General features: G+C 49.5%; 1 protein-coding gene across 1 annotated transcript; it reads left to right on the top strand.

The window, feature by feature from the left end:
- Positions 1 to 12,188: 12,188 nt before the first annotated feature.
- ZNF592 (zinc finger protein 592) lies at positions 12,189 to 46,652 on the top strand. Its single transcript, XM_021680575.2, has 10 exons — positions 12,189 to 12,294; positions 16,937 to 17,020; positions 26,356 to 28,618; positions 35,923 to 36,101; positions 41,833 to 42,009; positions 42,277 to 42,436; positions 42,550 to 42,837; positions 43,057 to 43,169; positions 43,824 to 43,959; positions 45,465 to 46,652. The coding sequence occupies exons 3-10, from the start codon at positions 26,375 to 26,377 to the stop codon at positions 45,948 to 45,950; spliced, it is 3,783 nt and encodes a 1,260-aa protein (XP_021536250.2). The 5' UTR covers positions 12,189 to 12,294; positions 16,937 to 17,020; positions 26,356 to 26,374; the 3' UTR covers positions 45,951 to 46,652.
- The last annotated feature ends 11,430 nt before the right edge of the window (positions 46,653 to 58,082 follow it).

Raw genomic sequence — 58,082 nt, forward strand, 5'->3', positions numbered from 1 at the left:
CGGTCCTTCCCCCACCTCCGCCCAAGTTCTGACCCTGGGGGAGGTTTCTTCGGGAGCAGACAGGTATTCCTGCTCCAGAGTTGGGGGTCTTCAAGAGGTGACCAGGCCTGTTGATCAGGGTGGAAATGATCTCTCTGCAGGGGCTCTTCCTGCCAACCTGGGTGTGTGTGTGTGGGGGGGGGGGGCCAAATGTGACCCGAGGGGGGACAGGGGAGCGTCTGCTGGACAGATGGCCTCCTGGCCTTGGATCAGCGTCTGTGAGGGGGAGGGGTCCATACGACCTTAGGTATGCCTGTTCCTGAGAACCCCAGGATTATGGGAGCTGCTCAGAGATTTTTAACTTTCTGTTTCTTTGAGTAGGCCAGAGGGGGCATTAAAAGTCCTGGATTGGAATAAATCCACAGGCCCACCCAGGGAAGCACGCCTGGCACCCAGGACTAGCCTAGAATAGGGCTTGGCAGTAGGAGAATGGGACTTGGGGGTAAGATGGTATTTGGCCTAGGGTTGGCCCACCTGCCTTCAGTTCTCTGTTCATACAGGGCCTCTAGGGTGCATCTGTTGGTGTGTACAGTGTGGCTGAGCATACAGGATGTGGACAGACAGATGCCTGGCCTGGTGGGTGCTTGCTGGGATTTCATGGGTCTGTTTCCTCAAACTCACAGGTACATTGCACAGTGAAAGAGAGGAGGAAGCACAGTGCTAGCACATGTATTTTGACCATTTTCCCAATGGTCATGGCTTTGATTCACTCAGTAAATTTTTACCGAGCACTTACTATGTGGGGGCACTGGACTAGGTGCTGGGAGGATGGTGGTAAACCAGAAAGATACGTTTTGGCTTGAGCTCGTAGCCTAGTGGGAAAGCCCAATAATAAATAATCTGGAAATTTCGTTCCACACCAAGTATTTGTCAACAAGTATGTGCCAGGCGTTGTTTTAGATGCTGTGAAGAAAGCAAGCAAAAATAACTGCCCTTGTGGAGATTTCAGTCTGTGTGTGTGTGTGTGTGTGTGTGTGTAAGACAGTAAAATAAAGTATATAGTGAAAAATGCAGCCTCTTAAAAGGGGCTAAATGCTAGGGAGAAAAAGAAGAGAGGGAAGGAGGATATGAGATACTGGGTGGGGGTTGAATTTACATTCAAGTGACCTGGGAAGGCCTTCTTAGAAGGTGTCTTTTGAATAAAACTTTGAAGGAAGTGGTAAACTAATCATTTCAAACTGTGCTGAGTTCGAGGAAGGAAAGATGAGCAGAATGCTGAGAGTAATTGGCCTTGATTTGATTTGGGGGCTTCGGGAAGGCTTCCCTGAGGAAGTGACGTCTGGACTAAGACCCGAAGGAGGGTTAAGAGTTAACCATGTGTGGAGCAGCACGGAGCTTGGCAAGTTGGAGGAAGTGAAAGAGGCCTGTGTGGCTGGAGGGGGAAAGGGAGAGGGGAGATAAGTCTGTAGAGAGGTGAGTTAGATCACAGGGGGCCTTGGGGACAGAATGCCTCCCTCCCCCACCTCTCCCTCAACTTTGGTTTGTATCCCCAGTGAAATTAGGAACCTTTGAAGGGTTTCAAGTGATTGACATGATGACATTTACATTTTAAAAGGTCTCTGGCCTGTTTGGGGAATGGACTTTGAGATAAGCAGGTAAGGCGAGGCTTTCTGTGTTGAGTGGCCTAACTACTTGATCTGCTTCGAAAAGCCTCAGAGCAGTCTGAGGGAGATCCTTTTCCTCAGAGTCTATTTTGTGCAGCTTTTAGGAAGGGAAAGAAAGACAAATTAGCATTTATGAAGTACCTGCTAGATGGAAGAATCAATTTGAGAGACTTCTGCAAACATCATATTTAACTTCGTCCTCTCTACAACTTAAGAGAAAGGGCTTGTCCTGCCCCTTTTACAGATACAAGCCCAGAGGGGATAGATGACGTATCCAAAACCACATTTGTAACCTAATCTGGATTCAAACCCAGGTCTCCCTGATCCCAGAGCCCACTGGCTTTCGAACCAAACTACTGGAGTTTGCATCTTGCTTCTGCCACTTGCTAACAGAATGATTTTGAGTTTAATTTCTTATGTGCCTCAGTTTCCTATTTGGAAAGGCCTCAAGCTTTTCCCAGCTTAAATGCAGATCGAAGTACCTATCTCATAGGGTTGGTAAATGCAGATAAAAGTACCTACCTCATAGGGCTGTTGTGCATGCCAGATTAACCAAGCCACATGGACGTTGTAGCACTTACGTCACATGTTAGTTGCTATTGTTACTTAAATTTGTAAAACTTTTGACGTTGTAGCACTTACCTCAAATGTTAGTTGCCATTATTAAATTTTTAAAACTTTCATGCTGTCTCTTAGCTATGTTGTGGTCACGTCGGATGAGATTAGATATATAAAGATTTTATTTATTTATTTGAGAGAGAGAGAATGAGAGAGAGCAAGCACATGAGAGGGGGGAGGGTCAGAGGGAGAAGCAGACTCCCTGCCGAGCAGGGAGCCTGATGCGGGGCTCGATCCAGGGACTCCAGGATCATGACCTGAGCCGAAGGCAGTCGCTTAACCAACTGAGCCACCCAGGCGCCCCTGAGATTAAATATATAGATAATTTAATTCTTGGATTCCGTGAGACTTTTTCCCTCCCTTTTTTCTCTAAATAACTTAATGCCAATGTTCCATGTGATCAATCATTCAACATTGATCTCCCATCATTCTTGACACTGCTAGGACTTTTGGATACAAGGTGAGTTCCTTCCCTTCAGAACCTCAGGGTGTCCAGGGGAGGTCAGATATGTAAACAGATGAGCTACAATGCACTTAACAAGTTCTCTAATGCACCTGTAGTTAGAGAATTGTTGGGAGCAGTAGGAACTAAATGCCTGGGGGGAGTAGGGAAGACTTCAGGGCAGAAGTGACTTTTCAACTGGGCTTTGGAGGAAGAAAAGGAGTTTTACAGGCAAGTAAGACTAGGCAAAGGCCAGGCCAGGTAGAGAGAGCTGTGTGTGAAAGCATGGAGCCATGAAAGGCTCGGTTGGTATGGGCAGGAGCCTGGAAAGCTGAGTTGGAGCTGTGAAAGGCAAGTCAAGTTTGGATTTTATTCTACAAGCCAGAGAGAGTGTTAGATGAGTATTAGATACATCAGAGAGTATTAGATACATCAGATACATACCATGGTCGGTGTTGGAGTTAGAGAGTGGAGACAGATGTCATCCTGGGGGTGGCTTTATTTTGGCGGGATCACTATGTTTCAGGATCTGGTTCTCAGTTTCATAGTCCTAAAATTCAGTTTTGTAGGGCACTCGGAGCTTATTGGATCCAGGCAGACTGACTCATTAACCAAACTTGGAAGAGACTGATGCATAAACTCAGGGTATTAACTGGCCATGAGAAATGAAACTGCAGAATGACAGATGTTCTGTCCTCTGGCCATCCCCCCACCCCCACCCCTTCTGGCCAGGGCTGGGACATATTAACAAACTCTTGCTCCTCAATTCCTGTTTGTTTTTCTCAGGCTCATGAAAACTCATCCTTTTTGTTAACATAATCTTTACTTAAGCTCCATAGAGTATGGCCAACCATGATTATTAATTGATAGAATGCATGATTCTGTATGGTGTGGGTTGGATCGTATGTTTGTGAATCTTAAGGAAGAGGAAGAATAACTTTTTTAGAAATAAAATACTGGAAAAGGGGGTTCCTCAGACTTGGTATCCAGATTCTAAGTGGTGTGGGTAGTCTTGTACCCAAAGGGTGGTTGTGGGCAGATGTATTGGAAATTGTTGTGGGAACAGAGGTCTGTGAACCCATGGAGGGGGCAGGGAGCTTTTGGTTCCACTGGAAGGAGAGATTGGTTTAGAATTTTCATCTTCCCTACACATTGGAGACAGAAAAGAAAGTAGTAACTCCTCCCCTCTACCCAGCCTGGTCATGGTGAGCTTTGCTACTGGATTGGAATCTTCGTGGGGTTTGAGTTGTCTTAACACTTCTTTCTGCTTCTGCAAAGCTGGGAAGAGTGGTGATCTTCTAGAGGTTTGAATCTCTGTTTTTCTACAGTGAAAAATAAAATCCAAATAGACCAACCTAGATTGTGGACTAATTATTTTTCTTTTAAAACTCTAAAAAGAATTACACCAGAATATTCATGTAGAAAATGTAGGGAGCACAGATAGGTATTTAAAGGAAATACAACTAACTGATAAATCCTCTAACCTAGAGCTACTGTTAACATTTTAATATTTAGTGTTTGTATTAGATCTTTATCTCCAGCTCTATCTTTATATGTAAGCTTGTTTTAACTTTTTCTTTTCCTACAAAAATAGAAACATCCTGAATAGGAGAGAATTCTGAGTGTGGAGCAATTGCATGTACTCACAAGCTGCACTCGTTTCCATTTCTGGGCATCCGGTCCAGTGTTCTCCCCCTCCGTGTTCTAGGAGTGTAGGATTGTGATATCCATTAGCTAATTAATTTTGAGAAATGTTTTAGGAGATCAGAGTGCTACTTCAGCCAACCATTTACTTTTATTTGAAATGGGAAGTGTGTATGTGTGTGTTGAAATGACATATCTGATCCTTTTTATGACTCAAAGAAAAGTTAATGAACACCTTTCAAATTCGGTGTCACCCGCAGAGTCATTCCTCAAACCTCTCAGCACTTCTGGGCTGTCCTCTGTTCACTGTGTGACTTTGGGTAAGTCCTTTACCTTCTCCATTTTAGATTCTGAAGGTGTTGGATCAAGAGGTAATGGTGGTCCCTTTTTTGTCATTAACATACTCCAGGAGATGAAAAGGCTGATGATATCTGTACTTGTGATTGATTATGGAAAGACTGCCACGGTGCCACAGTATTGAGTGAAAAAAAGGAGTGTGGCCACTGAGCAGATTAACTCCTGGCCTCCAATCAGAGTGTGTTTGGGGGGGGGGGGATGAGGGGGATCTGTATAACTTTGTTATTGTCTGTTGATGAGAGCTCCACAGTTACTGGAGCCCCCTAGAAAAATGCTTTGGGTAGTTCAGAGGTAGCATTAAGGGTTTTGTGCAAAACTAAGTCTCGAGGCTTATTCAGAGAATCAAGACCTACTACCCTCTAGGTTTAACTCAGAATGGACTCACCTCCTATCTGCAGAACAGAGTTTACTTACTTACTCCCCTTACTGTGAGATCTCCTTCCCTCTGAGTGGTGGGATTGGGTGGTTTTTACTTTTGTTTATATGTTTGCCTGTCACTTGAATTTTCTCAAGGTTTGTATATCATCTTTACAAAAAACAAATAACCAGTGAGTCTATTTTCATTTTGGAGGTAAACTTGAATGCCCTAAGGCAAAAACTCAAACTTTGCAGAAATATGTCCCTACGGAAGAGCCCTGGTGTTGGAGCTGGCCACCCCTCCTTGGTCACTCAGGGGAAGATGCCTTTGTTAGATGTGAGGTGAGTTAGGCTAGGACCTCTGACTGGACCAGTCCTTGAATTCAGAGGTCCCGGGATGCACCATCTGGGAGGGGTGATTAGAGTGTGACTTGGCTTCTAGCTTCATTTGGTGGGTGTTTTCTTTAAGAGTGCTTTTAAAGAAATCACTCCTTCTGGGTGTGGCCTCTGGCCTTCACCCGTGGACCACAGGCTCAGTCTCTTGCACGTCAACGTGGGGGATGCTGGAGGCCTTGGTGTTACAACCTGGGGGTCATGGGACTGTAAAGAGAGGGGTTCCTGTGCATAAGCCTCACATGCATTCCTAGGATTTCCCTCCTTCTGGGGGTTCAGCTCATTCTGGGTGTGAGGCTGGAGGGGGTGGCTACTTTTTTCTCATTTTCATCCAGTCTTGGGGCAAAGGAACATCTTACCCACACTGCCCTTGGCAAGCTGGAGTTGAACATGAGCCAGTGGAGTGGGCTCTGGTTTGCTGCATTATACAGCATCCTACTCCTATCTTCCAATTCAGCTCCTGAAGTTGAAGTTGTTCTTCAAAGGGCAGAGTGAGACCCGAGAGAGAGGTTTTGAAGACAGGTGTCCATTGTAACTGCAAGCCTCTCAGGGCTATTCTCGGGCCTGAAAACACATCTGAGGCAGAGGTTTGGCATTTTCAGAGGAGAAGGGAGCCCAGGGGTGAGCAGTGAGCAGCTGTTCAGATTCCTCTGGGGCTTGGCCCAGCCGAGGCTCTGGTCTGTATGGGCAAGGGCTGCTCTCTGCCTTGCCTTGTTGGACAGACTCTCCAGACCCGAGCTGAACTGGCTGAGGTTGTAAAAACTGCTTCACTGTCTGAGACTTCATAAAGGCTATAAATCTTCAGACCCTTAAAAATATTAGATGTGTGATTAATTCTACCGTTATTCTTAATTAGAATGTTTACTTGTATTTAATATCCCATGGAGCCTTTTTGCAACTGGGCCATCATTGATCAGGAATCGACAGTTGCTTATGAAAGGCCTAGCCTGGGCCCAACCCAGAGCTGGGTGCTCTGTGGAGCATAAAAGAATCATGTGAGATGAACTTTGCTCTCAAGGAGTTCCCCCACTGAAAGCAATTAGAGGACAATTTGCTGCCAGACCAGACATGTCTTAAGGGGGCTCTTCTTGCTGAGGGTAGTGGTTACTTTCACCTGGGTCACCCCTCTGAGATGGCGGGCGTTGCCGCTGGGGAACATTCTCTGGTACCCAAAATGGATTGAATGGCCCTTTGGGAGGAGGGAGGTGGTGGCAATGATGTAATCTCATCTTTCATTTCTTCACTTGTCTCCCCATGCCACTGTTTCTCCAAGCCCCTGAACCCGTTAGGAGAAGGTAGACAGCGACCCACAAAATGAGAACCCAGTGCCTATCGTTCCACCATTCTAGCTCCGGTTCTCTGAGTCTAAGGCTTTCGTGTTTCCACTTAGACTCCCCTTTTAAAATATTTACACCCCCCTGGGAGAGGTCAGACTCTTAGCAGTTCATCACTAAATAGTAGCTTTAATTACCAAGAATTAATTAAGTCAACTGAGAGAAAGACTGGGGCCCAGGCAGGCACTTGGGGGCAAGAGTATCTGAAGGGACACACTCCTGCAGGGCAGGAGAGAAGTGAGGGCAGCAGAAGAAACTTTGATGCACATTAGTTGCTGCAGGCAGGTCCTGCTAACTCTGGGGTCGCCCTCGCAGTCCTGCTGGCTGGGGCCTGGGTGCAGCATGGGCACAGTCGTAGCCCTGGCCCAGCGGGCTTTGAGGCTTTGAGGCAGAGGTGGAATTTCGGCTGACTCTTAAAAGGTTGGGGTGTGTGTGTGTGTGTGTGTGTGTGTGTGTGTGTGTGTGTGTGTCCCTCTTCATTTCAAAAATAATATATGCTTACTTTGGAAAATTTTGGAACATTCAAGAAGAAAAATCCCTCCTAATTTTATACCTCGTGATAGAGGGCTGAAGTGCATAGGCAGAGGGGAGTGATTCTTGGACAGTGTAAGTTAGAGGGTGTCAGTCCTCTCCTTAAGTCCTCCTGAAGCCTTCTGTCAATGAGTAAACATCAGTCCTTGTGGTGGCCCTCCATTATCTGCTTCCTACCCCATCTCCTCTGACTCCTTCTACTCCGGGTTGGGTTCTTTGAGCGCTTTCCTGCTTGCTCTTCCCTCTGCCTGAAACCTCTTCTCCCCCATGTTCACATGGCTTGCTCTCTCACTTGCATCAGAATTGAAAAAGTAGTCACCCCAATTTCTGATTTCAGTTGAGAAGCTCCTGTTGAGGAAAGCTCTATGACTTGTCCTGAATCTGCTTGTTTGTGACTGTGTGTCTCCATCCAGTGGAATGTCCACACCATAGGGGCGGGGACCTGGCCCATAGTAGGTGCTCAGTCACTGAGTGAATGAATGGAGGTGCATGCGTGAGTGCAGTGTGTGTGTTTGTGGCAATGGAGGGGGAAAGGACAGTGGCTAGGAGCTGGTGGGGCAAGAATGGGTGTGGATGGTGTGGAGAGCGGGGACGATCTTGGCAGGAACGGAGATTGGAGACATGGTCCAGTGTGTTCCAGTTGCTACAGTCTTACCTCTTACTGGTGCATTGAAGGGGGAGGCAGTGATTTGGTCTTTGAGGCAGGTGAAGAAGCACCTGCGGAAATATAAAATCAGTGGACTTGGTCTAGGTTTAGAGCATGGAAGTTCTCAAAAGCCTGGCCCGAGGGTGGGAGCCGTGGTAGGTGATAGGAAACCACTTTAGGGTTTTGAGAAAAGTGAATGACTTGATGAAAGTGGTGTTTGGGGGAGACTGGTCTCCAGGAGATACGAGGATGACCGTGGGGGAGAGACTGGGGTGGGGAGGAGAGAGGCAACAAGGATGTGGAACAGAGGACATGAGTGAGACTGGGTCGTGGCAGGATGCTCCCCAACTTCTGTGTGGCTACCTCGACAGAGGCTTCTAGCACTCCCAACTTGGTAGAGCTCAAGTATTGTCTGTGGCTTCCAATAAGTTTTGGAGGCAGGTGGGGTGTAAGTGGGAGAAAGGGGAAAGGAAGGGTTCTCCTTAGGTTTATTAGGTTGGTGGGTCTGGTGGTAAGCGTGTGGTCGTATCCTGCACTGGGCCTGTGTTCACAGACTGTAACCCAGGATCAGAGCCTTTCTCTTCTTTCTGGCCTGCTGAAAACTGTTCCCTGTCTGAGAGTAGCTGTCAGTGCTCTGGATTTTCTTTTGAACCTACACACATACCAGGACAGTATCTGAAATCCATTTGTTTGATCACCTTCTTTTTTTTTTTTTAAGATTTTATTTATTTATTTGAGAGAGAAAGAGTGCAGGAGCAGAGGGAGAGGGAGAAGCAGAGTCCCTGCTGAGCAGGGAGCCCGATGCGGGGCTCGATCCCAGGACCCTGGGATCATGACCTGAGCCGAAGGCAGACGCGCAACTGACTGAGCCACCCGGGCACCCCTGATCACCTTCTTTCAACTTCATTTTCTGTCTCCATAGTTTTATCTGTTTCTCAAAACAAATTGTCTTTGACTCACAAACCCATTTGGATTCGGTTAATTGACTGGAAATACTTATTTCTAAATGGTTTCTGTTTCATTAGGCTTCTAGCCTGTTTTTAAAAAGGCTTTTGCCAAGATGAGATCAGTGGAGCAGTGATTTGGGTATAATCAGCTTCTTCCTTGTGATCTTTTGGTACAAGCTATGTGTTGAGATTGGTGTTTCTGATGTATTCATTCCTCGAATAAGTATTTGAGTGTTTGCTGTGTGCCAGGCACTATTTTAGGCACTAGACCAAATCCACTGATTTTATATTTCCGCAGGTGCTTCTTCACCTGCCTCAAAGACCAAATCACTGCCTTCCCCTTTAGGGAATATAACAGGAAACAAAAATCTTAACCTTCATGGAACTCATATTCTAGTATGTAGGCTTATAGATAACAAGCAAAATATAAAGTATGGTGGAGAAAAACAAAGCAGGGATGGAGGATAGGAAGGTTTGGTGGGGAGGCAGATTTTCTATTTTAAATATGGAAGTTAGGGAAGTTTCACTGATAAAAAGACATTTAAGCAGAGATCTGCAGGAGAGAGGGAGCCATGTAGATATCTGAGGGAAGGGCCCTCGGGGTGGAGAGAAGAGCATGAGCCAAAGTCCTTGAAGCAAGAGAAAGCTTGAGGAGTTTTGGCAACAGCAAGGAGGTCAGTGTGGCCGGGGCCAGAGTGAGACGGGGGAACTACAGGAGAGGAGGCCTGGGCTTGCAAGTCCTGGTGGGGACCCGAATGAGATGGGAAGCCCCCCCGGTAGCTCTGCTCTGCCTCCTTCCTGGAAGGGTTGCCTTCGAGGCCCACCATGCCGAGGGGCTTCTGCAGCGACTTTTGGGTGAGAGTGGGCATGGGACTCTGAATCATCTGGGAGCCTCTCTTGGGCCAGCTGCTTGGGCCATCCAGGACTCCGGGGCCACCTGGAGCACAGGTGCCATTTCTGGGACTCGTTCAGTGCCAATACCATTGTTCCATAACCAGCAGGTAACTGTCACAGCTTCAGATGCCTGGGTTCACCCCACTGCTATGTAGTCAGTTTCCAGGGAGGCCCAGGAGTCTGCATGGCTAGCAAGCTTTTGGGGTGATTTTTGAGGCCAGTGGTCCCTGGACCACACTTTGGTCTATAGACCATGGTTCTCAGCCCCAGAAATACCCGTCACCTGTGGTGGTTTTAAAAAATGCCTGGCCTCACCCCTAAGGGGTCTGATTTAATTGGTCTGAGGTGGGGTTAGGCGTTAGTACTGCTCCCGAACTCTTCCTAATGTACATCCAGGGCTAGGATCACTCATCTGAGGATTAAATAAGCCTTGTACCCGGTACTATGGGGACATTTGAATGGGTGACTGTGAGTAAGAGACTTCATTCAGCCCCTCTGGGAAGGCTAAGGCAGGGCTGGTCACCTTGCCAGGAATAACAGGCATCTTCCATGTAACATTTATGTGCTTTATCTCATTTGACTTCCTCACTTCTCTGGGCCTCCGTTTCCTTGCTCGTAGAGGGAGTGGCTTAAATTTAATGGTTTCCTAGAGTCTCTTTGGCTCTGACAGTTCTTCATCTTTCTGGTGTTGGAAGAATCTCTAAGTCAGAACAGCGTTCTAGGACACTGTTTACTGATGTTGGTCTTAGAACACCCTAAGGTACGTCATACTATGGCAAGGGCTGTAATGAATGTCTCAATAGCAAATTGAAGGAAGATGTGGGCCATCTCCAGTAGCAGCCCGGGAAGAGGAGGGTGTTGGAAACCTGAAGTGTGTACCATTGGGCCTCCCGGTTCAGAGCTCCTAATGGAATCCCTAGCTTGGTCCTCAGAGGCAGGTGGGAGCCTGGGCATTCGTCTTGGCTCTGCCACTCACTGGGGCGAGTTCCTTGCGAAGTGGGAATCGTGTTTTATAAAATGTAAAGCTTCTGTAAACCCAAGCGTGGTAGGGTGGCCGGGGAGAAGCAGGCAGCCTGGGTCAGCGAAGCCCGATGCTCAGGTTTGCCAGCCCCTCTCTGCAGCCAAGCCGTCTTATTGGGGACAAGAGGCAGTTTGAATAACCTGACGGAATCCAGTGGCTGCAGGAACTAAGGTTAGCCTGGAATAAATAACCAGGCACATTCTGGAGCACCTCAGAACTAACTCACCCAGGACATCAGATGTAAAACACCCCTCTGCCTGGCACCTGGGTCTCTGATTTTTGTCCTCATTGGGACAGCACGGTGTCTGGTTCTTAGTTTGTGTTTTGAAATGTGATGGTCCAGTAAGAAGAAGAGAAAGTTTAGGGGAAAGCAGTTTTTCTTTTTCTCTTCTGTAGAATTGGGATAATGAGTTTCCTTCCCTTCGCTTTAAAATTTTTCCATTCATACTGTCTCTATCTGTATTTTGAATCCAAACTAAATGCTGGTCTCTCTAAGTTAAGACAGAAATGAAGTCAAATGAGGGAATGCAGAATTAGAGTAAGCGTGAGCAGAATTTGAAATGTGCCTTTTCATTCCATCATTTTTGGGCACACAGACCTGATGGGCCATTAACCGGTTTCTCCGCACTGGCCAATTAAACCCGAATCTTGGGGCGCTGTGGCCAAGCAGGAGTAGTTTTCCAAAGTTCCTGAGGTGATGCTGGTGCTCAGCTACAGTGAAGATCACCTAGTTTTAAAAAATGGGTTCTGCCAGCTTTTCTGTATCTTCTCTCATTCTTATCCCCTGCTCAGTGCTTGTCCCTTTCCTGTCTCCCCTCCTGTGACTTTCCCCAGCTTACCCGGCCCTCTGCTTCCTTTGCTTCAGCAGGCCTCCTGAGCTGTGTGGAGGGCAACCTTGTCTCTGTCCCCTATGCATGCTTCCAACCAGCCTGACATTTAGGGATTCAGCAGTCTGCTGGAAAACTAGGAGGTAAAGCCTGCTGGCTGCTGAGGTTGGTGGCATAATGCTTAACACATGCGTTTGCTATGTTGAAGGCAGTGTTGTAAGAACTTTACAAATATTAAATCATTGAATCCCTACAACAGCCCCATTTTACACATGGAGAAACAGACGCAGAGGTGAAGAAAGATCCGTAAGGTCAAATGGCTAGCGAGTAGTGGAGCTGGGATTTGAACCACCACACCATGACAAGGAGGGGGAGATGTTCTGGGACCTTGAATCTGGGGCTTTGATTTTGTGTTTGGAGATTTTCTCAGGGTCTGACGTGTACTTTTATTATTGTGATTTTTACTTTAACTTACTTAGACATTTACCTGCAGGCCTATTAAAAAATGTTTTATTTTTCTTCTTTCCTCAGGTGGTGTTTGGAAACTAGACCATGTGCCTAGGTAGATGTCATTCCTTTCTCCATAGCTCTACACCCCCAGCAACGCTCACCACACCCTTGTTTTGAGAACCTCTCTGAGGTATGATGTCTAGGCTGACCTGAGCTGGCCTTGAGACACAAGTGATGTCTTTATGTTCCTTGGTGCCTTTTTTTTTTTAATTGTGGCAAAATATACATAACAAAATTGACCATTTTAAGCATTTTTAAGTGTATTGTTCAGTGGCATTAAGTACATGCACAGTTGTACAATCATCACCACCATCCAGAATCTTTTCATCACCCCAAACTGAAACTCTGTACCCATCAAACATTAACTCCCTATCCTTTCTCCCCCTTAACCCCTGGTAACCACTGTTATGCTTTCTTACTCTCTGCATTTGACCCCCCCCAGGTACCTGGATTCCTAGGTGGAATCATACAGTATTTGTCCTTTACACCTGGCGTATTTCACTCAGCATAATGTCCTCAAGGCTCATCCATGCTGTAGCGTGTATTGGACCTTTGTCCTTGTTTAAGGCTGAATAATATTTCATTGTTTATTTGTATCACATTTTGTTTATCCATTCATCTGTTTTTGTTTTTTTTTTTAAAGATTTTATTTATTTATTTGACAGAGAGGGACACAGCGAGAGAGGGAACACAAGCAGAGGGAGAGGGAGAGGGAGAAGCAGGCTTCCCGCGGAGCAGGGAGCCCGATGTGGGGCTCGATCCCAGGACCCCGGGATCATGACCTGAGCCGAAGGCAGACGCCTAACGACTGAGCCACCCAGGCACCCCTATCCATTCATCTGTTGATGGACACTTGGGTTGCTTTCATCTTTTGGGTATTATGAATAATGCTACTATGAACATGTGTATAAAAAGTACTCTTTGAGACCCTGCTTTCAGTTCTTTTGGGTATATACCCAGAAGTGAAATTGCTAGATCAGATGGTGATTGTAGGTTTAATTTTCATTAGGAACTCCCATACTGTTTTCCATAGTGGCTGCACCATGTTATGTTCCTACCAACAGTGCACAGGATTCTGATTTCTCCACATCTTCACCAACACTTGTGATTTTCTGGGATGGTGGTGTTGTTGTTGTTGTTTATAATAGCTATCCTAATGGGTGTGACCTTGGTGGTTATCTAGTTGGACTCACAGAAGCCACTAACCAAGGGTCCAGTCCCGAGAGTGCTGAAATATACACATGTAGAGAAAATAATGGGATAAACCCCCATGTACTCCTCACCCACATCCAATAGTTACTAATTCGTGGCTAATCCTGTTTCACTTATAAACACCCTTCTTGATCTCTTCCTCCTGCTTAGTGTCATTTTGAGGCAAATCCCAAACATCACATCATTTTTATTATTTATTTATTTTTAAAGATTTTATTTATTCATTTGAGAAAGGGAGAGTGAGTGCAAGGCAGGGGAGGGGCAGAGGTAGAGGGAGAGAATCTCAAGCAGATGCCATGCTGACCGTGGAGTCCAACACCAGACTCGATCTCATGATCCTGAGATCATGACCTGAGCTGAAACCGAGAGTCGGACACTTAACTAACTGACTGAGCCACCCAGGCACCCCAGTATCATTTTATCTGTAAATATTTTACTTTGTGTCTTAAAAAGATAAGCAATTTTAATATTCCATTTTGTCTGATGGTAGAAGGGCACATGGGGTGTTTCTTTAGATTCCTTATTCCCTGTCATGCCCTTGGGCACACAGGCGGACCCCTGGATATTGGATCTGTTGCCATACCCTGTGGTTGGTGAAAAGCCGCCTTGGCTGGTGCCTTGCTTCCCTGAAGGAGGCTGACTGAGTAGCCATGCTGAGAGAGGCCACCCAATCTCTGTTGAGAGGGGAAAGAGAGAAGAGGGAGGAAGAAGGGGTGAGGAAGAACATGTGTATGTGAGATAGAGTGATGTCAGGGAACCACAGGGTACCCTAAGAGTAATAGCATGTTCCCTGCCCTCCCTCCCCCCCAAAACCTTTCGATTTTGGAATCTTTGGCACTGTAGTTTGCCAGTGGTAGGTGAGACCAGTGACACAGAGCCACCAAACACATGGGTACCAGACATGAGGAAAAAGCAATCCTGTGGAATGGCTACTTTTTCTTTTCTGGGGCCCTTTTGTTCAGAGAGTGGAGGCTTGGTTCCCAGCAAGTCTGAAGCTACTGGCTTTTTGCTTAAATTTGGGTGTCTCTACTACCAGGAGATGATGATTTTATAAAACTCCGTGGGAAGGACTCCTTGAGGATGCTGTGTGAACGAAGAGGAGTCCTGCCCCTCTTTCTTCTTAGTCTCTGCGTTCTGTTCCTTTCTAACAAAATGCAGTGCCCAGTGAGTACTAAGGTCTGTTTGCAAGTAAGGAAAGGGAAAGGGGGGTGCCGGTTACAGAGTATCAGTTTTTGTCTCGGTTCTCAGCTCTGTTTAAACTTTGTTGCCTATACCTAGTTTCCCTGTGTATCCTCTCAGTCAGCTGACCAGTGCCGCCTAATCCCAGCTCCCTCCCCTTTTATCCCCTCTTCTTTTTATCTTTAAAAATAACAGCTTTATTGAGATAAAATTCATATGCCACGCAATTCACCCATTTAAGCACACAATTCAGTGGTTTTTAGCATATTCAGAGTCATATCCCCTCTTCTTAAGACTGAAGACTGCTCTGTGCCCTGCTCTTCCCTGTGGTTCTTGGAGGTAGCCCTCCCTCTCTGCTGGTGTCACACGGATCCCATCCTCAAGACTCAAGACGGATGACCTTATTGTGGGGACATTGGCCAGTCGGCACTTTCCACCGGTCCCGTGTTGAACGTAGCCCTGCAGGAGCCCAGGACGCACAGACAAGTGCTACTAAGCCCCATTACCATGCAAGGTCTCTGTGCTCATAAAAAGTTTTAAAAAGTGAAACACAAATTATGTTGCAAACTTGCCAACTGCTTTACTAGTAATAAACCTGCTTAGGAATCTGTGACTATCCTTGAGCAAACTTAGTTCTGGACAGGTGAGCCTGTCAACCCATTCCCCCTTTCTAATGGTGGATTACCTTTTAATAAACACACCGGAGCTTATACAGAGACAGTGGAGACATGAGCAATTACACAACATGTCAGGTGGTGGGAAGGGCTTTGAAGAGAAGGCAAGTAAAGGACTGAGATTGACGGTGAGGGTGGGTGGGGATTGGCATGTTACATACACCGGTCATGGAAGGCTCCTGACAAAGGGACATTGAGTAAAGACCTGCTGGCAGCAATGCGTGAGCCCCTGGAGATCTGAGGGGAAGGACATTCCAAGCAGAGGGAACAGTAGACTCAAAGGCTCTGAGCAGGGGCATGCTTGAGGAACAGGGTGGAGGCCTGTGCCCGCCCGGAGCCGCCTGGGTGACAGAGAGAGGTGTGGGAGACGGAGGCCATGGAGGCCTCCCTGCACGAAGGCTGGAGTTCACCCTGCAGGAGATGGGGCCGTGTTCGAGGAGAGGAGTGTGATCTGATGGGTGTTTTAAGAGTAGCGCTCTGGCTGCTGTGTTGAGAATGAGCAGCAGAGGCAAGGGTGACAAGCTTTTGCGGGGCCCAGGAGAGAGATGACAATGGTTGGAGGCGGTGGGAAATGGTTACATTTGGAGATATTTTGAAGGAGCACTTGACAGGATTTGCTCTTGGGTTGGAATTAGGGTATGATGGCAAGATAGCACTCAAGGATGCCGAGTCTGGCCTAAGCAACTGGAAGGACAGAGTGGTCACCTGCTGCAGGGGGAAATTGAGAGTTAGACTCTGGACATAACTAAGTTTGAGATGCCTATCCAAGTAGAAACCCACATCTAAAATCGAGGGGATACCAATTCAATAATTTAGGGAGTACCTGTAAGTGGGGCTTATGACATAGCAGAAGAGAGGATATTTTACTGAAATAACTACAACAAAAGTAAAAATTATGCCCTGAGAGGAATAAGGCAATCAAAAGGGAGCAGAAAGGAGCACACTGAGGTGCCCCCAGCCAGAGAGAGTCCCGTTCCCTTCCTTGCCTGTAGGAAGCCAGTGCCCTTGATGAGCCGTCTGTGGCACCCCCAGTTGTGTGGCTGCCAGGTGTTTGCATTGGGTTGTGTGGGGGGCACTCGAGAGCAGGGCTGGGCCTTCTCTTCGTGGCCTCCGTGCCAGGCATGTCTTGGCATCTGGTAAATGTTTGATTGATGAGCAAATCACCCACCTCCCTCCCTCCCTCCTTCTCTCCTTCTCTTTCTTCCTTCAATTTTTTTTTAAAGATTTTTTCATTTATTTGACAGAGAGAGAGAGCACAAGCAAGGGAAGCAACAGGCAGAAGGAGAAGCAGGCTCCCCGCTGAGCAGGGAGCCTGATGTGGGGCTCAATCCCAGGACCCTGGGATCACGACCTGAGCCGAAGGCAGACAATTAACTAACTGAGCCACCCAGGCACCCCTCAATATTTTTTTTCCTAAGATTTTATTTTTAAGTAATCCCTACACCCAATGTGGGCTCGAACTCACAACGCTGAGATCAAGAGTCACATGCTCCACTGACTGAGCCAGGTGCCCCTGACCCTCTCCTTTCTGAGCCCAAGTTCTCCAGGTGTAAAATGAAGAGGTTGGATTAGGCCAGTGCACTGGAATCAACGGGGAGGCTTTAAAAAAAATGCAGGGATCCCTCCCAGACTGGTTGAATCTCAGTTCCCTAGTAGGAGCCTGGGGTTCTGTGTTCGAAAGTCACCCCCCATGTTATTCTTTTGCAGTCAGTCCAGGAGCAGTCTGCAGACGTGTATTTGGAAGCCACTGGACCAGATCATTTCTGAGGTCCCCTTCAGCTCTAACATCCTGTGAGTCTTGTTAGAATGTTTGCGATATAATTCTCTTCCTGGGAAGTGGGGTTTTTGCTTGGGGTGGAAGGGCCTGGAGGGGGAGAGAAGATGCTGCCTCTGGGGGCGAAGGGCACCTTGGGCAGGACAAACAGGGGCAGGTGTGCCAGCCGGGGTTTGGGGAGGCATTGAAGAACGGTCCTGGGAGGGACCTTGGGGAGGGACCTGTGAATAGTGACAGCTTACTTGCCCTTGGGAACCACATGTGTTAGGTCTCAGCAATAGAGGTAAAGGACATGACCCCAACTTTGGAGAGGCTTACAGGCTGATGAGAAAACTCAGGATCCCGTCCCACTGTGGGAATCGCTGCTGTAGCGGAAGTGGGGGGGAGGAGGAGGGCAGGGGACTGGTGTCTCGGCACTCAGAGAAGGCATGCGGAGAAGGGGGCCCTGGAGCAGAAGCTTGGGGCCGAGGAGGAGCTCTCAGGCAGATCTGTGTTGGGAGCCAATGGGGTGGGGTATCAGGTATTCTGTAGTCAGGGGGAACAGCCCAGGCCCTGACACAGAGGAAGTCTGTGAGAGTCGCCAGTGAGTGAAAGGCACCTGGGGAAGTGGCTGGAGGGGTGGGCAGAGACCAGAGGGGAACAGGCTCTCCACGCTGGCTGGAGACGTGGAGCTATCTCCCGAAGGGGACGGGCATCTTGAGGAGGACGTCTCTGTGACCAGATAGAGGTTTTACAGCAACTACTGTGGCAGAGTGTGCGTTGGAGGGGGCTAAGACCGGATGGAGGAGAAGACAAGTGGAAAGCTTTGCTGTTTTGCCTGGGTCCAGCGTCCACTGGGGCACCTGCTTTCTTGTACTGCTGAGTGTCTCTTTGGGCTGCCCTTTGTTGACTATTAGAGTACCAGGTGCCTTGTGAAATGAAGCACTGGCTGCTGACCGGCTCAGAACACCTGTGCCCTGGGGCCCCTGAGACCCACAAGCAGGCCTCAGGTGTGTACTCAGGAGGGCAGTGCCAGGCGTATGGGAGAGAGTCCGCTTGTCCACTTTAGGAGTTAAGTTTTATGTAGAAATCCATAGTTGTAGGTCAATTTGCCCAGCCATTGTAGCCTGGCCTGTTCAAGGACTCAGAGATCCTTCAAGTTCGTCTAATTTTACATGATAAACCGAAGCGTGCCCAAGACCTTCTCATGGGTACTTGCTGACAGCGTCAGGGCGAAAGCCCTTCTTGGGCTTCCCCGGTTCTCACTCTTCTTGCTCCGCTGTTCCTGGCCTGGGGCTTCGTTCTGGGTCTTTCCCCATGTCATTTGATTTCACGGAGCTCCCTTCTCTACACCCATGGGCTCAATGTCTTTCTCTCATTGCTCAGCCAGAGTCCAGCTAAAGCTCCTGTGAGTAATGGCAGCAGCAGCTTACTCTCACGCCTGCTCGCTTGCTTGTTCCTTCTTTCCCCTTGCCTAGCTCCCATTCCTGGGACAGAAGTTCCCCCCTCTGGCCACCAGCTCAGGCATTTTCTTCCACTCTCAGCTTCTTCTAAGTAAGCATATGTGCTCACTCGCTCGCTTTGCCTGTGCATCATACAGCTTGGCTTACTCTTTACTCTATTTTCGCCTGGAATTCTTCTAAAAGAGAAAGCTGAGGGTAACTTCCACTTACCCCTTTGTACACTCTTAAGTGGTATAACAATAATTGAACACGTATTATTGAATGAACAGATTATATCAACACGTACGCCATATTCAGTTGTGTGAGGGAGCAGGGTAAAGAGTTTACCCTCGGGTTGTAAAATATACATCCATCCATCCTGCTAGTCTTTAGCCAACAAGCAGTGGCAAATTCAGGAAACTGAATTTTGTGGTTTCCCAGTCCAGTGTTCCTTGAATCTTGCCGCCTTTAACTTTCATTGTATAAATCTGTAACATGTCGTTTGCTTCCTTGTCTTATTAAACAGTATACTGAATAGAGATCAGATTTTTCTTAATGTTTTCAGAGTGCCTCTGTCCCCCTGTTGGCCTGTTTCTGAACTTTTATTAATCTGCCGTTACTGAACTTAATATTCTTAAGGGAAACAGATGACCAAGTTTAATGTTATTTGGAATTCAAAGCCTTTGATGCTGAGGGAAAGGAAGCTCATAGGTTTAGTGACAATTCCTTGTTCTTAGTTCCTCAGAGCCTTTTTTTTTTTTTTTAATTTCTAGATTCAAACAAGTGTGGATGTTACTACATTTATATATTTTACCTGCAACAACTTCAGTGTATTTTCTTTTTTTTTTTTCTTTTTTAAAAGATTTATTTGAGAGAGAGAGCACATGAGCAGGCAGGGGAGGGGGGCGGGGGCAGAGAGAGAAGCAGACTCCCCGCTGAGCAGGGAGTCCGATGTGGGACTTGATCCCAGGACCCTGGGATCATGACCTGAGCCGAAGGCAGATGCTTAACTGATTGAGCCACCCAGGTGCCCGTTCAGTGTATTTTCTAACGGGTAAACTTATCTCTTACTTGTCTACTTTTATTTCAAACTTCAGAATTCTTCCCTTTCCTCTCTAGTATTTTGAGGTATGAGGTGTGGTGAACAAATGTACATGTCAGTTATCCTCTCCCTCTCCCCTAAACCTTCATCTCTCCAGAATAAAAGAGTTCTAATTTTTAAGCTCTTATTAGAAAGCTCTTCCATCTACTTTATAACTTCAGTCATCTGTTAGGACCTCTTCCTATGCTACTATGTCTTTCTTAAGGTGCAGGGAACCAAAACTGAACAGCACATCCTGCGGTGGACACGGGGTGGTTTTGAGTAAGGGCGGGATCACAAGTTGTATTTCATTTCCAGTATTATTTCAGATAATGCCCAGTGTTTTCTGGGCCTTTTGTGATGAAACATGCAGCGTTGGCTGATGGCCAAGCCTCTTTACTGAACAGCGTAGCTGAGAACCCATTATTCTAAAAGTGTCATTAGGGTTGCTTTTTCCTAAATGTTCCTTCACGTTGGCCTCCACTGATGCTCCTTTACCATAATTTCACTCATTCATGTAGCCTCCTGAGAACTCATTGTCTTTTAATTTTGCATTTTGATTTCTGCAGTACTTCTAAGACCATTTGCAGTCTTGAAGGTTTCACTTTATTGCTTGACGGTATGTTTATTGAGTACCTAATGGAGAATGCAGTGATGAATGAGACAGACAAGCCTCTTCCCTCATGAAGCTTACAGCCTAATATTCTGCTAGATCATTGGTTCTCAAGGCATTTTGGATACAAGACCTCCTTTTTAAATTAGTTTTTTCGCAGGCCCTCCTTCAAGAGTGGTATGTATGTATGTATGTAATACATATATATGTATGTATTTATTATGTATTATATATGTATATATTAGCCGACTGAGCCACCCAGGCACCCCAGTATTGGTGGTTTTGGGGTTTTTTTTGAGAATGTGGGGGAGGATCAGAGGGAGAGGGAGAGAGAGAATCCCAAGCAGGCTCCTTGCCCAGCTTGGAGCCCGACACGGGGCTTGATCCCACAACCCTGAGATCGTTACCCTAGCCGAAATGAAGAACCGGATGCTCAACTGACTGAGCCACCCAGGTGTCCCAATAGTGGTGTTGTTTTTGTTTTTTTAAGATTTTATTTATTTATTTGAGACAGAGAGCATGAGAGGAGGAGGGTCAGAGGGAGAAGCAGACTCCCCGCCGAGCAGGGAGCCCGATGCGGGACTCGATCCCGGGACTCCAGGATCGTGACCTGAGCCGAAGGCAGTCGCTTAACCAACTGAGGCGCCCCCAATAGTGGTGTTTTTAATGGCTGGTCATCAGGATCACATATGTGGATACAGTTGGGTCCTCTTATGGGAGGGGAGCTACCATTCTGGGTACTTTATGAAAGTATGAAGCTCGAGTCCAGAACTGGTCCGTGGGTTTAAAACTCTGCTGTTCATGGCTCCCCACAGATGACAATCACACTCTCTCTCACACACAGATGCATACAACATGCAGTCACCGAAGTTGTATGGAATTCAGTTTTTTGGTGGAATTTTGACATTTAGAGTCAGTGGAGATTCTGCCTACTAGTTCTACCATAATCCTCTTGTTCCTACCCCCTCAAAGAATTCTCACAGGCTAATGAGGCCTGATGAGGTCCTTTCAGAACTAAGGTGCTCCCTCTACCTCATCTGTTGACATGTTTACTTAAGTGTTTGATAACATTTCTTGGGCAAGTAGTAGATCCTGTAGTAAACAATAGGGATCGATCGATCGATCGATCGATCTATCTATCTATCTATCTATTTTCAGTGTCCAGATCTCCCTGCAGAGAAGCTCATCAGGAGAGGGCACAGCGCCGCCCGTCAGCCCTGGCGCCGCTCTCTGCACCCGTGGGGCAGCCTAGGTGGCAGCAGGGGTCGCCCAGGCGACAGGGACTGGGGGTGCTGCCTTGCCCAGCGACTAGGCACCTCCAGATCACTTGCTGAGCTCACCATGCCTGGACCTCGTCTGCTCAGATGCTTCAGGGTGTGCTCTGCTGATGCTCTGCAAGGCGAGCTGGCTTTCTAGGCTGGTCTTCGTGGACACAGGGCAGAGGCCAGACCCAGGCTCTGGTCCCAGATGCTGTCCCCTGGCAAAATGGGCAGCGCGGTGAGAGGTGTGCGCTTCCCAGCCTGCAACAGGTTGCAGACACTGGCGTGCTGAAGCTTTTTATTTTGACTACACTTTTTATGCCAGTTAAGTTAGTTCACTGATTTTCTAGCTGGAGGTCCTCTGCTGACTCATGGCGGATGTGCTTTAAGAATCTTATATTAGTGATGTTTGGAGTCCTCTGTAAAAAGCTTCTCAAATGTTTTTGGCCTTCCTAATTTCTTCTTCTTGTGTATTAAAAATATAATTTAATAAAATTATATAAGCAGTACAACTTGAAAGAGTTTGAATAAATAGTTTGAAAATGCAGATGAAAGAAAGAAAATAATCTCATCTGTTGAGATACTTTTAAGATTTTAGAGTGTTCCTCTAGCCCTTTTCATAAACACTGTATATAATAAAAATCTTTTGTTTTAAATAGAAATTGTACTGTATGTACACTACAGTATCCTCCCCCCGCCCCCCACTTTGTATCTGGAGCATTTCTCGTAGCTATAAATATTGTGCTACAGTGATGTCTAGTATTTAATTGTGTTAATATACTATAATTTATTGAACCAATTTTCTCTTGTTGGAACTTTGGTTGTGGCTCATTTTTTGTTATGAAATAATTTCGTTATAAATAATTCTGCAGTGATTATCTTTGTCACATGCATCTGTATTTCCTTAGGGTAAGTTTCTGGAAGTGGAGTTTTTGGGCCTTATGTATGCATTGCTAAATTGCTCTTAAGACAGGGTTCATCAATTTATACTATCTTCAAAATGCTTACTTTGCCACGTCTCTGCCAATACCAGGAATTATTATTATTTTTTAAAGATTTTATTTATTTATTTGAGAGAGAGCACGAGAGAGAGAGAAAGAGAGTGAGCAAGCACGTGAGCACAAGCAGGGGGGGTGGCAGGCAGAGGGAGGAGCAGACTCCCCGCTGAGCAGGGAGCCCCACGCGGGACTCCATCCCAGGTGCCAAAGGCAGACGCTTAACTGACTGAGCCACCCATGTGCCCAGGTGCCCCCAGGAATTATTTTTTGAAAACCTTGGTCAATTCGGTAAGCCCCAAATGGCTTCTCATTATTTTAATTTGTATTTCTCTAATTTCTTGTGAGGTAGCAACTTTTTTTTAATGTATTCACTGTCCACTTGTGTTTCTTTTTTTAATTGTGTGCTGGCCACTTTTGCTCATTTTCCTAGTGGGCTGCTTATCTTTTACTTCCTGCTTCGTAAGGGCCTTCTCTAGAGTAAAGACATTAATGGGAGGAACTGTCACGTTACAGATATTTCTGTTGGTTTGTTGTTTGCGTTTTAACTGTGTGCTGGCAGGTTTTTGATGACTAGGACTTTTTATTGGTGGTCTTTTTCTGTACAGTTTCTTCCTTTGCTTTTATAACGGTACATTTTGATTAATTTCTCTTTTCTACTTATAAGCCATGTGATACAAGGTTTAGAGCAAGGTTTAAAGAAATACAAGCAGATACACCATGAGTCCCTTATTCACGGCTATTGATTGCTGCTGTATGAGTAAATAGAAAATAGGACTTGCTCTTTGGCTTTTAAAAGTGTCAGCTTTGGTATTTAAGATCCAAAGGTTAGAGAGGTTTTTCCTGCTGCTGATGTTGAGCTGCCACAGCATTCTCCTGCTCTGATTTTCCTAGCAAAAGATACCTTGCCTTCTCTCAGACCATTCTCAGCCAAGCCCTGAGATTGCCCTGTGTGGAGAGCGTTACTTTCTTCTGCTGTCCTTCGTCTCTGCCGTGAGCTCCCGGACTTCACGTTAGGCGGTAGGAGGTGCCTGCTGATCCTGGCACTCACCACCACCTACTGCCTCTCCTCCCTCACGAGCTTTTCTCAGCCCCTTGAAGAGACCAATCCATTCTGCCCTTCTCCCTCAATCTTTTCCCCCCCAGATTGTAAAAAAAGGGGGGAAGAGGGAAAGAAAGAAACTTACACTGCAGGTATCGCAGAGCCATTTCCTTCTAGTTAGGATCGGCCTGCCCAGCGGTTTACTTGGTTTGGGGATGTTAGTGCTCTCCTGGATAGCCAGCATGTTCCTCTTGCTTATGGGCCCCTGTTTCCAGGAGGCAGTCATTTGTGTCCAGGAACTTGACATCTCCTTTCAAAGAGGTATTCTGCCAATTGTATTTAGTTTAGATAATTGGTATTTCACTTTGCGATTCTCTACCATAATTAGCTATATTCCCAGTGGTGGCTGTTTTTCATTTCCTGTGAGAACTCTTAAGCAGACAGATGTGTTTTGCTGGGGGCTGGAAGGGGGGCAAGAAACCAAACCTGCAAGCCTGTTGACCCCAGGGGTTGGTAACAGACACACCTCTGCCCTAGCACCTGCTCCCCTGTGGTTCTTCTTTTGAATTTTGTAGAAGATTTGTTTATTTGAGAGAGAGAGAGAGAACCGGGAGTGGGGAGAGGGGCAGAGGGAGAGGGAGAGAGAATCTTCAAGCAGACTCCCTGCTAAGTGCAGAGCCTGATGCAGGGCTGGATCCCAGGACCCTGAGATCGTGTCTGGAGCCTAAATCAAGTCAAATGCTCAACTGACTGAACCATCCAGGTGCCTCTCCCCTGTGGTTCTAAGTGCCCCCCCTTTATTTATCCCTTTTAAAATTATAAAAGCAATCTATCAGCACAAAAAGAATCTTGAAAAAATTAACCCACCGGTAATCCCACCACCCTGCATAATTATCTTTCTTTTAATCTTGGCTCAAATGCATACTTAGTGTTATATTGTTATAGTCTGACAATGTTTTTTGTATTAGTTTTTTTTAACTAAACACTATAAGTGATTTTTTTTTAAGATTTTTAATTTTGGGGGCGCCTGGGTGGCTCAGTCGTTAAGCGTCTGCCTTCGGCTCAGGTCATGATCCCAGGGTCCTGGGATCGCGTCCCACATCGGGCTCCCTGCTCCGCGGGGAGTCTGCTTCTCCCTCTGCCTCTCCCTTCCCCCTGCTCATGTTATCTCTCTCCCTCTCTCTCAAATAAGTAAATAAAATCTTTTAAAAAAAGGAAATTATTAAAAAAAGATTTTTTATTTTTAAGTAAACTCTACCCCAGCATGGGGCTGGAACTCACAAGAGTTGAGAGCAAGAGTTGCGTGCTCTGCTGACAGCCAGCCAGGTGCCTTAGCACTGTAAGTGAGTTTCCATGTTGCTGTGTAAATGTCATAATTAGGATTTTTAATGGCCTCCTAATAGTCTATCAATTATTTAATTATTCCCTGTTCTTGGACATTTAGATTCTCTGTGTGTGTTTGTCTCTCTCCTTTGTGTTGTTGTTGTTTTGTTCTGTTTTGTTTAGAGATTTTATTTATTTATTTGACAGAGAGCGACACAGCGAGAGAGGGAACACAAGCAGGGGGAGTGGGAGAGGGAGAAGCAGGCTTCCCGCGGAGCAGGGAGCCCGATGCGGGGCTCGATCCCAGGACCCCGGGATCATGACCTGAGCCGAAGGCAGACACTTAACGACTGAGCCACCCAGGCGCTCCTCTTTGTGTTGTTTTAATAATGCTGTATACTTTTGTGTATAGCTTTTGGGGGTTTTTGTTCTTAGGATAAGAACATTGGCCTTGGGGTTCCTGGCCCTGAGGATTTGCCACATGTCTGGTTCTGTGGGGCCCCTGTACTGCTTTCTGAAAGAGTAGTGTCATTCTGCACCCAGACGGGTTTTCAGTATAAGTGTAGGGCAAGAAATATGCAAGCAAGTGAGGCTTTGGGATGCTGGAGCAGATGGAGGATTCGTGGCTGAACAAGGGAGGTGGTGGGATTTTTCTTCCTCTTTCCAGCAGGTTGGAGCCAGCTAGCTGAGCGTTACAGTGATTTCCTGATGGGAGGCCTCTTTCCTAGGACCTTGGCTTTCCTCTGTCACCGTAGTGCCGTTGTTCTCCTTCTCCAGAGCATGAAGGAAACAGCTGGGTTTTCTTTTCTTTGTCTATTAAGTTAAAATAAAATTTGGGGTTTCCCTGACACTGTTCCCTGGCCCATTTGATAACCATGTGGGGCTTTTAGAGTTGCTCTGCCCCTCACATTTAGTGATCCATTCGCCAGCCAGTAACAGTTTTAGGTGAAAATGAAGGAATCAAGCAGACACTGACTAGAGGGAAAAAAAGGCCTAGGAGACGATATAATTTGCCGGAGTTTATTTATGAGACAGTTAGCATAAATCCTGGTAATAGCAAATCATCTTGGATTTGGTTGAATTCATCCAGCAAAAAACCAAAATTACAAAGTTAATGATTAAATACTAGGAGTTAAATTAGCAGAATTTATAGCCACGTCTCATCTTTGAATCAGAAGTTTTCCGAAGAAAAGAGGTGCTGAGCCATGCTTGTTTTTTGTTTTTGTTTTTGTTTTTTTGAAGCTCTCAGTGATTGGTTTTTTGCTAGTACATGTGATTAGGGAGTGTTGATAGTCCCTGAGAAATTGAGGGAGTGTGATATGAGTGGTCTCTCTTTTTGGCCATGCAACCAGCTAGGAATTTCCAGGTACTGATGTTTAGGACTGGCCAGGCGGTCTTGTCACTGCATATAAACTTCTCTTTCCACCCCTCCCCCAATGTCCCCAGCATTTTGGAAACCTGTCGGGGTAAAAGTCAGGTGTGTGACTTCCCAGAGTCTGGGGGGGTTCATGTATGTGCATCCTGGCTGTGTGCGTGTGTGTTAGTGTGATGAAGATGGTGCTGGACGGAGTCCAGTGGGATCCTGGGGATCACTGATTCTGTTCTGTTTCTGTTGTAGCCCTTGCCAGCATCCAGCCATGGGGGATATGAAAACTCCAGATTTTGATGACCTTCTGGCTGCCTTTGACATCCCAGACCCCACTAGCCTCGATGCCAAGGAGGCCATCCAGACCCCCAGTGAGGAGAATGAGAGTCCCCTCAAACCTCCAGGCATGTGCATGGATGAGAGTGTGTCCTTGTCTCACTCAGGATCATCCTCAGATGTACCGGCCGTGAGTGTCATTGTCAAGAACACCAGCCGCCAGGAGTCGTTTGAAGCGGAGAAAGACCACATTGCTCCCAGCCTCCTACACAATGGATTCCGGGGCTCGGACCTGCCTCCAGATCCCCACAACCTGGGCCACAACTGTGGGAAGTTTGATTCCACTTTCATGAACGGAGACAGTGCCAGGAGTTTCCCTGGCAAGCTAGAACCTTCCAAGTCAGAGCCGTTACCGACCTTTAACCAGTTCAGTCCAATCTCCAGCCCAGAACCTGAGGATGCCATCAAAGATAATGGGTTTGGAATGAAGCCCAAGCACTCTGACAGTTATTTTCCACCCCCTCCTGGGTGTGGGCCTGTGGGGGGCCCAGTCCTGGAGGCTCTGGCTAAGTTTCCGGTCCCAGAGCTCCATATGTTTGATCACTTCTGTAAGAAGGAGCCCAAGCCGGAACCTCTGCCCATGGGGAGTCAACAGGAACACGAGCGAGGTGGGCAGAAGGTGGGGGAGCCTCACAAGGAGCTGGATGCCAGTCGATTCTTTGGGGAAGCTTTGGAATTCAACAGCCACCCCAGCAACAGTATTGGAGAGCCGAAGGGGCTTGCCCTGGAACTTGGCGCTTGCTCGTCAGTCCCCCCCAGGCAGCGCCTGAAGCCAGCTCACTCCAAGCTTTCCTCTTGTGTTGCAGCCTTGGTGGCCCTGCAGGCCAAAAGAGTGGCCAGCGTCACCAAGGAGGATCAACCCGGCCATGCAAAGGACCCCTCGGGGCCCACTAAAGAGGGCTCCAAAGGTAGCCCCAAAATGCCCAAGTCACCAAAGAGTCCCCGGAGCCCCCTGGAGGCCACCAGAAAGAACGTCAAGCCATCGGACAGCCCTCGGAGCATCTGCAGTGACAGCAGTAGTAAAAGCTCCCCTTCAGTGGCTGCCAGCTCCCCACCAGCAATCCCCAAAGTCAGAATCAAAACCATTAAGACGTCCTCGGGGGAAATCAAACGGACGGTCACGAGGATCCTGCCGGACCCTGACGATCCCAGTAAGTCCCCCGTTGGGTCACCTCTGGGGAGTGCCGTTGCCGAGGCCCCCAGCGAGGCGCCGGAGGATGAGGGCACCGCCCTGCCGGCTGTGGCGCCCTCTCCGGAGGTGGGCACAAGTTCCGGGAGCCCCCAGGGTGACAAGAAAGGGGATGAGGGCACCCCGAAGACCGGTGAAGCGGCGTCTCCGTGCGGCAGCTCCGGGCCCCGGGGCCCAAAGGGGGCTGCCCCTGGCGTGCAGAGCGGCAAGAAGCAACAGCAGAGCACGGCGCTGCAGGCGTCCGCCCCGGCCCCTGCCACCCTCCTGCCCAAGGCCGTGCACCTGGCCAACCTGAACCTCGTCCCGCACAGCGTCGCCGCGTCCGTGACCGCCAAGTCCTCGGCGCAGCGGCGGAGCCAGCCGCAGCTCCCGCAGATGTCGGTTCCCCTGGTCCACCAGGTGAGGAAGGCCGCCCCGCTGGTGGTGGAGGTCTTCAACAAGGTCCTCCACAGCTCCAACCCCGTGCCCCTCTACGCGCCAAATCTCAGCCCCCCCGCCGACAGCAGGATCCACGTGCCGGCCAGTGGCTACTGCTGCCTGGAGTGCGGGGACGCGTTTGCCTTAGAGAAGAGCCTGAGTCAGCACTACGGCCGGCGGAGCGTCCACATCGAGGTGCTGTGCACGCTGTGCTCGCAGACGCTGCTCTTCTTCAACAAGTGCAGCCTGCTCCGGCACGCCCGCGACCACAAGAGCAAGGGGCTGGTCATGCAGTGCTCGCAGCTGCTCGTGAAGCCCATCTCCGTGGACCAGATGTTTGTGTCGGCCCCCGCCAGCTCCCCGGCACCAGCGGCCCCGGCGCCCCCCGCCTCCCCCAAGCCCGGCCTCACTGCGGCCACTGCCAGCCCAACCCTCCCGGCCTTGCCGCTCTACCCAGACCCCGTGAGGCTGATCCGGCACGGAATCAAGTGTCTCGAATGTCACAGGCAGATACGCGACTACATGGCTATGGCTGCCCATTTCCAGAGGACGGCGGAGGAAACCGAGGGGCTGGTAAGCAGACCCTTCCTGCGATGGCTGTCAGCCCCCGGGTTTGCGCCAGCTCCATGATTGGGCATGGAGAAAAAGCTCCCTGATGCGGGGGCGTCTAATGAGTCTTAGAAGAAGACGCCTGGCTTGATGGTTAGTGACGCTCCGGAATGCGGCGTGCTTGGTGTTTACTGGGGAAAGGGTCCTGCCCCCCACCCCGCCACTCGGGGGCGGCTCTGAAGATGTACGCGCCGCCCCGTGCCTGTGGCCACGCCCCACGTTCCGCTACTGGGCGGGCGGGGCCCCCTGTCCGGCCTGGGCTGGTGTCTGCTGGGCCGCACCTTGGTCTCTGGGAGGCTCCAGCACGGGCTTCGCACGCGCCCAGAGAACTGGGGGGGCCCGAGGGAGGTGCGTCACCGCCCCGCGCTTCAGTGTGTGCTCTCAGAACCGGGTGTGTACGGCGTTGTTCCCCGCGGGGAGACTGCGGTAGGGCCAAGGCAGGGCTGCGGAAGGAGAGCAGACAGGCCTGCAGGCCGTGGCAGAGGCTTTGGGGGCCTCTCTCGTCTGCCTTCCCGCCACTCTAGGAAGGCAGCCACGCTTATCTGCTTGTTCCGATTCTTGGTTACGCTGATGAGATTGGTTTTTGTTTTTTTTTTGAAGACAGTCTGTGCTGAACAGACCCTTTGGCTCCCTCCGTGTCGGTGGCTGTCTGTACTCGCCAGGTCCTGTGAAAGTAGGCCTCCAGACATGCCTCCAGAAGGTTCTCTCCTTCCTCCTCCAGGTGACTCTCTTCACATCCCAGACAAGCGCGCCCCCTCCCTGAACCTCCCTAAGCCGGGGCTGCAGAGGCCTGGGAGGAGAGCAAAGCAGCTTTTTACTTTAGTGCAGCAGGGGCCTGCATACCTGTCTGTGGCTGAGGAGCTTTGCACCAGTGTCCCGAGTGCGCGCGGTGTGGAGGGAGGCTCCCTTGTTGGGCCCAGGGGTGCGCGGGGAGTCGCACTGCTCCTCCAGGGGCTCGCGTGGCTCAGCCCGGGCAGGGCTCACCACTCACCTGCTACAGGGTGAGGCAGACTAAGTTTGGGGCTGAAAGGCTTGTAGACGTGGTTGCACAGAGTGCCTTGGAGGGACTACCTCACCGTGACTCGGGGCGGAGGGCAGGTGCCCAGTGGCTGGGATATTTGAGTTGGACCTGCAAGAAAAGTTGGGGGAGGGGGGAGGGTGTTCCAGGTATAGGGAACAGAGGTGCGGGAAAGTGCAGAGTGCACTTGAGGAGGGGAGTTGTGGAGCCTGGGGAGTGTTGGGGTGGAGACACGAGGTGGAGTTTGGTGGCTTGTGGTCCTTCTGTGAGGAGCTGTAGGCTCACTGTCCCCTCCCATCTTCGCCTTCTCTCCTCAGTCTGCATTGTGTTTCTTATGAGTCAGATGGAGTGTGGCGACCCTGGCCCTTTGCTCTGGGGCTTCAGTCTTCTTGCTGTCCCCTGCATTAGCTGTCCCCACATAGCTGACCACTTCTTCTAGGTCATGTGGTCAGAATCATTGTCAGCAGAGGTCTCATGCTTGGTGTTTTCCCACTGTTCCTCACCTGCCTTCTAAAATCTGAGCCCTCAGAGGTTGGGGTGTAGGATCCTCGGCTGACACCCCCCCCCCCATCCTGCATCTTCTCCTCTAGTGGGAGCTGGGCCCCCAGACAGGAAAGGGAGAGGGGACCCAGGAAGGCTGTCAGGCTTCTCTCAGCCCAGTGCAGATCCCTCACAAAATCTGCCAACAAATGTGGTCTCAGAGTCGCAGGGAAAGGACAAGGTTTGAGGTCTGGGGTCAAAACCTAACCTTGCTGGCTGGTGGACTTGAGTTTCCTGAGACTACCCAGGCTTCAGGCCATATGCGGGGAAGGGTGTAGATGGTTGGAGCCGGGCTGGGCTTCACTCTAGTTGGCGTAGGGACTGCAGGGGAGCACGTGCAGGCCTTCCGACTTCTCCCCTGTACTGGATACCCCTACACCTGCAGGGGCTGGAGGGGGGCCCTTCCTGCATCCCCAGCCACCTTGTTGGGATGTTGTCAGCACAGTTTCTTCTTGGTCTTAACGCTTTTATTTAACTATAATGTCCTTGTCACATCCAACAAAAGGAACACTTGCTTAACATTATCTAATACAAGTCCATATACAAGTTTTCCTTTCATGTCAAAAATGATCTTTTTATAGTTGGGCTTGTTTTGAATCAGGATCCAAATATGGACCACATGTTAGCATTTGTTTTTGTCTTTTAAATTTCTCAGTCTATAACAGTACCACTCCCCACTCTGCCCCACCAGGTCCTCCACTTTGTTTTTCATAGCATTGATTTGTTGAAGACACTGGTTCATGCATCCTGAGAATTTTCCAGGATAATTATGGGTTTGACTGATGCTTCCTTATACAATTAATTCATTCTTCAATACCCTGTATTTTATCTGTCGACCAGAAATTGGCAATAAAGACTAGAAATAGGCAGTTTTGCCGGGGGGGAATATCATGTTCTTCATATTTCATGACTTCAGGGAAGCATAGAGTCCTTGATTGTCTCAGTTTTTTTTTTTTTTTTAAGATTTTTTTTTTATTTATTTAACACAGAGCACAAGCAGGGGGAGTGGCAGGCAGAGGGAGAGCAGGGAGCCCGATGTGGGACTCCATCCCAGGACCCTGGGATCATGACCCGAGCCGAAGGCAGGCGTTTAACTGGCTGAGCCAATCAGGCGTCCCAGACTGTCTCAGTTTTAATGATACTAAGCATGATCGGTATGTTTAGGTGGGGATGTTCTGATCCCTTCGTTGTAAAGTTCCCTATCTTTTACCTAATTATTTTAATATTCATTAATAATTGCTCCTTGAGTCAGTAATTTTATTAAGAGTTGAAGAAGGGTGTTTTGTAATTTTATAATTTCTTTCTCAGTTATTAGCTGGAGTTCTGTGTAAAATATCTTTCCTTCTTCGATGAGCACTATTTGGTTACTTTGAAATATAGTTTATGTTGGAAAATGGGATATATACTTAATTTATTTCCCTTAGTTAACAGTTTTTACAGTAGTGAGTTGATGTCCTAATAGTTTCAAATAGTGTATTAAGAGTCTGTCCTCTATTATTTAAAAAAAATTGTGGTAAAATACACATAGCATAAAGTTAACCATTTTCACCATTTTTTAACTGTGCAGTTCAGTAGCGTTAAGTACATTCACACTGTTGTGTAATTAATTTCCAGAACTCTTTTCATCTTGCAAAACTGAAACTCTATACCCATTAAACAGCTTCCCACTCCCCCCGCCCCCCCGCCCCCCCGCCCTGGCCCTGGCAACCACCCTTCTGCTTTCTGTTTCTATGAATTTGACTCCAGGTACCTCACATAGTGGAATCATACAGTACTTGTTTTTTTGTGACTGGCTTATTGCACTTGGGGCATAGTGTCCTCAAGGCTCACCTATATTGTGGCACGTGACAGGATTTCCTCCCTTTTCTTTTCTTTCTTTCTTTTTTTTTTTTTTAAGATTTTATTTATTTATCAGAGAGAGAGACAGACAGAGGCAGGCAGAGGGAGAAGCAGGCTCCTTGCTGAGCAAGGAGCCCAATGCGGGGCTCGATCCCAGGACCCTGGAATCATGACCTGAGCCGAAGGCAGAGGCTTAACCGACTGAGCCACCCAGGTGTCCCTCCTCCCTTTTCAAGGCTGAATAATATTCCGTTGCATGTTTGTACCACATTTTGTTTATCTACTCATCCGTCGATGGACACTAGGGTTGCTTCCACCTCTTGGGTATTGCTTGAATAATGCTGCTATGAACACGGTGTACAAATATCTTTTGGAGATCCTGCTTTCAGTTCTTCCAGGTATGTACACAGAAGTGGAATGGTTAGATCATATGATAACTCTATTTTTAATTTTTTGAGGAACCCCCCAATACTGTTTTCCACAGCGGTTGCACCATTTCACATTCCTGCCAACAGTGCACAAGGGTTCCAGTGTCTCCACATCTGCGCCAACACCTGTCATTTTCTGTTTTGTCTGTTTTTTGCTTGCCTCTGGCGGTAGGCACCCTAATGGGCGTGAGGTGGCCTCCTCTGTTGCTCTTACAATGAACTCTTTGGTTTTCACATGTTTGGTATGTTGGGGTCAGTCGCTTTTCCATGGTCGGGCTGTTTCGTCTTTGGTCGTGGAGCTCTGTCAGGCTGGCTCCTACGTCCTGTGGACATGAACTCATGAAGCCTAAGAAGCTTCCCTACTTTCAGTCCCAACAGGCTGTCCTGGGCACATTTCTTGTGCTAAATGTGGAATCGGCCATCCTTCTCAAGAGCCAGGTTTCTTGCAGTGAGGAATGGTATTTAGACATCACATTCTGGGTACCAGAGATGCTTGCTGGGTATATCTGGTACTAGGCCTTTGCCGTGGCCAGAGCTGAGAAGTATGTGTTTTTATTGTATTTATTTATTTATTGAAAAAGTTTTATTTATTTAAGTAATCTCTACACTCAGTGTGGGGCTCAAAATCATGACCCTGAGATCAAGAGTTGCATGCTCTTCTGACTGAGCCAGCCAGGTGCCCCAAGAAGTATATGTATTTTTTTAAAAAAGATTTTATTTATTTATTTGAGAGAGAGAACAAGTGAGCGAGAGAGAGCACAAGCAGGGGGAGAGAGAGAGAGAAGCGGACTCCCTTGCTGAGCAGGGAGACGACACGGGGCTCGATCCCAGGACCCTGAGATCATGAGCTGAGCTGAAGGCAGACGCTTAACCAACTGAGCCACCCAGGCGCCCCAGAAGTATACGTTTTTAAAAAGAAGAAAGGGGATGGAGCATGTAATCTTGGGTTTGTGAGTTTGAGCCCCACATTAGGCATGGAGCCTACTTTTTAAAAAAAGGGGAAGAAAAATCATGAGTTTATACTGGTATTCAAATGTAAAATTATGGAGTTTTTATGTAACTGATTTTATGCTGAAAATCTTGGTTCCTAAGATTTTCCTACCACACATACATATATACACACAAATTTTGAAATATCAATACCGATATTATTTTTAACATTAGGACAACTACATAAAGTCGAGGGTATATTTGCAGTTCTTTCTGCTCTTAGATCCCATTAAGGATGTATAAGTCAAAATACTGCATTTTAAAGGTCACTGGGAACAAGTCTTTTTCCTATATGGTTATGTCACCAACTTGATACCTTGTTAGGTTATTTAGTTTCTGTTTCCCAATTTTTAGGGAATGTTTTTGTTTTTCTAGTTTAATTATATATATATATATTTAAGATTTATTTATTTGAGAGAGAAAGAGAGCGAGAGTGTGCATGCATGTGCATGCCTTCACGTGTGCTGGGGGGGGAGGGACAGAGGGAGAGGGAAAGAGAGAATCTTAAACAGACTCCGTGCTGAGCTCTGAGCCCTATTCGAGGCTTGATCTCACAGCCCCGAGATCACGACCCGAGCCGAAACCAATAGTTGGGCACTTAACCGACTGCGCCACCCAGGCGTCCCAGTTTTATCTAGTTTTAAAACCTGGGGCCCAGGGGGTGCCTGGGTGACTCAGTCAGTTAAACCTCCGACTCTTGGTTTCAGCTCCGGTCATGATCTCAGGGTTGTGGGATTGAACTGTGCACAGGGCTCTATGCTGAGCGTGGAGTCTGCTTCCTCTCTCCTTCTGCCCCCCCCCCCCACCTCCTTCTCAAATAAATAAATCTTAAAAACAAAACCTTGGACCTAGTGACAGGTGTTGGAATTAAAAAACAAAAACAACAAACAACAAAAAAAAACCTATGTAAAACATTTATGTGATTCCAAGCTTAAAACTACATGATAAGGTCCTCCCTGAAGTCTTGGAAATCCCTGTTGCTTTTACTCTGTTCCCTCCTGCCCCATAAGTGACCATTTCTGTTCACTTGTGGTTTATCTCTGCATGGCTCCTGTTTTGCAAATATGTGTAGGTGTGTCTGTGTGTGTGTGGGGGGGTCATCCTGCCTCCTTTCTTACTTACTGTTGTGCACCCAAAGTAATATATTAAAAAAAAAGGCTTTTTATAATGGAATGTCCCAAACATATGTAAAAGTGGACAGAAAGGTATAACAAACCCTCCCTTAACAATTGCCAACTCCTGGCCCATCTCATTTTATGTATTTTCTCACCCATCCCTCCCAGCTCATGGATTATTTCTAAACAAATCCCAGCATCACTGTATCTGTAATAGTTCAGTATGTAGCTATAAAATACGAGGTTTTCCTCACAAAAAACATGGATATAGTATCATCACATCTCAAAACTAATAATCATGATAATTTCTTATTATTATCAGACCTTAATACTAAGTGTCAAATGTCCCAATATCATTATCAAGTTGGTGTTCAAATATCTCTGATTGTCTCATCTCTCTTTACAGTTGGCTTGCTTGAATCAGGGTCCAAATAAGTGCTATACATTGCCATGTGAAAATTTCTCTTGAACTTCTTTTAATCTATAAGTTTCCTTTTTCTCTCTGTTTTTCCCTTGAAATCTATTTGTTGAAAAAACGGGGCTGTGTGTCCTGTAGAGGCTCCATGTTCTGGATTTTGCTTTTCCTGTCCTCGCCAGCGACTTGTCCCTCTAAGCCACTCGTCTGGGCCCAGGTCAGTGGCCCCCGCAGGGAAGCACAAGCACAGTGGGCCCCTTCTGACTCAGAAGGGCCTGTGCTGATGGAGGTGCCCGCGCAGGCTGCTGCTTCCCCCAGGCTGTCTGCGCTGCGGGCTGCAGGACTTCTCCCCGCTGGTCCTCTCCTGAGTCTGGGAGCCAGGGAGCTGTTGCCCACTGCGCCCTTTTCTGTGGGCACGTGTGGTCAGCTGTGGCTCGGCACGGCCCCGAGTGGGCAGGCAGGGCTGAGGGCATGGACACTGGCAAGACCACTCAGTCCACCTGCCCTGGGGGCTTCTGAGGGCCCACCGGACTAGAGGCGTCCAGCAGGATCTGCCTCTGCTGGGCGGGGGCGGAGGGCCTGGTGGGTCTGGCAGTGGCGTGGGGTCTGAGACTTGAAGAAGTGCCTTTGGCCCCTGGAAGGGAAAAGCTGGTCTGCTAAGCCTAAGGGAAGGAACACTCACAGAACATAGCACCAGTTCTGTCTCTGATGAATAAGGTGAGAGGCAGAGCTTGCTTGGGTGGATCAATACTTCTAACGAGGCCTGGGGGTGCCGGGTGTCCTGGGAGGGCGGACGAGAGCATGGTTGGGGGTGGCTATCCTGACCCCTGTTCTAGGAAGGCCAGCCCGCTGCAGTTGGAGAGCCGCGAGCTCGCGGCCCCTGGGGCGCCAGCGTGACCTGCTCTCTTGGTGCTTTTTCCCAGACGTGCCAGGTGTGCCAGATGCTGCTGCCTAACCAGTGCAGCTTCTGTGCCCACCAGCGGATCCACGCCCACAAGTCGCCCTACTGCTGCCCGGAGTGTGGGGCCCTCTGTCGCTCCGCCTACTTCCAGACCCACGTGAAGGAAAACTGCTTGCACTATGCCCGCAAGGTGGGCTACAGGTGGGTGCTGCCTGGCATGCTGTCCGGAGCGGCCCAGTGGCCGAACTCATTTCGGGGTGAGCCTTGGTCTTAAGGGGCCTGGGCCCAGCCTGGTAAGACAGGAAGGTGGTTGGCATTTGGATAGGTGTTCTTACTTTTAGAGAACAGGAAGAGGCAGGGGGACAAGAATAAGGAGTTACAAGAATTAAACATGAAAAAGTAGCTTTGAAGGGACAGTTTGGGGGGATTAGTTTGGTTTTTAAAAGCGTATAAAGTTAATTTGCTTACAGAGTTACTGTGTTTGGCATGTTAAATTTAAAGTACCATTACAGTAATACATTTACTGATTGCAGTACTTTCAGATGTTCTCAATTTCCATTAACAACTGGAACTGAAAGGTGCAAAAGGGCTTTAGTATCTTTACGTTGATGAATTTTTGTCTGTCTGTGAGAAACAAGCACAACCTGAAAATGGAAAAATGATCAGCCTCATAGTAAAACCAAGAGAACTATTTTAAACTGAGTCTCCTCCACATGTCAAATAAATGTAGGCAAGAGGTCATTTTCAGGAAAAAGATCAAAATGGGGAGGAAAACGCCCTCCCAAACACATTGATCTCTAACTTTTACAGCCACTCGGTGAGACCCCCCTTTACTGGTCTACTACAGTCGGGAGTTTCTACATCTTCTGATGTTTTTTTTTTACGTTATCACTTTCACACCTGAAAATTAATTTTGTCCAAATTTAGTAAGGTTTTCTTCTCTTTAGTATTTAAAAAAAATACTGATTTAGTTCATTGAATCACTTTCTTTTTGAGTACCTGTCATGATCTGTAGCGCTGTGCCAGACACTCAGGATACAGAGGGGATTGGGACAGAGCTGCCGCCGTCAGGGGCTTCAGTGTGGTGGGTCGCAGACCGCGCGAGTGACGGTAACGCAGAGCGGTAAGCCCCACAGTAGGGGTGGTCAGGGAAGCTCACAGAGGAGTTAGTAGGTTTTGCAGCAAGAGAAAGGGGGAGAGCATGTCTGGCAAGGGTACGGACAGGGATGTCAATGCACACAAAAGGTTACAGGAGTGATGAACATTTTGGGGGGTGGGGAGATGAACTCGGGGTGGGGTGGGAAATGAGGCCAGGGCAATGGTAGGGCCATTGGTAGGGCCAGGCCCAGGCGAGGCCTTATAGTCCTCGGCAGACACTTAGACTTTCTCCAGTAGACAGTGAGGGGCTCCAGATGGATCTGGAGCAGGGGAGCAGGGGAGTGTCTGGCCAGACCCGTGCTTCAGGAAGATGGCTCTGGGCAGCTGACATGTGTTGGAGAGGAGAGAGCCCAGACCGGTGGGGAGGCGAGTGTGATGGTCCAGGTGAGAGGCTGGGGGCTCCGGCTGAGGCACGGCGGCTGTGGGGATGGAGAGAAGGTAGATCTGGGAGAGCTTTAGGGAGTCGAGGCATTAAAGCTTGATGGTGGCTCGCAGACGGGGTGGAGGGGTGGGGAGGGCCTGTGGGGACTCCCAGGCTTGTGTCCCGGTGTAAGCACTTCCAAATGCAGACTAGCTTCTTTTGCATGTTATGGGAAATGGAGACCCTAAAGTGCAGGAGAAACAGAACAAACCAGAGATGGGTTATCCAAAGTCCTTGCCACTGGGTTGCAGAAGAGCATTGCTTGGCAGCATCCCAGGCCACTGTTTTTGTTGTTTTTTTAAGTAATCTCTACCCCCAACATGGGGCTCAAACCAACAACCCCGAGATCAAGAGTCGCAGGCTCCACTGACTGAGCCAACTGGGTGCCTCCCACCACCCCGGCCACATTTTTAAACCAAACAACCTGAACGTGTGTTTTTACAAAATACCTTTCCAACTGTGACTTAAGCGTGTGCTGCTAATTCCAAGATCAAGTCCAATCCACTAAAAATGCAAGCAGTACTTAAATTTTTAATCTTTGAATTTTGAATCCAAGGAATTTCCAACGACGCAGATAGATTCATAGCATTTTTTTTTAAAGATTTTATTTATTTATTAGAGAGAGAGATCATGAGCACGGGGGAGGGGTAGAGGGAGAAGCAGACTCCCCGCTGAGCAGGGAGCCCAATGTGGGGCTCAATCCCAGGAACCCTGGGATCATGACTTGAGCTGAAGGGAGACGTTTAACCAACTGAGCCACCTAGGCGCCTTGGTCTTTTAATTCAGTATTTTATTTTACTTTCATCTGTAAGAATAAAAAGAAACGTAGTGTCTCAAAAGCAGTTCACTTTGTCAAGCCTTTTTTTTTTTTTTTTAAAGATTTATTTATTTAAGAGAGAGAGAGACAGAGGGAGCAGGGGGAGGGGCAAAGGGAGAGGGAGAAGCAGATTACCCCCTAAGCGGGGAGCTGGATTCGGGGCTCGATCCCAGGACCCAGAGATCATGACTTGAGCTGAAACCACGAGTTGGATGCTTGAGCAATTGAGCCACCCAGATGCCCCTGTCAAGCCTTTTTGTAAGGAATGTTAGAGAAAAGTGTAATGTGATTCAGCCAGAGGGCTTACTGGAGATCTTGACATTAAAATCTTCAGTGGCCCGTGGTTGAACTGAGAAGACAGAGACACTAGTACAGTATTGGTTGTGCTTAAGATCTTCAGCTATTCACATATATTTTTTTGTATCAGCTTTATTTAGACACACAGCATACAATCACCCACGTAATGTGTACAATTCAATGGTTTTTAGTGTATTTACAGAGTTGTTCAGTCACCACAACCAATTTTAGAACATTTTCATCATTCCAAAAGAAACTCTATATTCATAACCCTTCCATTCCCCCATCCCTCAGCTACCACTGATTTATTTTCTGCCTCAGATATTTGCTTCTTTTGGACATTTCACGGGAATGGAATCATAGAATATGTAGTCTTAGCCAAGATTCATCGCTATTGTAATACGTCAGCATTTCATTCCTTTGTTACGGCTGAATGATATTCCCCTGTCTGTAGATACCACAGTTTGCTCAGCCGTTTACCAGTTGATAGACACTTGGGGTTCCACCTTTTGGCCGTTATGAATAATGCCCCTGATGAACATTCATGCATCAGTTGTGTGGACACATATTTTCCATTCTTTTGGGTAGATACTTGGGAGTAGAAGAGCTGGATCAACTGGTAACTCTGTTTAACTTTTTGAGGAACTTGCCAGACTGTTTTCAAAAGTGGTTGTACCATTTCTATGTTCCTACCAGCGGGCAGATGAGATTTTTTATTTCTCTGCATCCTTGCTGGCATTGTTACTGTCTGACTTCTGCTGATGGCCGTCCCTGTGGGGGTGAAGTGGCTTCTCGTTATGGTTTTGATTTACATTTTCCCAATGGCTCACGGTGTTGAGCATCTTTTCTGTTCAGTATTTGGGTATCTTCTTTGGAGAAATGTCTTTTTGCCCAGTTTTAAATTGGGTTATTTATTATCTTACTGTTGAGTTATAAGAGTTCCTTGTATATTCTGGATATAAGTCCCTGGTCAGATACATGTTGTGCAAATATTTCCTCCCATTCTGTGGGTATTCTACTTTTCAGTGAATTCTCAGAGTGTACCTATGCTCCGTTTCATTGAGTTCTACTACAGAGTCTTACAGTCTTACTTTGTTTTGTGTTATTTTTGCTTTTCTTGAAGACATAGTCAAAGTACATTTTATATATGTTTTATGTGTATGTATTTCATGTAAAATGTGTACATACATTATATATAAATTTCAGAATTGTGTAAGTTATTCTGATCTTTGTTGAAAGTTTGGAGAGTGGCCAGTGATGTCATAAAGGAGCAAGTTTAGACTGTTCTTAGTGATATGTTATTTTTTTATTATTTGTGATTCTTAGGACAATTAAGTATTTTACTCCTCTTTGTCTTTTCTAAAACTTTACGTATTTCATAGCATGTGATTCTATAATTGTGTATTTTCTCTTAAAAAATTGGTAAAGAGTTGTGTCATGGGGTCAGATTTCTCTTCTGCACGCTTTTTCATCAATTTGTAAACCATACTTGACTCAGTCTTTCACTGACTTGGCGTGTGTTCTCTTACCCCTTTATGTTCTCACTTTCCGTGAGATTTCTTTGAAGAATGTCTCTTCAGTACATAGAGTGGGTTTTTAGCCGCAGTTTTGAAGAGTATATTTATATTGCCCCTGCTGAAGTTTGGTCAGACTGCACAAATAAGGCCACTTAAGATTCTTTACACATACCAGGTGTACTTGACCACTTTGGATGAATTTGGAAATATGTAGATCTTATTTTCTCCTCACAATACCTTGTGGTGTAGAAGTACTTCTATGTGCTGGAGCTTGGTCACTATTTTGTTTAGTGGGAGAGAAAAGAAAATATAATTGAGTAGCTTGTATAGAAACTCTAAACCAGGTACAAATTTAGTAATGAGTGCACATCAGAGGTCATTGCAAACAGCTTTCTGGTTCTGTGGGCTGCTCCTCGTAGCTAATTACGTTTGCAAAGGGGGTTCCATCTCCAACCCCACCCCCCCAATACACAGAAAAGGAGGCAAAACAAAAAAAGACCAGGCAGGATTCTGTGATGATGTAGGTGGACTGTGAAAACGGGCTCATGTAGTGAATAGAAGGGCTGTATTTGGGAGTCAAAGAATTTTTAAGTGAAGGCATGTCCTTTTCTTCAGTAAAGCAACAGCCTCTCGTGCTTACTGGGATGTCAGGGTTACGGGTTCAGGCAATACTGCAACAAAAGGGAGCTCAAAGTTACCTCGAGGGGCATGGCTGGGTGCAGGGAAGGTGTTTTCTCACAGAGGGGAGACGGGGGTGTGTGTGTAGGCAGGAGGAAAAAACGAACGTGTGACAGGGTCTAGTCTAGTCTAGGTCCCGGAGTGGATGGAGGATGGCGTGGAGGTCACATAGGCTCATGGGACTGAGGAAAGGGAAGGCCAGATTTACAGGGGGAGACTGTGAAGTTGACGGAAGAGTCCAACATGCCTCAGTCTCAGGAAAAAATGGTTTAAGATAGTTCATACATGCTACAAGTGATATATCTGCTAAACAAAGCTCGGAAAATACAACCTGGGGGAGAAAGAAGTAAAAAGTTATCCGCGGTGCCATGAGGGAGGTGCTCCGACACTTCGGAGCTACGTGGCCCAGAACGGTACCGGCCACGTCAGACACGTGGCCAGTGCGACTGGCCATTGTATTTTATTAATTTAAATTGCCACATGGCCAGGACAGTACGGAACATACCTGCTGTCACCACAAGTTCCCCTGGACAGTGCCTCTCGGGAGGATTCCTTCCAGGGCTTTGAGGCTGCGTGCTTTACTGTACCTGTGGCTCGGGTGAGCGCAGTGGTTCCCAACCGCACTTTGCGTGCAGTGGCCATCCCCGCCCACTCACTACCAGCCTGTGGGAAGGCACACGCTCTCCGTGGCCTCCTCCTGAAATTTCCTCTTGGACCCCTGCAGTGGTGTCGCACTTTGGAGGGTTTTGTTTATGTCGTCTTGGAACCATTCCCCTCCCTCTCCATTCCCACCAGCTTCTCTCTGGCCAGTGAGGGGTGGGGTGGGTTTCTTCCCCCTTCTCTCCCAGGTATAGCCTCGGGCTTGGGGGGACCTGGTGACCGCACTGTGCCAGACGGTGGCAGACAGGCTCTCAGGATGTACGTGTGGAGGATGGAGGGGGAGAGAGGGCCCCCGAGCTGGCTCTGTTCCTGCCCTCCGTCCCTCCTCTTCCAGCCCTACTTCCAGGTCTGACACGCCTCCCACACCCCACCACTCCTATCCAGGTGCATCCACTGCGGGGTCGTCCACCTGACCTTGGCCTTGCTGAAAAGCCACATCCAGGAGCGACACTGCCAGGTTTTCCACAAATGTGCATTCTGCCCCATGGCCTTCAAGACTGCCAGCAGCACCGCGGACCACAGCGCCACTCAGCACCCCACCCAGCCTCACAGACCCTCCCAGTGAGTGAGCCCCAGGGCCGGCAGGCCTGTGGGCCGGAGCGGAGTGGCTTGGGTGTACCGCGGAAGGTGTTGGGACAGACCAGGGAGCCGCGGCAGGCGGCGGAGATGCCTGGGGTTCACTGAAGGCATCCCGAGGCAGGGGAGTAGCCACGTCGGCTTAGAGTAGTGCTTTCCCAAACCCGACCCTGGTTCAGAGAGAGCGGAGATGGGGTGGAGGTTCTGCGCACAGAGCCTGGCCACCTCACGCCCTGGGCCTTGTCTCTCCAGGCTCATTTATAAGTGCTCCTGTGAAATGGTCTTCAACAAGAAGAGGCACATTCAGCAGCATTTTTACCAGAATGCCAGCAAGACGCAGGTGGGCGTCTTCAAGTGCCCCGAGTGCCCACTCTTGTTTCTGCAGAAGCCGGAGTTGATGCAGCATGTCAAGGTGGGGTGCCCTGGGGAAGGAGGCTGGGGAGGAGGGCACGCGCCTCAGGCCGGGGGTCTGACTCTGTGCATCTTTCCCCTTGCCCAGTCAGTAATCGCTCTCCCCATCCCCAGAGCACCCACGGTGTTCCCCGAAACGTGGACGAGCTGTCAAGCCTCCAGTCTTCATCGGACACGTCCTCAAGCCGCCCTGGCTCTCGAGTTCCCACCGAGCCCCCAGCCACGAGCGTGGCTGCTCGGGGCAGCTCCCTGTCCTCTAGCCGCTGGGGCAGGCCTGAGGCCCATCGCAGGGCTGAGGCCAGGCCCCGGCTGAGGAACACTGGCTGGACCTGTCAGGAGTGCCAGGAGTGGGTTCCTGATCGGGAGAACTATGTGTCCCACATGAAGAAGAGCCACGGTCGGGTAAGTGTCCTCACGTGGTCACCAGGCAGTGCCAGACTCTGGACTTCTGTCCTGTGGGTCAGAGCCCCCTAATGTGGCTGGCCCCTTAGGGTTCCCCCGGCCTCGGGCAGGGTGGGTACCACAGATCCTGAGGTCTTTCCACCTACATGGCCCGAGTCGAAAGCTGCACCGGGAACGGCCTTGTAGTTCTGATGCTTTGCGTCCTGTCGTCTCCCGTAGACGTTGAAGCGGTACCCCTGTCGGCAGTGTGAACAGTCCTTCCACACCCCCAACAGCCTGCGCAAACACATCCGCAACAACCACGACACAGTGAAGAAAGTCTATACTTGTGGGTGAGTGCCTGGAGGTGGGAGCCAGGAGGCCTGAAATTCGAAAAGGCTGTCACCGGCACCACTGGGGCTTTTCTCTGCTGTGAGATCGGGGTCGGAAGCAAGAGAGAAGCGAGCTTCTCATGGACAGATGCTCAGTCAGGAGGCAGGGCCGGTCGGGAACCAGCTTCTAGCCGCTGGTGGCCCCTGAGCCTCCCCCTTCCTACCTCGCCCACCCTGGGCCGCACTGCCGCTCAGCGCTACCAGCCCTGAGGTTTGGGAGGAGTGATGGTGATGGGACCATGTGCCCTGTCTGGCCAAGAGGCTTCCACGTCGTGTCTGTGCTTCAGACACACCCTGGCCTCTTCCTTGCTGATTGCCAGCCCAGCCCTTGGGCCTCTGGGCAGTGATATCAGGGAGCGGAGAGTGAGATCATGGCTCAGGGCCAGGACAAATATTCTGACTTGCTGTTGTCCGCCACCGTGGCTGGCTTGCCAGCTCCATGTCTCTGGGGAGTGCCCAGCACTGCCCCCCCAGCCAGCTCTCCGCCTGCTCCAGACTCTCTCCCCGGGAGCCAGAAGCAGCGTGCACCTCGCCTCCCTGCCGGGTGCGTGCGGCCCCGCTGGGCTCCCTGGGGCCTGTCGTCTCAGACCCTGTCTTCGGGCTGTGCTCCCGCAGGTACTGCACAGAGGACAGCCCGAGCTTTCCTCGGCCCTCCCTCCTGGAGAGCCACATCAGCCTTATGCATGGTATCAGAAGCCCTGATTTGAGCCAGACGTCCAAAGTCAGACCTCCGGGCGGACATTCCCCTCAGGTGAGTGTGGCCCTGCCCCTGGAGCGGCCCGCTCCGTGAGCCCCTTGAGCAAGCAGCAGTGACAGCTTGCCTCACTGTGGCTCATTCTCCAGTCCTGTGTGACCCACCTGGGGACCGCACACAGGTAAAGGACAGGGACAGAGCCCTGGGAGACAGCCCGCTAGCCTTTTTTTCCGAGGCTTCTCTGTCACTGTGATCCCTTCCTTAGCCATGTGACCTGTTGTGTGGACCCTGGAGTGGATTCACACATGCCATCCTGAGGCTGCCCCTCTAGTCCCAGGGGGGTGGTGCAAGCGGGGCTGAGGATGGCAGTGCTCACCTGAGTGTGTACGCGTGCATGTGTGTGTCTCTCACACATGCACACTCGTTCCGGGAGGAGCCAAGCCTAGACTCCTGGGATCCTGACCCTCGTTCTACGACATCATCCCCGTTCCATGCCCTCGTCCCATTTCTGGTGAACTTCTGGAACAGCGTGGTTTCCCCTCCTCACGGCAGGCTCTTCCCACCCCATGGTAGGGAGGGCTGCTCCTCAGAGGGTCAGTCGTGTCTGGGAAATTCTGAGGGCTGCCTGGAGTTCCAGGGCGTTCCTTCTTGGCTACTGGGAAAAGGGCGTTGGTCAGCAGAAGCCCTTTCACACACAGCAGGTGGGGCATCTGCTGACGTTTTGGCGACATCTGTCTGTGATTGAGATGCACACCCCACCCCCCTCCAGATGCACATGCCCTTTGATCCAGCAGTTCTGTCCCTAGGATTTATCTGTCCTACATCTTTGGCCTGGGGCCTAAAGAGGTCCGTGCACCGCACTGCAGGGCTGTGTGCCGTAAGCAATGAGGGAGCGCAACTCCGTGTCGGCCAGAGGGGACCGTTCACCCCTCACCCCTCTGACGGCGTCAGTGCCGCTCTTAGGAGAACGAACCCTCACAGAGACAGCGGCCAACACATGTCCTTAATTGGAAAAAGCAGGGTGAAGGAGAGTGTGCGTGTAATGCTCTCATTTTGTCAAAGACGACAGTTGTCTCTCTGTGCGTGCACAGACGGTCTCTGGGAGGGACCTCAGGGAGAGTGGGCCTGGGGAGTGGGCTGAGAGGGGCTTCATCTTCTCTCTGCCCTTCCCATAGCTTTGGGCTGTGGCACCACATGCATCCGTTACATGAGACAGAACAAGAGCACGCGGGAGGGCGCCTGGGTGGCTCAGTTGGTTAAGCGACTGCCTCCGGCTCAGGTCATGATCCCGGAGTCCCGGGGTCGAGTCCCGCATCGGGCTCCCTGCTCGGCGGGGAGTCTGCTTCTCCTTCTGACCCTAACCCCTCTCATGTACTCTCTCTCTCTCAAATAAATAAATAAAATCTTTAAAAAAACAAAAAAAAGCACGCGGCAAACGCTGACGGGCACCAGATGTAGAGCCGCGGTTCCGGGCGGGGCCGAGCCTGGCCCGGCGGCGGTTCTGCGCGTCCCGGTGTGGGGCTCCCCAGGCCGTGGCCCGGCTCACGCTGTCTCCCCTGCAGGTGAGCCATCTGAAGAGACCAGGCAGCGGAGCCGGGGACGCTCCGGGCAGCAGCAATGGCGTGGCGGTCTCCTCTACCAAAAGGCACAAGTCCCTGTTCCAGTGTGCGAAATGCAGCTTTGCCACAGACTCGGGGCTCGAGTTTCAGAGCCACATACCTCAGCACCAGGCGGACAGCTCCACGGCTCAGTGTCTCCTCTGTGGCCTCTGCTACACCTCTGCCGGCTCCCTCAGCCGCCACCTCTTCATCGTCCACAAGGTGAGAGACCAGGAGGAGGAGGCGGAGCCAGACGAGGGCTCCGGGGAGGAGGAGTCCATGGAGACCAGGGAGAACGGACTGGAAGAATGTGCCGGAGAGCCTTTGTTGGGCGACCCAGAGGCGAGATCACTAGGCCCGGCTTCTGAGGAGGACGGTGCCCAGGATGCTCAGAGTCACCCGCAGGCCTCTCAGGACCAGGACAGCCACGCACCGTCCCCTCAGCTGTGACCGGAGGCTCTGCAGTGCGTGCGGTCGGGGTGGTGCTACGGCATCCCCCGCCCGCTGCGGGGACAGTGGGAGAGAGGAGGCCCCGCGCCCGTGGAGTGCGGCCGGCTGTGCCCTGGAGCAGTGTCTGCCCTGAGCTGCGGGCCCCGGGAAATGTGTGGTCGCCCAGGACCCTCACAGCTCTGAATCTGCTTCTGTTATTTATGGCTTTGTGCTGCTTCTTGGTACCCCAACTCCTGTCCGTGTCCTTCCAACCCCAGGCTGCTTACGTGGCCCGGCCCCAACGCTGTCAACTCGGCTTGAAGCCCCTCAGCGCTGTGCTCTTCTGGGAGGTTCCCGGGTGCTGCCCTCAGCCGGGGGTCTCCTCGGAGCGCTCCTTCCTGCCCGCAGAGCCGGAGAAGTGCTGAGGGTGCTGGCTCACTCCCTCGGAGAGCTCCCCCCGGGCGGCTCGGTGAGGGCCCTTGATCACCTTGCCTTCCTTCCTGTCTTCTCTGACTCTTTCTCCCCCGAAATAGTCCTGGAGGACGAGTTGTCACGTTGGCTCCTCCTGTCTGTGGGTGGGAGAGAGTTCTGCAGCGCCGCCCTCGCCGCTCGGCTCGGAGAGCGGGCAGCGCGCCAGGGCAGGCAGGCCGCGAGAGGCGGAGCCCGGCCGGAGGCGCTGTGCGTCCTTGTGCGTCCTTGTGCTGCCCGGGGGCGGGGGGCCGGGGGCCGGGGGCCGGGGGCCCGGGGCGCCCAGACCTTGGAATGTTTGTTCTCTCGCTCCTGTGCCGTTAGAGAGGCTGCTGCCTCAGGCAGCTCAGCCCCTCCTCCTCTGGCTACACTCATGTTGCTCAGACTCTATTTCAAATAAAAAAATCTTCTGACCATGCAGGTGGGCTCTTGTATTCCTCTTCAGGTGAGCCTGGCCCTACCCTGCTCCACTTCAGTCTCTCCCAGCCTTCCCTCACTGTCCCGTCTCTGAGGGAGAGCAACGGTGCCTACTGTCCGAGGAAGGTGCGCTCTAGATTCTGGAGCTGTGCTTAGGAAACCAGGAGCTCGGTCCTCGGTCCTCTAGAGACCTCCTAAGGGCGTGAGGGCTGGGTCCTAATACTGGTCAGAGGGCCCCTGCAAGGCCTCCCCAGGGCTAGCAGCTTTGGCTTAGGGCCCCTTGAAATGTTCTGGGCCCCCGCATCTTTCCCACAAATGGATTTTCCCGCTAAGAGAACCTTTACCGGTGGTGCTGGTGGGAGGGGTAGAGGGGAGGAATTTAGGATTATCTCGCAGAGCGCCCGGTGTTGCCGCTCCCACCGGGAGCGCTCGGTGCGGCGGGATCTGGGTGGGGGGGCTGGGCTGTCTCTCGACCCGCCGCAGGGCTCGGGCCTGACCAGGCCCGAGGGGCAGGCCGCGTGGAGGTGTCCTCTGACCTCCGACCCAGGCTGCTACTGCAGCCCTGCACGGCCGGGGTGTGCCACGGGGCCGGCGGGATCTAGTGCAGCCAAGGCAAGCGGGTGCTGGCTGAGTTCCTAGAGGTGCTCTTTCAAGGAAGGCACTGAATAGCGATTGGGAATTGTTAAGTCGGTCAAATACAAAGTCTGACCTTTCCGCAACAGAAAAAATAGTACATTTTCTCTTTTCGTCCAATGCCAGATTTTGAGTGGAAATGCTCATGGCCCTGAGAACGCCTAGTGCTCGCCTCAGTGTCAGACTCTGCTGCTTAAGGATTGCTACACTTGGCAAGGCCGCCGTGTCTCTCTGTCCCAAGCAGGCGGTGAGGCCGCCTGCAAGGCCTGAGCTCCCCGCATCTTGGCTGTCGTCCCTTTCCTAATTCCACTGCAGGTGCCCACCCCGCACTGCATGGTCCGTTCACAGGAACACTGCCGAGGAGGCTCTGAGAAGGGTTTGGGATGGATTGTCGGATCTCTTCCTGCTCCCGAGCAGCAAGTAGGGGGAGTAGGGACGGGGACGGTGAACTTGGGCACCGTCGCGCCGACCCGGGTCTGCCATTCTTTCCTGGGAATGGTGCGGAGTGGAAAGAATGTCCAGCTACTCACCGGGAGACCTGGGGCACAGCCCGGATTCTGCCCTTAACCGGCTCTTAACAAACCCCCTCATTTCACCGCCGCCCCCCTCCCCCCTTCCAAATAGTCCTAGTAACTCCCATGCAACTCGCTCCCCGGGCTTTGTGAGACGGCGAGCGTGGAGGCGCCCTAGACATGTGAGGGATTCTTGCCTTTAGGGCGCGCGGGGAGGGGTCGGGGGGTGGAGTGCACACCCCCCTCCCCCTCCCAGCCGTCAGCCGTGGACGTGGACGTGGGTGTGGACGCGGATGCCGCCGGCCCGGCCACGCTGCGGCCGTGGTGACGCCAACAAACAGCACGTGGGCCCTGCTTGCGCGGCCTGCATCTTGCTAGAGACTTTGCCGTGATGTTCGTAATCACCAGGCTCTCCCAGTTACCCCTCCTCCATCTCACGGAGAGGAACAGAGAACCTGCGGGGGGCGGCCGGTACGTGCCGGTGGCGAGTCAGGCCCGTCTGGTTCTAAAGTCCACGGCGGCACCCCCGTGCTGTCTTCGTGGCCCGGCCGCTTTGGCTGGCTCCCAGCTTGTCAGCACTTTGCAGCCACCCAGACACCGGCTTTCCTACCTCCCGGGTGGTTGGGGTGCCCCCCCGGAGTGCCAGGTTCTCCTTGGAGTCCGTCTGTGCCTCGTCAGCCTGAGGAGAACCCTGCGCGAAACATCTGTGCGCAACGGTCTGAAGCAGAGGAGGTGTTCCCGTGACCTTTCACTTACCTTGGGGTTGACCTTGCCTTTGAGACCATCATTTTGCGGGGGCATCCCAGAAAACATGGTTCCCTCAGGGTCCAATATCTTCTGCTCTTTTCGTAAGATGTTTATAATGGGTGTGCTATCTTATCATTTGTTATCATCAGCAAATGCTTGCTGTAACAAGTGCTTATGTGCCCGTTAGCTGGAGTGAATGTTCTACTGATCAAGTTAAACAGATAAGCTCCCAACCCTTGTAGAAACTACAATTGAATACACTCTCAGGCTTGACAGATGACTAGTATTTATTTTCCAACTGCTTTATCTCTGTACAACGATGTGCCGAATTACTATAATTGGTGTAGAAAGAACTGTTCCCCTAACTTATGTAAACAGTCTGGTTTTGAAAACTTAACAGTTGTGGCTTAGCAAGTTCGACAGACTTTGCCTTCCCCGAGACAGAGGAACCCCCTGCCTGCTCTGTTCGCCACTGTATACTCAGCTCTGGGCGCACTTTCTTTTACTTGTTTTAAAAATTTTTTGTTACTGTTTTTTTTTTTTCTTGAAAAATTAATACATATACATGGTAAGATCCAAACAATACAAAAGAATATACAGTGCAAAGTAAGCTTCCTATTGGAGGTCAGCCTTCAGTTCCCCAGCCTGCCTCCAGAATTAATCACTGTTATCTAGATCTTGTGTACCCTTTCTGAGCAATTCTATGCATTTACAAGTTTATAAATATGTATATTTATATATCTATTTTTAATACAAATGGTAGCATTCTATGCACAGTGTTCTGAAGCTTGCTTTTTTCACTTACGTAATGGAGATTGTTCCAAATTCGTCCAGTGGGTCAGTCTGATTCTTTAAAAGCTCCTAGCACAGTTCCTTGCATACAGTAGCAGTCCAAAGAGTGTTCGAATGAGTGAGTGAATGCATGCACGTATGCACACGTGAATGAAAGAATCTAATTCAACTGGTAGCTACAAAGTTCTCTCAGGGTCTGCTCTGAGCAAAGCAGGATGTTCTAGATTCTAGAATGTGTTGTGTCATCACCCCTCCACCCCACCCTCATCTTTTCCAAGGGATCCAGGCTGTTCTTGACCTTGTCCACCAACAGATGCCACAGCAGTCTTAGGAAACTAGGTGCTGGGAGCCTTGAGCCCCTCTGGAGGAAAGAGCAAACTGAAAGAGCCAGGTCCCAAGAATAGGATTTTTTTTTTTTTTTGAGGTCCCTATTTAAAATGCCTTTCTCTCATTGGAAAATGACATCACATTATTAGAGAAAATAAAAAACGTGCGTGTTTATGATTCCATCCTACTTTTGCAGTTGTTTTCATTTTTGTGTATCAGTTTCCAGTCCTTTCCAACTGCTTTTCCAACGGGACTCTTGTTTAGTTCACAGATAAATATGATTATGATAATAACAGAAGTGGAACATTTCTGCATGACAGGTGTGATTCTCACATTCATTCTCTTATGTAGGCACAAAACAATCCTATGAGGTGGATACTGCTATTCTTTTGGAGGTTCAGAGTGGTTGAGTAATTTCCCTAGGCCACAGAGCTCATAAGGGGCAAAGCTGGGATTCATTCAGGTGTGACTAGCACTACTCTGCCTCTGATTTTGTACAGCACTTTTTTTTTTAAAGATTCTATTTATTCATGAGAGACAGACAGAGGCAGAGGCTGAAGAAGAAGCTGGGAGCCTGATGCAGGACCCCAGGATCATGACCTGAGCTGAAGGCAGATGCTCAACCAGCTGAGCCACCCAGGCACCCAGTACCCTACTTTTTTCTACTTAACATTATATCTGGACATTTTCCATGTCTCTACAAAGCCCCTAAATCCCCATTGTCAATTATTGTAATCATTTTCAAATCAACATAATTTACTTACCCCTTTCCTGTTTAACATTTAAATTTCCCACTTCATGAGTGCAGGGAAGAGGCCTGCGTATACAGCTTTTTGCCTCTGCAGAATTATTTCCTCAGGGGGTTATCCCTATTTTTCTTGACTAAACTCCCTCCCTGGCAATGCGATAACATGAAGAAAACCAGTGACTAGAACTCAGAAGCCCTGGGTTCCAATGTGAGCTCTGTAAGTTGTTTGATCTTTCTTGGCCTCTGTACTCCCATCTGTCAAATAGGGGGGAGGGTGTTGGCTTAAAACTCTGGGGATCCTGTGCCTGGCTAGATTTTATCTTCTTGTTCCTTATGTTTATGCCAAAAGAGAGGAGACCTCCCTAAAGGCAAGAACTCTTAATCGGATTTCTTCTCCTGTTTAATTGTTTTATTTATTGACTTTTGGTCTAGCTGTATACAGAAATAGAAATGATCCCCCTCTACCCCCTCCCCCCAAGGTAGTATCACTTTCATTTGCATTTGTTTACATTGTAATCTGCATCAGATTTATGCTTTTTCAGATGGAGTTCTGGCTCTTTGTTAAGTACCTATTTCTTTTGGCTTTTGTCATGCCTTTCCAAGTTTGAACTGTCTGTTTACTTGATAATTTAAAAGCATCTTAAGATGCATCTTTTCATTAGGGACCTGGGTCCAGATGAATTCTTGAGCTAGTTCATTGTATTATGCATTGGCCTTTTAAAATGCTTTTCTTTTTTATAATATTTATTATTGCAAGTTGATTTGAGTTTTTAGTGAAAAAAGTCAATATATATGTAACTGATTGTACTGAAAATGGGGCAAAAGGATATGATAAAGCCATTTAAGTCAGTTCTAAGTGGGAAAAGCCCCCATCCTCGTGAGTGCTCAAGTGACAGAGGACCAGCAGAACCATCTCACTTCATGGGTGGGTATGGTATTTGTGTATACATAGTGATAGTCTAAAATCTACTAGATCTTGCTTCTACAACTTAGTCCCACAGCTTTTGCCTCTACTTTCTGTGAAGATGGGGATAGTTGATCATGCCTTTGATGTCTGAAGAGTGGTTAAGCTCCTCTCTGGTAGGGTGTTCATTCATTAAACTGGGAAGATCTCTTTCTCGCCTCCCTTTTTCAGTGATAGCCCAGGGCACACTGTATACAATTCCTATTTTCCTCTGGGGTTTTCTGGTCCTTACACCGATTTGCTTGGAATTTCTCCCTAGGACCCACTGTGCATAGACAGGGCTGAATATTTTTTGTATCTGAGAAGGAGGGTAGGTTTTGCTTCCTAAGAAGCTCTTTGCCTGAGATGGAGGCTTCACATTTCTACCCTAAGCTGGTTCTGGAATGTAATTTCCAAACAGGGAAAGGGTATGACAGACAAGGTAGGGAGTGGGGAGGGGACAGACAGCAAGGAAAGGGTAGAAAGTTGTGGAGGGCAGTCAGGAGAGTTTGGACAGGTAGAGGGTTTAGAGCCTGGAGATGGCATTTGACTTTTTGGGCGGGTGAGGGTGGTGGTGGCGATGGGCTTACACACTAGGAGCAGTCCTTTAGGAGGAAGCATGGTGGGTGCCAGCAAGCTCAGAAATGATCTGTCGGTGGTGCCCCTTGGGTGAGCACTCCTTGCAGCCAGTTGTGGCCGCTGTTGCTGAGAGGTAGTAACAGTTGCCAAAAAAAAAAAAAAAAAAAAAAGAAGATGTAGCTGCAGAGGGCTGGCTGAGATACAAAAGGGTCCTTAGAGAAAGACTTGTAGGGGAGGAAAAAGAACTGGTTCGCCCTGCAAGAAGACCAGGAGAGGCCTGGGCTGGGAGGCCTGGGCTGGGAAGGGCCTTTCCCAGGTCTCTCTGAGGGTGTGGAGCTTGTGTCCTGGGCCCGAGGGACAACTGCTGCCCCCTGACCACAGAGTCACCCTCTCATCTCATGATTGCTTTATTCTGGACAGGGCCTACATCTGTGGCAGAAATTCCTGACTCCTGCAATCCGATGTGGAATCAGAGTAGGTGCATTAGGGAAGGGCACCTGGCTGGAGCAGCTCTATGCTTGAGTCCCCAATTCCCCTTCCAATCAAACCAGAATCAGGAGTGGCTCCTTGTAGCCTCTAATCCTTTAATTGGTGTCCACTTACTCCAGCGCAGATGTGGCCACAGCTCCAGTTCCTGGAGTGCCCGAGTGGCCAGCTCATCCCAGAGTGGCAGGACCTGGAGTCTCCACCCTCCAGGGTCAGGGGCTCAGCTGCCTGAGCTGGGAGCTGTGGGGGTCCTTGGAGGAGGGTCAGACGAACACTCCAGAGCACTGCAGATTCACTAGCAGGAAGGGCAGCTTGCAGCAGAAGGCAGTAGGTCCTCATGGCCGGGGGAGTGGGGGCAGGACCAGCAGAAATCCAGGGCTTTGTTGAGCTCAGGGCTGAGACCTTTAAAATGAGTGGAATCAAAAGAAGGAAAAACACAAGAAGCAGGAGGGGTGGACATGTGTTTGATTCACTTACCCTGCTACATGACTTGCCCTGAGATGGGCCGCAGGCCCGGGGCGGGCATGGAAGACTGGAGTGCAAGCTGATCTGCTTTGTAAGGAAGGTCTCACTGACCTCTGACCTCAATTCCTATGCCATTGCTTGTCGAAAAGGCCACCTCAGTGTGAGTCTACACGGGTGCCAAGAAGAAAAATACGATCTTGAAAGCTCTTGATTCTGTTGGCCAGAATGGTGTTGATGGTAGCTGTGCTGTGCCCGGAAGAGCTCACAAGTGCAAGGTGACGTTCTCGGCCCAGCAGCTTAAGGTGGGCCCTGGCAAAGTGGACATGTTCTCAGGGGAGCATCCAGCATGGTGTAGGGCTCTCCAGGCCGTTTCACCCAGGGACGTACTGCAGGAACCCGATAATTCGTCAAGAAAAGAGGTGTTCCCTGATCAGTGTTATCACACCTTTCCAGGGCCATTCTATCAAAAAGACCACCACTCTAGACTTCCTCTGGGTGGCCTCAGAGGGCACAACAGAATTAGACTCATCAAAAGGAAAATCCTCCTGAACATGAAGTGGGCTGCCTGGAGGAGGAGTATTCCCAACGAGAGGTGGAGGGGGTGCTACGCGATGACCAAGTCCGCTTCCTGCCAACCCGGAGTGGTTCCTGCGCCCCCCACCCCGTTTCCTCCCTTCCACATGTTCTTCCACTCGGACCTCTCCCTGCTCCAGGCCAGGGAGCCAGCCCTGACCCCCAGGAGCTGCACTGTTACCCTCAGGGACTGGCCTCTGGCCACTCTTGCTGGGCGGGCCTGGCTCTGACCTCTGCTTCAGCTCTGGTCATTGGGCTGCTTCTGCCTTGTTCAGGACGCCAAAGTTTGCCCTTTATAACCTGATTCTGGTGACTCATTACTGCTTGATGTTGTGCCTGGTTTCCTCTGAACGCTTTTGAGCAACAGAGGTAGTGAGGGCAGGGAAGGAAGGGGTAAATATGTCAGGGAAAAGCAAACAATCATCCTCTGAGGTTGTGAGGAAGGAGGCTGGGCGGGGGAGGGCAGGGAGAGCTGACAGCAGATGTCCGAGAACCTTCTAAGCAACAGTGTCCATTTTGAAGCAGAGGTTAGTAGGACTCAGAGACGCTAGCTAGCCTGTCCTCCTTCAAAGTTGAAGTTCTTATCCAATGGTCTCACGGTTCCCTGTATTTTGAAGGAATAGTTGACCGCCGCAAGTCAGGAGGGCAGAGGGGAGGCTGGAATCTTGTTTGGAGCGGTTGCTATAGGGAAAGGAAAAGGTCAGCCTGGGGAATTGGGAAAGGATTGCCAAGCTGCCTGAGACCAGACTCAGGTTAGAAACCAGAGCTGGCCAGCCTTGGAGCAAGAAGCCAGATTCCAGGTTAGGAACGGGCAAGGCAAATTTAGTAGAAGGTCAGGGGCCAAGGGAGAGGAGACCTCTGAGGAGAGTACAGTCGTCGGAGTCATTGTCCTCCCCACACTGTGCCTGTGTCCAGACGGGGATGGGGGGAGGTGGATAAAGGAGCCCAGGAGAAACTCACGGGAGAGCATGTTAGGGGTGTGGAGTTGCCTTAAAGCGGAGGGCAGGCTTAGTAGGAGGCATTTTAGAGGTGGAGAAACTCCTCTGATGAGGTTCAAGTGATGGACATTTGGTTGGGTTGCTAAAGGGAAGTGGGGGTGAAGGTCTTCGAGAGGGTGAGGTCACTGGACCTGCTGCCAGTGTGTTGACTGAGTTATTAGAAAGGCAGGGATGATGGCAGGGGGCCAGAGCCTGGTACACCATAGCGCTCACTGTGCAGTGGCCTGAACTCGGTAAGTTCCGGGGGAGGATGGTGAGGCACATGGAATGGTGTCGTGGCAGCTAGTAAATGTTGGGTAATGTATGCTTCAAAGGAGAGCAGAAGGGGAAGAGATGGAACTAAGTCGGAATACAAGGCGTGTTCGCACTTATCTAGACCTCAACGAGAGGGGCTCAGGTGGTGGGGCCAGAGTGTCCGGGGAGCCCCAGCCACCCCAGGGCAGGGACCAGCTTCCCCGGCTGAGCTGTGTATGTTAATGAACAGTAGCCCAAGACTTTCCTACCACAAGCGCCCAGTTACTCCAGGGCCCTGGGAAGTTCAAAACAACCGGGAGAGGGGGTCCTGGCATCACTAACAAATGCCTAGTGATGATGCTTCATCAGTACACGTATCTAATAGCAAACCTTGGATTATGGTTATTTCCAAATGCAGAACCACAGCACGAGCTTCTCTGTGCCCTTTCAGCACCATGCACGAACTTCTATCTTTCAGGCTGGAGAGGTACAGACTCTCACATTCATTTCTGTACCCTCAGCACCTGGCATAATGCCTGGCATGGAGTTGTTAGCAATTACTTAATAAATACTTGCTGAAGGAAGAGCCGCGACCTACAGGATCATAAAGGGAATGCCTCATTCCTCTTTCCAAAGGAGAAAGCTAAAACTCAGGGATGGGGAGCAATTTGCCCAAGGTCACACTCAGTGGGAGAGGAGATTTAGAACCCAAGTCTCTGGACTCCCAGCCTAGGACTTGACACCACTCAACAGGTCCTCTCTCTCCTGCTAGACTGTAAGCTTAGAGAGGAAAGAGACTGTGCCTTTCTGACCTCTCCATCCCTAAGTGCCTTGGCACTCCTTACTCAGCTCTGCCCCTATCCTCATGAACGTCTGCTTATTTAGCTGGCACAGGACAAGAAGCTGGGAGGATAGTTCGTACACTAGATGACAGGAGCAGAACTCATAAAGGTTTAGACAAGAAGGAAAGGGAGTGGGAGATTAAGACATAAGATGTGCTTTAACCATTTAAAAAATGGTACAAGTTTGCACTCAGGATAAAAAAAACTTTACAAGCAGGAGTAGGAAGGACTTAGACGAATGGTAGTTCGTGCTGAACACACAGAGGCTCAGGATTAATGAAATAATTTGGCTGTGACGATGCTGTTCCTAGTGAGTGGGGCCCAAACTCAGAGAGGTGCTAATTCAGTTGTAGGCTGCCATGGAGTGACCTCTGTGTGGGTCACATTTTGAAAAGGAAATTGATCAATTAGAGGGTCCCTTGGGTGACTGACTAGTGGTACCATATCCATGGTCACGTGAGAGGCGGCCTCAAAGGGAAGTCTAGCTTCCTTGTGGACCAGACAAAACCTTCTGGATCTGGCCCTAATTGCCTATTTCCCCATCTCCTTTACACTTGAACACCATGCCCACCAGGCTATTCTGTATCTCCATATCTTTGCCCACACTGTTCCCTCCATCTGGAATATTCTGTCTGTCCTGTCCCCCCCCACCCCAACAGTCCACTTGGTGAGCACCTATGAAATTTTCAAAATCCTTCTCAAATTTACTGCCTTGTAAACCATCCTAACCCAAACCCCGGGCAATCCACTCTTTTCTCTGTACTTTCATGCTCCCCTATACATAGTCTTATATTATACATTTCATCTTCATTGTATTTTGTTTTATATGCCTGTTTCTCCCACTGGACAAAAGTTTCTAGAAAGCACAGATCCTGTGACTCCCACCTGTAGCACGTTGCCCTAGCATGATCCATGGGTGTTCATACAACTTAAACAAATGAACCAAAACTTGAAGCATGCTTTCAGATATTTGGAGGACTGTCCTGTAGATGACTGAAGAGATTTTAATACATGTACCTCCAGAGAGCCAACAACAAGGATAAATGGGGGCATGTGGTCAGGAGATGGATTTGGGCTCACTGGGAAAAACTGCCTTCGTATTGGTCAAGACTCACGCCTAATTCGAAGCAGCTTGAGCAAAGAGAACTTTTTTGGTACACAGATTCAACAAACTGGTCGGACTGCCAACCTACAAAAATGTCAGGGACAAAGCTGGGTTTCAGGAACACCTACAGTGATCTACCTGGAAGCCATCAGGACTCTGAGCCCCTTGCTTTTGCTTCTCTCTCTGTCAGCTTCCTTCTTCCTCACTGCAGACTGGCCTCTTCCGCCAGGTAGGAAGCATGGCTGCTGAAAGCTGGGACCTCACAGCTCACTGCTTTCCAGCGCTGCTTTTCTCACCCAGTTCCAGTTTAAAAACATTTTGGTAAAGAACTCCCATTGGCACAGCTTGGGTGTGATGCTTACCTCTGTGGTCAGGGAGATGGGTACCACGAAGAGCCTGGCTTAAGTCAGCTGTCAGCCAACTGAGGCCAGGGATGGGGTCATGTAGGAATAAAGGCATTTGCCATTGGGACCACATCACAAGAGTGGGGGAAGAACCATTTCCAAAGCCAGTGGGAATGTACTGCATGAAGCTTCTAGGACAGAGGGGTGGTACTCCTTTGCTCTAACTTCCTAAAGATCATAGCCACCCAGCTGCAGGCACTTTCTGGATGCTTCCAAGGATAAAGGAGAGAAAAAAAAATGGATAAATATTGGTCACTCCCAGTATTTAGAACCAGGTTTAGTCCGTGCTTACAATCTTACTCTTAGAAATTGTTGCACGGTTGAATCGTTTTCTGCGCATTAGGACTCTGCCATTTCCCCTCAAGGTGCTGAGAGATGGAGGCTGGGTAGAGTAGGAGGTCCAATTATTCTAGAAGTGGTTTTTGAGCCCTTCATCTATGCTAGATAATGGAAGGGAACGCAAGACACATCCAGAGGAGCTCCGTGGAGATGTGTGGGCTTGTCTAAGTCATGGACCAACCCCAGTCACCGGCAAGGCGAGGGTCAGCGGGGGCTGCCACCAGGAAGAAGGGGGCCGGTCCCCGGCTGCGGCGGCGCCCACCGTGTGGAGCCCAGGCTCCAAGCGGCCTGACGCCCCTGAACTTCGCCTGGCCTGCGCCACCAGCTCCTCGGGTACTTCTGCACCTTCCGCTGCGCGAAGGCCGCGCGGCCCGCGCGTCCACAGTTGCGAAAGCCCCCCCCCCCCCCCCCGGAGCGGGGGGAAGGAAGGTTGGCAGGAAGCCGGGGTCCTGGGGCCTGGAATTTGGGGCACAGCGGGAGGCCTCCCGAGGCCCAGGCCCCGACGCCGGGCCGGCTCCGGGCGCTCCACGCGCGTCGGGCC

This window comes from Neomonachus schauinslandi, chromosome 9, assembly GCF_002201575.2.
Source record: "Neomonachus schauinslandi chromosome 9, ASM220157v2, whole genome shotgun sequence".
Taxonomy (NCBI): Eukaryota; Metazoa; Chordata; class Mammalia; order Carnivora; family Phocidae; genus Neomonachus; species Neomonachus schauinslandi.

Coding starts and splice junctions, on each gene's coding strand:
- ZNF592 (XM_021680575.2), top strand. CDS start 26,375: ATGGGGGATATGAAAACTCCAGATTTTGATGACCTTCTGGCTGCCTTT. Junction 42,010..42,276: donor CAGCCTCACAGACCCTCCCA/GTGAGTGAGCCC, acceptor TTGTCTCTCCAG/GCTCATTTATAAGTGCTCCT. Junction 43,960..45,464: donor CGGGCGGACATTCCCCTCAG/GTGAGTGTGGCC, acceptor TCTCCCCTGCAG/GTGAGCCATCTGAAGAGACC.